At 48.5% G+C, this 72,089-nt stretch overlaps 1 protein-coding gene, 2 long non-coding RNA genes and 1 pseudogene across 6 annotated transcripts; 2 read left to right on the top strand and 2 right to left on the bottom strand.

Annotated features, from left to right (window-relative positions):
* Positions 1 to 23,939: 23,939 nt before the first annotated feature.
* Positions 23,940 to 25,085, bottom strand: LOC139832000 (uncharacterized; annotated as a pseudogene).
* A 1,218-nt stretch (positions 25,086 to 26,303) lies between these two features.
* On the top strand, positions 26,304 to 32,294 carry LOC127305805 (uncharacterized). Of its 4 annotated transcripts, XR_011747716.1 has the most exons (4): positions 26,304 to 26,834; positions 27,450 to 27,601; positions 27,865 to 27,987; positions 28,281 to 32,294. It is a non-coding gene; the product is annotated as an uncharacterized lncRNA (long non-coding RNA). The 4 variants fall into 4 exon arrangements; XR_007854180.2 differs by having other exon boundaries at positions 27,865 to 32,294; XR_007854181.2 differs by having other exon boundaries at positions 27,415 to 27,601; positions 27,865 to 32,294.
* An 18,179-nt stretch (positions 32,295 to 50,473) lies between these two features.
* On the top strand, positions 50,474 to 52,844 carry LOC127305802 (uncharacterized). Its single transcript, XR_007854170.2, has 2 exons — positions 50,474 to 50,973; positions 52,167 to 52,844. It is a non-coding gene; the product is annotated as an uncharacterized lncRNA (long non-coding RNA).
* Positions 52,845 to 53,109: 265 nt separating this feature from the next.
* On the bottom strand, positions 53,110 to 54,695 carry LOC127305801 (lecithin-cholesterol acyltransferase-like 1). Its single transcript, XM_051336325.2, has 2 exons — positions 54,178 to 54,695; positions 53,110 to 54,098 (listed from the first exon to the last, which is right to left on the bottom strand). Exons 1-2 carry the CDS (start codon positions 54,579 to 54,581, stop codon positions 53,231 to 53,233), a joined length of 1,272 nt encoding a protein of 423 aa, XP_051192285.1. The 5' UTR covers positions 54,582 to 54,695; the 3' UTR covers positions 53,110 to 53,230.
* Between the last annotated feature and the right edge of the window lie 17,394 nt (positions 54,696 to 72,089).

Below are 72,089 nucleotides of genomic sequence, written 5' to 3'. Positions count from 1 at the left end.
GGGGGGTATGCACAAAACTTCATGGGCAAGGCACACCCGCACCACTTGGCCCATGTGGTTGGCCCAATGGGGGGTGCTTGGGGCCACCATCTTGGGGTAAAGAAACACCCCTCTTGTGCGTCGGCCCTAGGGCTTGGAGAGGGGCCAAGGTTAGATGAACCCCTCCCCTACTCTTGTATAAGTAGCGGGGGTGCAAGGGGAAGGAGAATCCAACCCTAGCGGGCCTTACCCCCTTGCTGCCCCTCTCGTCCTCCTCACCACATGCGCGTGGGCAAAGCCCTGCCCGCGAAGTTCTCCACCATAGACACCACCACCATTGCGCCGCTAGTTGTAGATCTCATTTACCTCTCCATCTATACTTGTTGGATCAAGAATGAGGGACATTGTGGTGCTGCACGTGTGCCTAACTTAGAGGTGCCGCTTGTTGCGGCTTGACCGGATTGAATCGCGAGGAGAAGGACTAAACCAACCGCGGTGCCAAACCGTTTCTGCTTGTGTGCTTCAAGGGTGTCTACATCTAATATCTATTGTTTCTGCATCTACCTAGATTAGATCTTGGATCTTCCTAGATTCGATCTCGTAGTAATTTTTTCTTGTATGCCACGAACCCTATCAATGCTATCAAAGCTAGATCTATGCGTAGATGCTAGTACTAGTACAACACTTTCTGTAGTGGGCATTCATCTTTTTATTACTACCCCACCCACGTGCACATTTGGTTTCGCGAGATAGTGAGCTACACGTATGGTCATGGAAGGGATAAGATGGGACGACAGTAGGTGGATTTGGTGTGAGACGCCCGGCGCTGACGAACCGGTTCATGTATCAGCCGGTTGATAACAAGACTTTTCCAAATAAAAATGGCAAAAGAATTTGCCTTGTTTACAGAAACAGATATGTAATCAATCATGTATAAGGTCCGATTCCGGTTTAGGTATCAACGCGTTCTATTTAGGCAAATAAGCCATTGATCGACACCTTATCGAACTCGGGAAGACGCACAAGGAAACCCCAAATAAGAAGGAGCGCGCTCTGCTATCGATCCCCTATAATCTCAGCCGAATCGATCGACCTCGACGGAAGTTACGATGAGACGACCACGACGTCGGGAGTCACCTGAAGCTAGCAGCAGGCACATCCCGACGGAGATGGTGCGCCGGATTCTGCTCAAGCTGCCGGCCAGGGACGCGATCCGCTCCTCTCGCGTGTCCAAGCAGTTTCGCGACATCGTGAAGGAACCCTCCTTCCCCAAGCACCACGCCGCGGAGCACGCCGTGCCGTCGCCCGGCGGCGGCGCCGAGGCGTTACTCGTGACGGTGAACCGCGTGCCCGGCGGTGGCCTCGACCCCAATATCTACAGCGTCACCTCGTCGAAGCACATGTACCGCCTCACCGACTCCATGGCCATGAGCCACGTCGCCACCAACGTCTGCAACGGCTTCATCTGCTTCGGGCCCGGCGCGTTCGGCGTGGCCCCCGCGGTGTTGTGCAACCCTGCCACCGGCGAGACGCTGGCGCTGCCTGCGGCGCCTCCGTTCAAAGATGACATGGACCGGTACCTCTTCCTCCTAGGGTTCAGCCCGCCCACCGGCGAGTACAAGCTGTTCCGGATATCCTTCCGAGAATCATGTGGAGGCCACTACGTGGACGTGTGCACCTTAGGTGACAGACGCGGATGGCGGAGGCTCCCGCACCTCGTCCCGTTGCGTCAGATTTACGGCGTGCCGCCGGTGTTCGCCGACGGTAAGTTGTATGTGGTGACCGGCCAGTTCCAGTTCACCAATCATCCCGAGGGGATACTAGTGGTCGACGTTGCCAGCGAGACACTATGCACTTACGGCCTCCCGGACATGTTCGTGGGCCCTAGAGGCGACACACTGGTGGACGTCTTGGAGTTGCACGGCCAGTTCTGCCTCGCCTTGAACTATGCCATCGTCTCTCCGGATCGCCCCAAGGTCGAGTTCTGGGTCATGCCGCGGCTGGGCCAGCTGCACGGCGGGAACCACATGCGGCTAGACTGGGTGTTGCGCTACACCTTCTATGTCGAGGTCGACCATGTCAGTAGAAAGGCTGCCGCGACGCCATACGTCTGGGGCAAGCATTACAAGGACCAGCCAAGGGCTGCCTGGCTCGATGAAGACGAAATTCTTTGCTACATGTTGGATGGTTGCCTATACAAGTACAACACAAGAGATCACTCACGGCTGGATGATTTTGTGGCATGGAACGAGAAGGTCCAGCTCCCGACGACTCCATCACCGTCAAACAGGCGGTGGAACATATATGGGGGTTACCGCCCCAGCCTACTCTCACCTCTTACTTTTGCATTGCCTTCGTCCCAAGATGATGAGGATAATGGACGATTTGAGCATGACATGCTACGCGCACTAAGGCCCAGTAAATTAATACGCCGACCTCCAAACGATCACATTGGGCAGGATGCAAGAGGATTTTCCGCGGAACCAACTTTCAAGTTCAACGCAGACGATAAATGTGATAAGGATCTGAAGGAGAGGAAACTACCTTGAAAATTTCTTCACAGCTCATGTCGTTTAGATGAAAATTTATTTTGTCCCAAGGAGAATCATTTTCTCCCAAATATTTATGGCCTACTTCTAGATTTTACTAGAATACCCACATCTCTGAGTCCTTATTTGAATCAAAATACATGTTTGTTAGTGTACAAATAAATATTTTTATAATAGATGAACGTGGCTACACAATGATCGATTACCATATAGTTTTACACAGTTGCCCCCCTGTCTCTGAAAGAGAATAAAATAGAATAGAAACACATAACCAAAAGTAAAAAAAAAAAACGTAGTGGCAGCAACCAATTCCCGCGCAGTTCTCAAAAAACCAATTCCCGCTCAGTTTTTTATCCTGCTTAGGTTTTAGAAGTAGACCATACACCAGAACCAAAGAGGCCCCGAGACGAAAAACAATATACAGCTGCAACAAAACAAATCTGGGGCAGACCCTACCTGATACCCATGGGACTGCTGATACCCCTCCTCTTCCAGGTCCATCTTCTTCCTACAGGCCTACAGCCACCGGCCAGAGGAAACTCCACGGCAGGAACACATCGTAGAACAAAAGTGGCGATTAAAGCAGGAAAAAAGGCATGATCAATATGACCCAGTCAATCTGCTATGCAAAAAATAACCCAACCAAGGTTAATTTACTTCTTATCCAAATCTGTATGAAAAAACACTACTCTACAGAATAAAATAGCTAGACGTGAGTATGATTCTCACCGGACCAGTGTTATGGTGCATGTACAAAACTGGAAACATGTAGTCACATCTCATGTAAAACACAATGTAGCATGAACTGATGTGCAAACTAGGATGTAGCAGAAGTTTGATGTGTACAACATGAACAAATGCATCTAGTTTTCGGAAAGTTTCTGAGATCCAAACATTGAACCACAGCTCAAACATGTACAAAAAGTCTGAACCAAGAATAACATATACAATTGTCAAGTGAAGATTCCGAAGGAGACAAAGAAGTTCAGTCAACACCGAACCATCCTCTAGTAGACAAATATGTTTGAAAATTGAGAACTCCTGTAGAAAACAAGAAATATAAAAGTTAATATTCCTGGTAATTTACTGGCTGTCATGGCAGAAGTTAATTTGTACCATCGGAAAAAAAGGCTCATGTTGTTTCCAGAACTACAAACCCAAAATTTGTATGTCCGAATAAACAATCTTGCAAAGCCAGCTATGTATAACAAAGGGCCAAAGTTAATTTGGACTCATTGTGTAGGGTAGGTGAACAGAATAGCGACGTGGCAGTGCGATATCGGTGTAGAGAGACGGCGGGAACTATGGCTATCGCGGGCCAGGGAGGCACCACGAATCGGGATGGGTGAGCCGCGATGAATATAACGAATAGTTTAAAGGATTTTGTCGACCAAACTAAAATTCCCCCAAAAGGAATGTTTAGGTCTCCTCTGTTTTATAGGATTTTTAAAATATTTTTTTAGGATTGAAATCTAGATTTTTTCAGAAAACTTTTGATTCATATGATTATGTCCCATAGAAATTAGTCTCATAATAATTTTGTACCCTACATCTTACATATAGAATCATGAGGTTAGATCTTATGGAAAATTCTTTCACCGCAATCAAAGTGATTCATCTCCTGATAAAATATAGGTAGAGAATGGCATACCTATCTTACATGGTTTCTATTCCTACACTATATCTATCTAGAATCAAAAGAGGCCCTTACACAATGGCACACGTATTGGAAAGGAGCGCTCATTGGAAAGGCTCTTCATTTGTATGCCAGCAGAATTTTAGGTCTAAAACCTCAGATGCACCACAATATCGTGAAAGGAAGCAGCTAAAACATATAATTAACATCAAGAGATAGGGTAGAAATCATCATTAGGGATTCCTGGAGATGCCATCGTCGCCTGCTTGTTGCAGGCGTGAAACAGGGAGGTTGCGGACAAAGCAGCCGACCTAGAGGTCCTCTTGATCCCCTCCTGTCTCTGCCCTGGCTCTGATGGAGTGTAGGTTGATGCTCCCGTCGCTGCTGTGCCTCCCTAGATCGGTAGAGGTGTGGATGTAGGAGGCCAGAAGAATCAATGTCAGATCGATCGCTGTCAGGGCCTTCACCCTTTATATGGTGGAGGCGACAGGGGACCAAACCACTGAGTTGGTTTTGGTACCCCCGATAAGAGCGCTTAAGTTGCATACCAGAAGGATCACGTACGGGAATAGGTCTAGTGGACATTGGTCCCATGGGCCCCATTTTTCCTTTAACGTTATGTTTTTCACCCTTCTCTTATATCGTCAAGACAGTTCAGTTCTGAACCTGACAGTGTTAAAACCTGACAGATCAAACCAAGCCAGGAGCCTAGGAGGCTAGGACAGTAGTACTAAATCGGATCGGATTAAGTTAACACAGGTGCAGAAAAACAGCGATGTAAGAGAAGGTCCGATTCCGGTTCAGTATCTGCTAGCGTTCGATTTAGGCAAGTAATTGATGGAGATCTTATCTGACTCGGGAAGACGTCCAAGGAAGCCATAAATAAGGAGCTCTGCTTTCCCCTGGGCCCTGACACTGAGCCCTGATCTCAGCCGAATCGATCGACTTCAACGGAAGGAACGATGAGACGACCACGACGTCGGGAGTCACCTGAAGCTAGCAGCAGGCACATCCCGACGGAGATGGTGCGCGAGATTCTGCTCAAGCTGCCGGCCAGGGACGCGATCCGCTCATGCGGCCTCTCCAAGCAGTGTCGCGACATCGTGAAGGACCCCTCCTTCCCCGAGCACCACGCCGCGGAGCACGCCGTGCCGTCGCCCGGCGGCGGCGCCGAGGCGTTACTCGTGACGGTGAACCGCGTGCCCGGCGGTTGCCTCGACCCCAACATCTACAGCGTCACCTCGTCGAAGCACATGTGCCGCCTCACCGCCTCCATAGCCATGAGCCACGTCGCCACCAACGTCTGCAACGGATTCATCTGCTTCGGGCCCGCCGCCTACGGCGCCGTGGCCCCCGCGGTGCTGTGCAACCCTGCCACCGGTGAGACGCTGGCGCTGCCTGCGGCGCCTCCTCCGATCGAAGACGACATGGATCGGCACCTCTTCCTCCTGGGGTTCAGCCCGCCCAACGGCGAATACAAGCTCTTCCGGCTCTCCTTCCAGGAAAGAGGCTACAATGGAGACCACTACGTGGACGTGTGCACCTTAGGTGACAGCCGCGGGTGGCGGGAGCTCCCACACCTCCTCCCCTTCCGCCAGTTCCACAGCGTGCCGCCGGTGTTCCTCGATGGCAAGCTGTACTTGGTCACCAACTCGATGCAGTTCGCCTGGAAGCCAGAAGGGATACTGGTGCTCGACGTGGCCAGCGAGGCGCAATGCACCTATCGCCCACCGGAGGAGGAGTACGTTGACCTTGGCCAGGACGCGCTGGTGGACGTCTTGGAGCAGCACGGGCAGTTCTGCCTCGTCTTGAACTACGTCCTCGTCTCTCCTGATCGCCCCATGGTTGAGTTCTGGGTCATGCCGCGGCTGGGCCGGCTCGACAGCAAGAACCACAAGCGGCTGAACTGGGAGCTGCGCTACACTTTCTACGTCGACGTCGACCATGTAAGTAGAAAGGCCACCGCGTCGCGGGACGCATGGGAGCGCCAGTACATGGACCAGCCAAGGGCCGCCTGGCTCGACGAAGACAAGATGTTGTGCTACATGCTGCGTGATTGCCTATACAAATACAACACAAGAGGGCACTCACGGCCGGCTGGTATTCTGGAATGGCACCAGAAGGTCCACCTCCCAACGACTCCATCGCCGTCAAACCGGCGGTGGAACGTCTATGGAGGCTACCGTCCCAGCCTACTCTCACCTCTTGCTTTTGCATTGCCGTCATCACAAGACGATGAAGAAAATAATGGACGATTTGAGCATGACATGTTACATGCACTCCGTCCTCAAAAATCAAAACTTCACCACACAAATGATCGCGCCAGCGACGGGCCAGGATGCAAGAGGATTTGCCGCAAAACTAACTTTCAACGCAGACAATAAATGTAATAAGGGCGACGGGGGCGGTTTGAATTCAAATCTGCGCCGGCCGGCGGAGGGGTTTCTACCGGCGGCGAGCGGCGGTGACCGGGGCTGGGGAGGCCTGCGGTCGGCGCCGTCACCTGGCGAAGGGATGAGCCGGGGGAGGTTCTGGGCCCTTTCGTTGGAGGAGGACGTCGATGCGAGGTCGGACGATGGGGAGGAAGAAGCAGGGGTTGGGGAGGCTGGCTCGGAGGAGAGCGCTTCCCCGCGACGACCGACGCAGGCTATCTCCCTGGACGGCTTTATCAGCCGGGCGGAGGAGCTCGGTGGGGAGCTCCGCCATGGACGCCGGTCGGCGTTTGCTCCGGGAGGCAGGGGCTCCAGGTTCTCCGCGGGGGCGGCCAGACCGAGATTTGGCCGTTTGGGGGATTCCGGTGGTGGGCGGTACCCACGGCAGAGGTCGTTGCGGCCTGTGGTGGTGGGGGAAACGCCGGGGAGGCCTCCTGTCCGGCCGCCGGACTCGCCCCGGTCGGCGCCGCCAGGGTTGGGGAAACCCGCGGAGCTGAGCTGCGGGGAACGACGCGACGAGGTGTGGGCCTCGTGGGCTCTTGGGCTGGGAGCAGGAGGTGCGGCCCAGCAAGAGTCGCCTCCGGTGGAGGGGGAAAACCTTCTGGAGCTGGGCCTGTGCAGCACACCGAATGGGCTGGAAGGGAGTCTGTTGGAACGGGCTGCCAATGAGGCCGGCGCTGGATCTCCACGGCCTGGAGAGCGGTCGAGGGGGCCGTTTTTCCGGTGGCTTTGGATGCCAAAAGGGTGTACACAGCCAGATCTAGGGTTCCCAGCGAGACACAGTGAGGTGAGAGCTCGTTTGTGTGACCCGTTTGCTCCCCCACACAGACTCCTCCGCCGCCGCGCTTCAGATCCGCCGCTTCTGCTGCGTTCCTTCGCAGAAGTGGTGATGGACAGGGGCTATGACGACGGGCGCAAGAGGAGGTTCGAAGCTGAGGCTGGTGGGCGGAGGCTGGAGGGTGCTGGACGCGGTGACGGTGGGCGGATGAACTACGGTGCGCGCCAGGGCGGCGGTGGTCGGCACGACGGCGGCTACCGCTTTCAAGAAGAGGAGACCAGGGCTCCTGGTTACGGCCGCGACGACGACTGGGGCCCGCCGCCACCGTGGTGGTCGGAGCAACAGCGCAGGGAAGAAGCTGCTTGGAGAAGGCAGCAGGAGGCTCCTCCAGCCAGGGGGCAGGGGGAGTAGTTTGGCAGCGACGGTCAGGGAGACCGGGCGGCTGCTCACCAGAGGCAGGCTCCGCAGAAAGGAAAGGCCAAGAAGGCCCCGACGGGCGCGGCGCTGGCGGCGCAAGCCTCGCAGAAAGGGAAGAACAAGGTGGGCTCCGCCAAGGCTGGGGCGCCGGTGGGAGGCGAGTGCTTCAAATGTGGGCGGGAGGGGCATTTTCAGTCAGAGTGTACCTTTCAGCCGCTGTGCGTTATCTGCAGCGGCGAGGGGCACCCGTCAGCGAGCTGCCCGTCCAAAGGAAGCACCATGCGCCTACAATCGATGGGGCATGCGATCACCGGGGGTGGCTTCTTCAACATTGATGTTGAGCCACTCCGCGGGGGGAATGTGCCGGGCGATTCCTTTGCTGCGGTGATCCAATTCAAGGCGGCGCCTTTGTCGGAGGAACAGCTTTCGGACGAGTTGAAGAACCTTGTTGATGAGATGTGGGATTGGCAGGTGAGGAAGCTCTCGGAGTCGGTGTTTGCGGTGGTCTTCCCCTCGCGTGAGACCCTCCGTATGTCCACGGGAAGTGGGAAGCTCTATCTCCCCTTGAGCAAGTCGGACACGCTGATCCGGGAAGCGTTCCTGGCGCCGAAACCGAGCCTAGTGCTACCATCCACTTGGGTTAAGCTCACAGGGGTGCCGGAGGACCTGATGACCAAGGACAGGCTGAAGGCGGCCTTCACCATGATTGGGCGTCCGATTGATGTTGATGAGCTATCTATTCAGAAGAGGGACCGTGAGCCGATCCGGATGCGGTTCCATTGCCGTTTTCCACAGAGGATCAAAGGATCAGTGCAGGTGTTTGTCAATGGGGAAGGTTTTACCGTGGGAGTACAGGCGGAGACGCCACCCCGGGGAGGTGCGGGTGGGTCAGGGGGTCCACCGCCACCACCACCGGATCGCAGGGACCAGGAGGACGACTATGATTCCGATTACCTCTCGTCGGAGGGAGAATGGAACAAGCATGGTAGAAGGAGGAGGGGCAATGACCAAGGCAAAGACAAAGAGAAGGAGAAGGAGGCGGCACCTCCCGCGGGAGGGAAAGGTGGCTCTGCCGCTGGTGCGACCGCGAAGGGCTCGCAAAGCGCGCCGCCAGCCATGAAGGGGATGGACCTGGGCTTAAAGGCAGTAGAGGCACCCATCGATCAATATGGGTCGAACCTGGGCCTTGATGACCTACACCTTCCGTCTCGGATTGTGGACGGTGAGATGGTGGCAGTGACAGGGGCGGCCGGGAAGGGGTCAGAAACTGGCTTGGCTATGGCTGGGCGTGGCGGGTCCTGGTCGACGGAGACGGGCTCGCAACTGACGGGCTTGGACTCTACAGGGGCGGTGGACAGCCCGGTGGCGGAGGGGCCACCTGCCAAGATTGCCAGGCGTGGACCGTTGGTGGAGGAGTTGGCGGAGGTGGAGTCGGTGGATGCCTTGGAGGACCAGCTCGCGATGCGCCAGGAGGCGGAGAGGCAGCCCAAGGACCTCCAGGCGGATGTGTTGGCTTCGTCCACGCTGGTACAGGGGAAGCGCACCAAGGCTGTCCCGTACACCAGGAGGGCACCAACGACCCCGGCGTCGGCGATCCGCAAGAGTTCGAGCAACGCGGGAGCTGCTGCAGGGAGCACGGCGTTGATGAAGGCGCAGAAACGCATGGCGGACAAGAACCTCGAGACGACTGCGAACAAGGATACATGTACGGACTTCAACCCTCTTGATCTCCTCTCTGATAATCACATCTCGAAGGTGGTGAAGGATAGCTGTGTGGTGTTTTGCCCGAGTGGGGGTACGCCAGGGGAGGCGATTTCGCTACTTAGGGCGAAAGAACGGGTGCAAGCGGCTTTAGCGGCTACAGCTAGACGTCTTGAGCTGGAGGAGCTTGCCAAGAAGGCGGCTGAGAGTGGCCTACCGGACGAGGTCGCGGGGGCAGTAGGGAACTGCTCCCCAGAGGACCCTCGGCAGGAGGTGGAGGTAAGGGATCCTCCAGAGCTGGTTGCTACTGGCGGGGAGCCGGCAGCGAGACTTGGTGCGGTAGTTGAGGGGTCTGACCTCTTGGAGCCAGGACTACACGGGAGTGGTTCAGCTCCGGCCAGGAAAGTCACCCGACGGAGGAGAAAGTCAACTTTAACGGTCAGGAAAGGGAGAGGGAAACGCATAGGCTCATCATGAGGTTCATGATACAGAATATTAGGGGGTTCTGTGCACCGGGGAGGCGCACACAGCTCACGGATATCTTCAAAAACGAACGTGTGGACATTATTGGGCTACAGGAAACGATAAAACAAGATTTCTCAGCTCAGGAACTTAGATGGCTTGAGGTTGGGGGTCAATTCTGCTGGAGTTGGGTACCGGCAGTTGGACATTCCGGGGGAATGCTCCTGGGCTTTAGGGACGAGTCTTTTGAAGTGGGATGCTGGAGGAAGGGATCCTTCTTCATCAGTGCGGATATTTGGCAGAGGAACATCAACAAAAAGTGGAGGTTCATGTTGGTGTATGGACCAGCGGACCATAGTAGGACTTTGGAGTTCCTGGGGGAACTTGAGGGAGAGGTGGCCTCCTGCCAGTTACCTATTGTAGTGGCGGGAGACTTCAATTTGGTTAGAAGGGCAGAGGATAAAAGCAACGGTTCCGTCAACTGGCCCAGAGTGCGGAGGTTCAATGACGCACTGGCTGGCCTGGCGCTTAGGGAAATCACTAGAGCAGGGGCTCGCTACACCTGGACTAATAATCAGAGGAACCCGATTCGGTCTGTGTTGGACAGGGTGTTTGTTTCGCCGTCGTGGGAGACTCTCTTCCCCCTTTGCTCGCTCTCGGCCATCACTAGGATTGGCTCTGACCACTGTCCTCTGATCCTAGATAATGGCGAGAAGGGGCTCAAGAGAACACATAGATTCTTCTTCCAAACATGGTGGTTTGGGGTCCCGGGTTTTGGGGAGCTTGTTAAAGGGAAGATCTGTGCGGGGTTGGACAGGTCAGTAATACATAAATGTAGCATCGATCGCTGGCAGGGAATCGCCAGGACTACCCGACAGTTCCTCAAGGGGTGGGGAGCGAACCTGGGTAAACAGCGGAGGGCTCTTAGGGTAGAGCTTCTCGACCAGGTGGCTAATCTGGATGGGATTGCTGACGCGGCCGGTTTGGATGAGGACGGTTGGCCCCTCCGATACCACTTGGAAGACCAGATTATCCAACTCGATAGCATGGAGGAGGATTATTGGAGACAGCGTAGCAGGCTCAAGTGGACTCTCCAAGGGGACGCTTGCACGGCATATTTCCATGCCTTCGCCAATGGGAGGCGTCGAAAGTGCATGATTCCGCGCCTGATCACTGATACCGGGGAGGTTTCAGAGCAGCAGGAGCTGGTGGAGCACATTTATGAGTTCTACCAGGGCCTGATGGGCTCCGTTGGGGAGGACAGGGTGTTCTCGCTGGCACAGGATCTTTGGCCGGTTGACAGGAGGGTCTCCGAGGAGGAGAACCTGGGGCTGGAGCTGACCTTCACTCATGAGGAGTTAGACGAGGTCCTAGCAGGGATGAAACCGGACTCGGCCCCAGGACCGGATGGGCTCCCGGTGGCGTTCTTCAAGGAGTTCTGGGAGATTCTTAAAGGACCTATTCTTACGATTCTTAATGATTTCGCCCTAGGGAGGGTGGATATCTCCAGGTTAAATTATGGCATTATCTCTCTTATTCCAAAAGTTAGGGGGGCGGACACAGTTAGGCAGTTTAGACCGATCGCCCTCATCAACATCATTTTTAAGTTTGTCGCTAGAGCTTACACCACGAGACTATCCCCGATTGCCCACAGGACGGTGGATCGTAGCCAGACTGCTTTTATTAAGGGGCGATGCCTGCATGAGGGTGTGCTGGCATTGCATGAGATTGCGCATGAACTGCGGGTTAAGAATTTGAAGGGAGTCCTCCTGAAACTGGACTTCAAAAAGGCTTACGACAGGGTGAACTGGGAGTTCTTGAGAGAGGTCCTGCTGAGGAAAGGGTTCTTAGCAGGAGTGGTCCATCGCCTGATGCAATTGGTGGTTGGAGGGAAAACAGCCATCAATATCAATGGCGAAGTTGGGCCATACTTTAGGAACGCGAGGGGAGTGCGGCAAGGGGACCCACTCTCCCCGGTCCTTTTCGACTTTATGGTGGATGCCCTGGCGGCCATGCTGGCCAGGGCCAATGAAGCTGGTCATATCCAGGGGCTGGTTTCCCACTTAATACCCGGGGGGGTGACGCATCTGCAGTACGCGGATGACACTATGATTCTGGTCGAGCCATCAACACTGGGAGTGGCCAACCTCAAGGTGCTTTTGCTGTGCTTTGAGAATATGTCAGGGCTCAAGATTAACTTCACCAAAAGTGAAGCGGTGGTGACAGGGGTCACGGAGGATGAAAAGCTCAGGGTGGCTAATAGCCTTAACTGTAAGTTGGGCTCCCTCCCCATGTCGTACCTTGGGTTACCGGTTTCCGACAAGTCCTTGTCGGTTGCAGACTGGTACTTTCTCACGGAGAAAGTGGGTCATAGGGTTGATCCATGGCAAGGACTTTACCTTGCCTCGGCAGGCAGGCTGGAGTTGACGAACTCGTGCCTTTCGAGCCTCCCGATGTTTGCCATGGGGGTTTACCTGCTCCATGATTCTACTCATGGTCTAATGAACAAGGTTTGATCCCGGTTTTTCTGGGAGGGAGTAGGTAATAAGCGGAAATACCACATGGTGGATTGGGCCACGGTGTGTAAACCGCGGGAGTGTGGGGGATTGGGAATCCTCAACACCAAGCACATGAACATCGCGCTGATGCTAAAATGGATCTGGAAGCTCTACCAGAATGCGGAGGGCCTGTGGGCAGACCTTCTTAGAGCCAAGTACTTGGGAGAAGAGGACTTGTTCTCACCTTTGGTGCCAACGAAAGGCTCACAATTCTGGAACGCTATCCAGAAGGTCAAGTGGTATTTCAAGTTGGGAGCAAGGCACCAAGTCCACGATGGTCGCCGCACCTATTTTTGGCTCGACTGGTGGACAGGGAGGGGCCCATTACGTGAGAGCTTCCCGCTGCTGTTCAGCTGCTGTGACAATCAGTTTATCACGGTGGCGGGCGTGCGAAATGCCGAGGGATGGCGCATCAGGTTTAGGAGAACCTTTGGGCTGGCGGAAATGGTGGAGTGGCAGAATTTATGCAGGATCTTTGACCTACACCCTTTTGATGGTGAGAGAGACGAGGTGTCGTGGGCCCTGGAAGCCTCGGGCCAATTCACCACAAGATCAATCTATTGCCGGTTGTCGCAGGGGGCGGCGGTAACACACTTTAAGGAGGTTTGGAGGGCTAGGGTGCCCCCCAAGATCAAAGTCTTCCTTTGGCAGCTCATTAGGAGTCGGCTTCCCTCCGGGGTTCAGCTGGCTAAGAGGAATGGTCCGTCTAATGGGGATTGCCCCCTCTGTGGGGATACGGAGGACTGCAACCATATCTTCTTTGGATGTCACTTGGCAAGGATGATGTGGGCGGGAATTAGGGAACTCCTACACTGCGACTGGAATCCAACAGGGGTTGGCCATTTCATCGCCATTGTTCATGGTCTCTCGGGGTCTCTTCGTAGGCTAGCTTGGTTCACCTTTGCGGCTCAGTCCTGGGCGCTATGGAACATAAGAAACAAGTTAGCGATAGAAGGGAAACTCATCAACAACCCCGCTGATGCTATTTACCATATGTCCATATACATGCAGAGATGGAGGGTTCTGGTCAGACCGAGAGACCGGCCGCTGCTGGACGCGGCGATGGGCGAGCTTAGGAGGCTACAGGCTACAATCAGGACGGAGGCGGCTGGATGATCACGTCTCATCCCTGGGCGTGTGTTTACCTAGTCCTTGTTGTTGTGTGATGTACGCCTTTCTTGTGCTATTTGGACCTGTGTGGACTTGTTAGAACTTGGTATCAGCTATCGTGATGTGCTGGAGTGCGTTGTATCGAATCATGTGTGGTCGTTGGCTTTATATATAAAGCTGGGCCTTTGGCCTTCTGTTTAAAATAAATGTAATAATTAATAAGGAACTGAAGGAGGCGAAATATCGCCTTGAAGATTTAATTTATCTTCCGAGCTCATGTGATTAACATGAAAATTTAGTTAAACAGAGGCATCCGCGTAGAAACCTTAGCAGCTGCCGCCATCTGCCTCGTCCTTGCCGTCCATAACTAGAAATCGACGGCCCTGAGATGGTGCGGACCATAGACCTGCACTCGGCATTGTATAAGGTTCTGCAAACATAAGAGTTTGGTCAATCGGCATCGTTGTTATGGTGGCTATGATGATGTTTTGCGGGATAAGAATAAGATATACTCACCTCCTTTTCAACCTTGTCAGCGGCAATCTCGCCGGTGGCATTGAGGAGAGCGAGGATACGCCTGGTTGCCGCTTCCACAAAGTAGTGATCTCATTCATTCTACGTGTGTGGTAGGTTTGGTGTTTTTTTTAAGAAATATAGTAGGGAAAGCCCCTACAGTATTCTTTTAATAATAAGAATTCAAATTTGCATCCTCGGTTTGGTGTTACAAGCTTCAGATCAATTTAAGGGTTCAATAGCAACGATTTCGGCTCTAAGGGGCTGGACCTTATTACACTAATAAGAAAAGGCCTATCCGTGGCCCACAAAGTTGTAATACCTATGACGCATGGCCATGTGCAAATGGTAGTACCTAACACCTGATGCATTGGGTGCGCCACTAGTATGTGCACAGACAAGTGCCGCAACTTTGACTTGCGCCACCGGTGTTTATTATTTCGCCACCGGTGTTTATTATTTATTTTTAAAACATATATGGCCGGTGGCCCTGACGCACGCGGTGAATGAAAATGAAATTCAGATTCAAATACTTAAAACATGGGAAATTTTTGAATTTTTTCATTTACTCAGAGATAATTTACATAGGGAATAAATAAAGACAATAATACCTAACTATCTAAGGCTGGCGCACCCCTTTGTCGGCGTCGACGGCGCCGCTGCCTATTCCTCGTTCTTGTCATGGGTGAGGTCGATGGCCGTGGGCGGTGTCCACATGCCTTGTTGTGGCCACACAGGGTACTCCGGGTAGGCCGGAGGCGCCTGTGGCTGTCACCCCGGTGGTCTCTGCTATGTCTGCCATGCCGCTGGCCCTACTACGGCAACGCAGGGTATGCTATGTACACTGGAGGCGCCTGCGGTGGCGGCGGTGGGACCGTCATGCTGAGCCAGTCCGCATGCAATGGAACTTTTGGAGGTTGTGGATGTGCCGCTTGGTGCTCCACCACCAGCACGCTTAGCTGGAGGACATCATCCATCCCCGGCTCCTAGTTCCACTTGGCATCATCCATCGCCATCGAATCCGCGAGGGCGCGCGCGACAACTAGGTCCTCGTTATAGTCCTTCGCATGAGCACGTCCAGCTTTACTGTGGGAGATGCCTCGTCGTTGTCTGTGTCGTCATCATCGTCTTCCTCGTCGTCCTCCGTATTTAACTCCGTGAGTCCTCGCCCGACTGAAAATCATCGTCGTGTTGCGCGCCTCGTGATCCCACACTAATAACGCACGACAGAAATCACGTTCGTGATAGGCGCGATCGTAGCGCAGCGTTGGCGTGACGCCACCGATTTGGCGGCACATCTCCAATTCAAACGTTGGGTCGTCAAACAATAGAGGCTGCACCGACACCCTCGTCAGGTTGAGACGCCATCCTCCCGGGCAGGGATGCGTCGTTGTGGAGGATGGGGCCGGGATCCCTCCACTAGCGTTGGCATTCCCCCAGAGGGAAGTACATCCGGTTGCACTCACGCCGGGGTCGCTGTTGGACGGCCGCCTCCTCCATGGGTCCCTACGGGCCGATGAAATCTGCCACGCACGGAGGCGTCATCAGTTTGCGGGCGAGGCGGGCACGAGGAGCAGGCGGTGATCGGCGGCCCGAGGAAGAGCCGGCCTCATGGTCGTTGAGCGCCTTCTAGAACAATCCCGACATCTTGAGAAGACGATGTCATCGGAGAAGGGGACAACCTCGTGGTCGTTGAGCATCCTAGAGAATACGACGACATCAGAGAGGGCGACAACGATTTGGAGGTGGTTTTCGGTGCTGGCGCACAGGATGGGATGTGGGGGAGATCCTGGCATGGGGCCGATATAAGTATCCCCACACCAGCAATGCCCGCGCTGGTTCCGGCGCCTTCCGCATCAATGATGGCGTAGGAGCCCAATCAGCGGGCATTGATGGACTGCACGTGTTGCCGACTAGCCTTCTACCGCACACACTTAGAAACATGTCGGTCCACCACGCGGGCTATGGCCAGTCAATGCTGGCAGAACGCTTGGCTACTACACCGTTGATCACACTTTTTCCAGTGGCACACCTCAATTTGGTGCGCCAATATTACACGGTGCAACCCGGCCAATGTGGCCACACTTACCACCCGTGACACACCAAATTATGGTGGTGCGTCATGGGTAAGTGCATACTAGTGACTCGCCTGTTTTTATTACACCATAGGTAATAGCAGTGGCACACTAAAAAGTCGGTGTGCCACGGCTAAGCGGCCCATCTATAGCTCTTTTTCTAGTTGTGTTAGGGGCACGAGCACAAAGACTTCTTGACTATTATCGACAACGTCAGGCCGAATCCGGTAAGGGCTCTCCAGCGGCGCGACGCAAAGGGACGCTGAGCGACCGTTTGTGTCCGCCGTGACCGGAAATGCGTCTGGCACCACCTCCAGCGGGGCGACGCAAAGTGACCGGGCTGTCCGCGGAGACGGAAACCTGGCCCAAATATGCGTCAGGTTTGCGTCTCCGCGGACACTCGGCGGTCGCGGAAAATGTCCGCTCGGTCCTCGCACGGGCCCACCTGGCAACGGCACAACTGCTTCGTCTTCCGCGGCATTACTTCCGGGCGGCGCGCTGCAGCCTTTGCAGGGCCGCGTTAATGAAGTGCCTCGGCTTCCGCGAGCGTGCGCAGCGTCGATGCGTCTTCTCCGCCAGTACTGGCACCGAGGCGTCGCTTCGGCAGTCTGCGGCCGCGTTAATGGCGATGCCTCGCGTGGCTCGCGGCCGTCGCCTACCTCTGCGGACGTAGTAATGGCGATGCCACGCATGGCGCGGCCGTCGCCCTGCCTCCGCGCTATATATACAGGGGTCACCATGAGCACCTCCTCCCCACAAACCCTAGCCGCCGCTGCCGTAGCGCCGCTTCCTCTCAAGCAGATCCACCATGAGCAGCGCCAGACGCGGCCAGGCTGCCGCGCCTCCACCTCCACCTTCACCTCCCACTCCACCTCCTCCGGCGTCGAGCTCCTCCAAGGAGTTCGACTCTGACGACAGCACGGGCGACCTCCTCGACCCGGTCAGGGACGCCGCAGCCCTGGCACTCGCGGCGCAGGAAGCAGAGGAGGAGCTGGCGGGCCACGCGGCGTTGGACGCCGAGCTGGAACAGCGCAGGCTTGCGGCTGCCGCTGCAGCCGAGGACTCCGACTCGGAGATATCTTGGTCATCCGATGACCCTGATGCGCCGACGCCGGAGGAGAGGGCGGCGGAGCAGCGGGCCCTCGTCGAGTCTTTCGAGACGCTCAAGGACGAGGCCGCCAACACGAGGCTGGAGCAGTGCCTGCAAGAGGACGCGGCGGCGCACCGAGCCATAGCGGCCGCGCGGGAGGCGGCGGAGAAGCAGGCGACGGAGCGACGCAACGATGGTGCCGGCCCGTCAGGAAGCAAGTAGTCTAGGCCTATAGATCTACTTTGTATAGTTTTTATGCATTTTTATGTACTACTTTCAATGTTTGTACTATGTTGCAATTCAAAAAATGGGCCACCCCGGTGGGAGCACACCCAGACGCAAACGGACGAGCGGACAAAATATGTCCGCGGGCGACGCAAACGGACGCTCGCGACCACTTTTGGGCGTCCAAAATGCGCCGCTGGAGATGCCCTAAGGGAGCGGCAACAACGACGCCTAGCGGAAGTAGTGCATGTTTGGTGGTCCAAGAATCTACATATAATATTTATTATATTATATTTGAGTGCTTTGTATTTCTCGTGACCTCTTGAAATAGATTCTGATCTTTCCCGCCATAGAAAACTTGAAATTTAATTTGTCCCAAAGAAGGGGATCGGAATCATGTTCTCTCAAACGTCGACGGACTACATATTTTATAATTTAATGAAAAACCACATCGGTGAGTATTTATTTGATTCAAAATACATTTTAGTAAGAGCACAAATATACCTGAGACGCTATTTGACCCCAGGCGCAAAATAGTCATCATTTTCCTATTCCGGCTCAGTATCATATAGCGTTCAATTTAGGCAAGCCATTGATCGACACCTTATCGGACTGGGGAAGACGCCGAAGGAAGTCATAAATAAGGAGGAGCTCTCCTTTCCCCTGAGCACTGATCTCAGCCGAATCGATCTACCTCGACGGAACGAACGATCACTACTGTATAGTCTAGATTTAGGGGCATTTCAAAGTGCTCCAATAGGTAGTCAAAGTGCCTCTATTTACTTTTAGGGGCACTTTAAAAAGTGCCCCGGATGCTTGTGTCCCTAAATAAAATAGGGGCACTTTGAATGAAGTGCTCCAAAATCAATTTAGGGGCAGTTTAAGATGTGCCTCAAAAGAGATTTAGGGGCACTTTTAGAGCTGCCCCAAAATGTTTTTAGGGGCACTTTCACAACTGCCCCAGAAAAGTTTTAGGGGCACTTTTAGAACTGCCCTAAAATGTTTTTAGAGACACTTTCAGAACTACCCCAAAAAAGCTTTAGGAGCAACTTGAGAAGTGCCTCAAAAGTGATTTAGGGGCACTTTGAGAACTACCCCATAAGAGATTTAGGAGCACTTTAAGAACTACCCCAAAACACAATTAGAGGCAACTCTAGGAAATACCCAGAAGCACAATTAAAGGCAACTCTATGGATTGCCCAAAAACATAAAATTAGAGGCAACATAATTAAATGCATCACCAGGTTCACTGAACTGAATTAATATTCTTCAAATACAAACAATCTTAAGTTACACTGAACTTATATTCTACACGTCCATCTAATCAATCAAGACGAATTCCATCAGCCAACCTTGTAGTTTGCAAAGTCAGACTATAAAAAATGAGCAACAAGCTTTAATCTTTCACAGGACAACCAATAGCTTCAGCTTTCATCATGGTCCTGGTCTATCAAAACTCCACGCTAATGAGAAGAATGGTGAGAAGAGCTTCAGCTTCTGGAAAAGAAAGAAATAAAGTTAACTATCAAACAATAATCCAAGCCAGGAATCGGAAGAGAAACCAATGGGAAATATGGACATACACACAAGCATGCAAGATGTTCATAAACAGAAGAAGGCAAGGTACAACAGTTCCAAACTTAAGGTAGGAGTTGTTGAATGTATTAGCAATTTTCCCCATGATTTAATCAAATAAAACATTGGATAAAACATGACTAAAAAGTTTGATATTAAACTAGTCATGCAAATCACCATAGAGTAAAGGAGAAACATGTCTAAACTGATTGAGAAGAGCAATATGTTTGCTGACAATGAACCTGAACTTGTTGCTAGGAGAAGAAAGAGGATAATGATCTCATAAAAGGAAAGCAAGAACACATACGGTCCAGAAGAGGAACCAGCGTTGCCGTTGTCGCTGTTGAGAGCCATGTCGCTGAAGAGGTTGCTGATGTCGGGGAAGAAGTCGTCGTTGGGGAAGTAGTCGTCGGCCTCCGTGTCGATGTTGAAGCCAGCAGTCGCGGTAGAACGCTCCCCAAAAACCTTATCGCCTCTCTCCCGTACAGGAGCACAAGAGACGGGGTTCCGGAGGCCTGCTGTCCTGTCCAGCGGTGCACGCCGATAGACGGGATGGAGAAGTCTTGAGCGGCGGCGCAAAGCTCTGGAACCGAGTGGTAGGCGCATATGGTGCTGTGTCTCGTAGTGTATCTCTGTAGAGGAGCGACCTCTTTTATAGGCACGAGAGAGGAGTTGAACAGGCCACGCGAGGAGATGAAACGAAGGGCCGGGAGGTGAACCGAACGAGTGCAAGAAGGCGAACAGCCTACGTATTCAAAACCCACTGAAAAACGTTTCAATTTCTAGCGTTTGTTCATATACCCGTTCATGAGTGGCAAAAAGAAAGAGAGAGAGGCTCTCGGCTCGAGGCATTCCCGCAAACCGCGGCGCGCGCGTCGTGACGTGACGAGACGAGCGAGCGGCGGCGTCGTCGGAGGAGGAGCGCGCGTGTGGCCAGCTCCTATTTCCTCCTATTATTTCTCTTACAAAAGGTATGAAGAGCTCCCCCTATAAGCTACTCCAACTCTTCTTCAACTAGCAATGTGGGACTAAACTTTTGTCCCACCCTTGCCATGCATGAATGGGCCATGTGGGCCTCTAGGATTTATTAGGAATTTCTGGAATATTTATTGTGTTGATCCAATATGGGCCAAAATTCCAACAATCCCCCACCAGATCCTAGAGGCACATAGAATTTGCCTTTGGTTCCAAAACATTGTTTTATATACCGGTACTATAGCGAAGACTGTTAAGTTGAACTTTCGCCAGAACTCTATGCTACACTAGACTGCTACTTGAACAGTGGACTAAGCCTTGAACTGCAAGTTTTCTGCTAATCTAGCTTCACAACGAGCCTTGACCGGTACTAGGCCGTCGCAGGGCTTCCCCGCGGGTGGAGCTTATGCGTCATACTCCATGGCCTTTCATGAGTTTATTAGAAAGCACCCAACTCTCATAGGTTGCGACGTTTTAACAACCAAACTCATATAGGTGTGTTCTTCAACGGATGTTCTGCAGGACAACATCTGTGCTTAAATAAGCAACTTAGAACACATTAAGATAAATCAGCCTACCGTGCAGATTAGGAAAGTATTGCATCTTTTACGGAGTGGTATCATACAAGGAGTAAGGATACTTTCCTCTCGGTTGACATACGACTTGTCTCCCGGTTCTAATTCACGGGATCTCCGATCACATAGAATGGGTTACCACCGTGGACAACTTAAACGGTGGGTCTCATACCCATCTCCTTTGATGCATTATCTATCACGTTACGTGATAGACCCTTCGTGAAGGGGTGCCAAAATTTCTAGATGTATGGATATAATCCAATGCAATAACTTCGGAGTTTCTCATTTTTCCGATGATTTTAATCTCCTCTTCACATGCCTTGATGACTTCATATTATCCTTAGAACCGTTAACCTTGACGATCACGGTTTGATTATCACGATTCATTGGGATAGCGGGTATTGGTTTCTCAACCACAGGTAAGTTCATCAAGAGTTCACGAAGCCACTCGCTTCAACGGTGGGCGTGTCTAGTGCCGTGAGTTCTGCTTCCATTGTTGACCTCGTTAAGATGGTCTCGCTTGCAAGACTTCCAAGAAACAGCGCCACCACCAAGTGTAAATACATATCCACTAGTGGCCTTAATCTCATCAAGACATCGAATCCAGTTTGATTCACTATAACCCTCTAGTACCCTCGGATACCGGTATAGTGAATGCCATAACTCATGATGCCTTTTAGATAGTGCATCACTCTTTCAAGAGCATGCCGGTGATCATCACCAGGGATTTGAGACAAATCGGCTAAGTTTGCTCACAAAGAAAGGCGATGTCGAGCCTCGTAGCGCTAGCCAAATACATCGCCGAGCCAATAATCCGAGAATATCTCGGTTGATCTCTAGCTGTCGTTTTATTCTTTCTAAGCAAAGACACTAGGATCGTAAGGCGTTGGACAAGACTTGCAATCGCTATACCCAAAATGACTCAAGATCTTTTCCACATAGTGAGATTGAAGCAGTGTAATCCCACCATTGTCATCCTTCAACGACTTGATGTTTAAGATTACATCAGCTACCCCAAGATCCTTCATCTCAAAACAACGAGATAAGAAATCCTTGGTCTTCTTGATGATATTCAAAGTTGGTTCAAAAATCGCATGTCATCGACGTATAAGCAAAGAATGACTCCTTCGCCCCCACCATGGCGATAGTACACACATTTATCGGCTTCATTTACAACAAAGCCTTTCGGCAGCTAAAGTTCTTTCGAACTTCTCATGCCACCGCTTTAGGTGCTTGCTTGAGACCATATAAAGACTTCAATAATTTGCACACCTTTCCTTCTTGACCATTTACTACAAATCCATCTGGCTGGTCCATGTAAATTTCCTCATCCAACTCTCCATTTAGGAAAGCTGTCTTAACATCCATTTGATGAATGAGAAGACCGTATGAGGGAGCCAGTGATAGTAGTACTCTAATGGTAGTCAATCTAGCTACAGGTGAGTACGTATCAAAGAAGTCTTCACCTTCCTTTTGGGTATAACCCTTGGCCACAAGCCGTGCCTTGTACTTTTCAATTGTACCATCAGGCCTAAGCTTCTTCTTAAACACCCATTTACATCCTACGGGTTTGCACCCATAAGGACGATCGTAATCTCCCAAGTTCCATTAGCCAAAATGGAATCCATCTCACTTCGGATGACTTCCTTCCAGTAGTCGGCATCTCGGAGATGCATAGGCTTCGAAATAGAAGTGGGAGTGTCATCCACGAGATACACAATGAAATCATTACCAAAGGACTTCGCAGTCCTCCGTCTCTTACTCCTTTTAGGAGCTTCATTGTTATCCTCCTCCAGTTCTCAAGGGGTTCTATCGGAATGGTGGATTCAGGAATTGTAGCGAATTCCTGGATAGATGTACTAGGCATCCCCTGATTCGATGAGCTAGGCATATCCTTCATGGGAAATATATCCTCAAAGAAAGTCGCATCATTCGACTCCATGATTGTACCAACATGCATGTCGGATACCTCAGACTTTACTATCAAGAATCTATAGCCAATGCTATGAAAAGCATAGCCCAGAAAAACACAATCAACAGTTTTTGGTCCAAGCTTGCGCTTCTTGGGAATTGGCACATTGACTTTGGCCAAACATCCCCAAGTCCGTAGGTAAGTGAGTTTCAATCTTTTCTTCTCCCATTCCTCGAATGGAGTCATCTCCTTATTCTTTGTGGGAACTCGGTTTAGAACATGACATGCAGTCAATATCGCCTCCCCCCACCATGCCTTGGAGAGACCCGATGTGTCTAACATGGCGTTAACCAAATCAGTTAGAGTGCGGTTCTTTCTTTCGGCCACCCCCTTTGACTGCGGGGCGTCGGGAGGCGTCCTCGCATGGTTGATACCATGCTCCGCACAAAATGAGTCAAACTCATTGAGAAATACTCTCCACCACGATCGGACCTAAGTCGCTTGATCTTTCGTTCAAGTTGATTTTCTGTTGACTTTATAGATTTTGAAGAAACTTAACGCTTCATCCTTCGATTTGGAAGATACACATAACAATATCTAGTTGAGTCATCAATGAATGTCATGAAGTATTTCTTTCCACCTTTTGTCAACACACCATTCATCTCGCAAATATCCGAATGTATGAGTTCTAGAGGTGCCAAATTTCTTACCTCATGAGCCGTATGAGACTTGCGAGGTTGCTTAGCTTGAACACACACTTGACACTTAGAACCCTTTACATTAGTGAAACTTGGGATTAAATTCAGTTTAGCTAGCCGCGTCATACAACCAAAATTAACATGACAAAGACGTGAATGCCAAACATTTGTCTCAATGTTGGTGCAAATATGATTAACAACTTTATTACAAACGTCTGACAGGGATAGGCGGAACAAACCTCCGCACTCATAGCCTTTACCAACAAAGGTTCCAAATTTTGACACAACAAATTTATTGGACTCAAACACAATCTTGTAGCCATCACGACACAGAAGCGATCCGCTAACAAGATTTTTATTGATAGAAGGGGCATGATGCACGTTCTTCAGGTGCACGATCTTCCCCGAAGTGAACTTCAGATCGACCGTACCAACACCACGAACAGTAGCATGCGAGCCGTTGCCCATCAACACGGAGGAAGTCCCTGCGACCTGATAAGAAGAAAACATGGAGATATCAAAGCACGTACGTGTACATTGGCACTGTGTCAATCCACCATTCAGGAGAATGACATATTGAAAGGACAAAGAGGAAATATACCATACCCAAGATCCTTCATCTCGGTTGTCTCCAATGACAACATTGGCCGTCTTGCCGCCCTTTCCTCGTCGACGCTTGTCAAAGCGGTTTGGGCAATTGGGAGCCCAATGATCGTGGATCACCACAGACGTGGCATACTCCTTTCTTCTTATCGGTCTTCCTTTTGAAATTGGTAGACTGTGAGGCCTTGTTCTTCCCATCAAATTTTCCTTTGCCATCATACTTGTTCTTGTTCTTGGACTTGTAGGATTGGAAGTTCTTCTTCTGTACCAAGTTGGCACTAGAACCTCCCTCAACACCTCGAGCACGTGTGTCTTTTGCCCTTGCCTTTTCTTCCACGTCAAGAGACCCAATGAGATCCGTAGTGGAGAACTCTTGTCTTTTGTGCTTCAGAGAAGTAGCAAAATTCCTCCATGAAGGAGGAAGCTTGGCAATGATACCTCCGGCAATAAATTTGTCCCAAGAACACACAAGTGAATCTGCTCAAGTTCCTTAGCAATGGATTGTATCTCATGAGCTTGCTCAACGATGGAGCGCTCATTAGTCATCTTGAAGTCATAAAATTGTTCCATGACATACAGTTCACTGCCCGCATCCGAGACCCCAAACTTGGCCTCGATTGCGTCCCACATATCCTTGCCCGTAGAGATGGACAAATACGAGTCAACAATGTTCTCGCCAAGAACGCTGATGATAGCACCCCTCAGAAGGGTGTCGGCATCCTCAAAAGCTTTCTCCTCGAGGGGAGTAAGCTCTCCTTCAGGCTTGCCCTTAGTGGCGTCAAAGCATCTCATGGTTGTAAGCCAGAGAATAGCTCTCGCACGCCACCTCTTGTAATTCACGCCCTCGAAAGGAGGAGGCTTAAGAGATGAAGCAAAGCTAACCGGGGAATAATGCCTATAAGATTTTTGGATTGTTGAATGTATTAGCAATTTTCCCCATGATTTAATCAAATAAAACATTGGATAAAACATGACTAAAAAGTTTGATATTAAACTAGTCATGCAAATCACCATAGAGTAAAGGAGAAACATGTCTAAACTGATTGAGAAGAGCAATATGTTTGCTGACAATGAACCTGAACTTGTTGCTAGGAGAAGAAAGAGGATAATGATCTCATAAAAGGAAAGCAAGAACACATACGGTCCAGAAGAGGAACCAGCGTTGCCGTTGTCGCTGTTGAGAGCCATGTCGCTCGAAGAGGTTGCCGATGTCGGGGAAGAAGTCGTCGTTGGGGAAGTAGTCGTCGGCCTCCGTGTCGATGTTGAAGCCGGCGATCGCGGTAGAACGCTCCCAAAACCTTATCGCCTCTCTCCCGTACAGGATCACAAGAGACGGGGTTCCGAGGCTCCGTCGTCCCGTCCAGCGGTGCACGCCGATAGACGGGATGGAGAAGTCTTGAGCGGCGGCGCAAAGCTCTGGAACCGAGTGGTAGGCGCATATGGTGCTGTGTCTCGTAGTGTATCTCTGGAGAGGAGCGACCTCTTTTATAGGCACAGAGAGAGGAGTTGAACAGGCCACGCGAGGAGATGAAACGAAGGGCCAGGGAGGTGAAAGAGAGGCTCTCGGCTCGAGGCATTCCCGCAAACCGCGGCGCGCGCATCGTGACGAGGCGAGCGAGCGAGCGGCGTCGTCGTCGGAGGAGCGCGCGTGTGGCCAGCTCCTATTTCCTCCTATTATTTCTCTCTTACAAAAGGTATGAAGAGCTCCCCTTATAAGCTGCTCCAACTCTTCTTCAACTAGCAATGTGGGTCTAAACTTTTGTCCCACCCTTGCCATGCATGAATGGGCCATGTGGGCCTCTAGGATTTATTAGGAATTTCTGGAATATTTATTGTGTTGATCCAATATGGGCCAAAATTCCAACAGGAGTACATGTAAAAAAATACGTAAACAGAGGCTTAGCTTCGATGGTTTGCTAGACCTACATCACAGGTGAAATATTTTATTAAATTACCTATATGGACAAAGAAATGTAAAAAATATAAAACCTGTTCGTCTCCATGAGATCACCAGCATTGTCAGCTACTAGGTGATCCCGTGGAGCTCGTGCCAATGCTTACTTCATTTGTATATTGATGAAAAAAAACTACCAATATTATACTATGTTTCTCAGGTGTTCAAATATATCATGCATGAGATGGTCTAATGACGATATGTGTAAGTAATATAAGCCCAAGCAGTAGACAGAGAACGAATTTAAACAATCAATAGAAAGACTCTGAGAAGTAACTATAACACAATAAAGCTTGTACTGTAATGAAAAAGAACTTCCTATAAAATGGCTAAATCTATTTTTCCTCCAATCACTCAACATCTTTAATAATGAAAAAACGTAGATACAGCCGATAGATGTGTATACATAACTAAACGACAGAAATTAAATACTCCCTCCGTCACGTAAAACATGTTGGACGGGTTATTTTGCAAAACACCCCTTGGAGAAATCCTGAGACAACCCAAAGTCCACATCGCTCTTCTCCCTCAACCTGCTCCTTCCTCGCTCCGCTCGCACGCCGCTCTTCTCCCTCTCCTCACACGCCGCAGGTCTGCCACGCGGTTCCCCCTCCTCCATTTAGCGCCTCCGTCTAGGTCGCCCGCGCTCTTGCCCCTCTGCTGTATAGCTCCCCCGTGCTGCCCCCCTGCGCCTTCTAGCTCGCTCGCGCTGCTGCCGCCTACGAAGGCCACCGCAGGCCATGGTTGGATTTTTTTGTCCAATACACCGCCGTCGCCTTGCTTCACCCACACCGCCTTGCTAGATCTACGAGCAGCGCTACTCGATCTACTCCCCGGCGGTGAGGAGAAGCTCGAGGTCGCTATCCCCGTTCTTCTCCCACGCCACCGAAACACGGGAGAGGATATGTCGGGCTAGGGGCGTGCAATGTGCTGCTGCAAGCCGGCCACCAGCACGCGCAGTTCCACTCACTTCTCCACATCGCCGCTGTCGCGCATCTCCAGAGGCGCTTGCTCAAGGTATCCGCCAATATGAATCCTTATATTCAACAAGTTCAGTAAAAAAACGTTGTTGTGCTATGTGAGTGCAGACAGTGGTGCGTGAATGACGTACCAAATATATTTTTGCTATTCCTTTATCATCATCTATACATCCTCTTACGGCCAAGCTTGTAAACTTTTTGTGCCCACTGGAAGGCAGAGATGCCAGCTTTGTGCCTCTCTATGCTGTGTAAAAGAGCCTGCTTGCTCAAGGCAGAGGTTACTGTGCTATATGCGTGTGCTGTTCAGGAGCAAATATTCTGAAACAAATCTTCAATTGCTATGTGCGTGTGAGATTTAGGGACTGGTTTATCTTTGCTGCAAATTCTAAAATAAATAAAGCTTGAACTGCATGAGAAGGCAACAGACTATTTGACAGTTCCAATACTTTGGTTGTTCAATTATTAGCAGCCTGTTCATATGCCAATTTTTTATCCCCGGTCCCCATTTGTCAATTATGAATTGCTAGAACAATAAGTGTTTCATGCTTATGTAACTGACTGTGTCCTGCCGTTAGTTATCTGATTCGCCGCTTACATTTCTGAATGTGTGATTGAAGGATGTGTATAGCATGTTGATCTGCTGGACAATCAGTGTTTCATGCTTCAGGGCCAGTGACGGGCAGAACAGAGGGAGGCTGCTTGGATGTCTAGACAACAATGATAGCCAGTAGAGGCGGAGTGAAGAAAACTTGAGACTTATTATGCAGCACAAATAATAGAAGTGACATTGGAAGGGTGACCTGGGTAGGCTTTCAAGAAGCAAAATTTGTCAATATAGTACAGTACATACTTTGATGTCAATACTTGCACTTTACTAGGGATTACCAAACTGTAACTAAATAGACTTAAATAAAGGATGGGATCTTCTTTGAGGGCATGAATTAGTTCAGGGCACGAGTAGTTCAGTCTTTGGCACCTGGGCTGCATATCTGGAGCCAATAGTTGCTCCAATACTTGTTTGCTGTTTTTTTTTACTTAAGTGTGGTATTGACTCTGTCATGTTGCAGGTTTGCACCTTTGTCCTCCATGGCGGGCGGCGGCATGGCGGTGCTGTAGTTGGTGGTGGTGAGGTGGATCTGCGACCAGCCGGCCCTCTTCATCGACATTCCCCGTCTCCTGCCGGCTTCCAGGTATTCCCTAATCTATAAACTATTTTGATGCCTATTTCTTCCTCTTAAGTTTCCAACAACTGAAGTGGTATTGTATGAACTTTGAATCGAACAGATAACTTTTTAAGAAGTAGCATTTTGAGGTGTAGATTTTGCATCTACATCCGAAAGGCTGTATAGAAGTGTTAATGTTCACAGTTTAGGTTACCAATTCCATCTCAACTTATCAACAGTGTTGGATCTAGAGTTTGAAGTGAGCAAATGTCTAATCTTCCATTGGCTTTAATCTGTTCCATTTTGTTATAAATGTTCAGACAAGGATTAAGGACCAATGCTAATGAAGAGAAGAAAATTCAAAAATCAAAGAAGCTATTGATACAACAGGAAAGAAATTAAGATAATTTACCTGTAACAAGTGAAGTCTGCACCATCAGTTGCCAATAAGATGAGACACTGATCTAGTTTCAACAGTATGGAACGCATTACATGACTGGAAGCTGCAAATTGCAATGAAAAACCAATGCATGATATGAGAACATTATCCATGGTAAAAAAACGCAGGTTTAAAAAGACAGTACCAAGAGCATAGGCATTAGAGACTCCCTAAACCTTTATAAAATCCATTGCAGAACAATTAGCGCACAAAGAAAATATAATGAGTATTCAATCTACCATGACATGCTTTAGATGCCCCCGTTACATGATTTTGGGTGAAACCATAAGACAGGGTATTAGGATATCCAAGTTTTCTCACCTGTGAAGAAAGGTCAAACCAGAGCCGCTGTGGACTCAAAGTACTGGAGGACGACCCAGTCGGCAGCTGCGTGTCACACAGACTACATGGCGAGCGGCTGCACCGAGGGGCGCGACTGTGCAGCCGACACAGAGCCAAGGGCCAAGCGTAGAGAGACACACACGATCAAAATAGAAACCGAGCCAAGGAGTCAGACCGTGCCGACGGCCCCGGCCCTCGCGTTGGATATACGGTGGCTCCTCCATGGACACTGTATCCTTCCTCTTTGAAAAGCTAAATTTGGGATTGGAAATAGTACATCCCGGGTTTCAACTTGAAAGCGAGCAGAGGATACAAAAAATTCACCAGTTTACACTTGGGCATCATAATGTGTACTAGTACAGAGGAACTACTACAGTCTACAGACTAAGCAGATTCATTCATTTGACACTAAACTTGTGGTCGAGAAGTAATCATCACCCAACTTTTCGGTTGAAATAAATTAATGATACTAGTATGCTCGTTGTAACAAACTAAATGATGCAGCGGTAGCGGTATCAGTTAGCACACCAGTCTGCTTAATCATTAGGCAGGTAGGCATCGACGAGTCAGACATGTGGCTGCGTGGTCGAGCACACTCACCGTCCTTTGCGCCTTCCACACCATATCCGTGAACTTGCCTTGTTCCATGTCCTCATTCATAAAATGATTTAATGACTTCAGAATGGTAATTATGCAGTAATAGAGGAGCTAGGATTGAGTAAAGAAAAACAGAGTGAGCAGCATCGACAGGAATGCAGTCATATAGAAGAGAACCAGAAAGTACAAACATGTCAAGCTAAATTTTATTCATGATCAATAGTAGGAGAATTATATATCATATAGAAGAAATCATTAGAGCATCTGATGTACTACACAATATCAACTAGAGCTAACAAGGACCCTATTTAACCAATCAATTATCCATTAACCGAAATACCAACAGCTACAACCTAATCAGAGCATCAGCACGGCCATGTACCAGCAACATCACAATGCAGCACTCGTACAGGACATCACCACCATAGTCCTGAAACTAAAACTAACCACGGCTCGTTGGACAAACCATCACAATGCACAAGAGAGATAGAAGGGAGAAGAAATAGCTCACATTGTAGTTCTAGCCGTGGAAGAGGAGAGGGCAGCCACAGGCCCACAGCCTACCACCGCACCACCGTGGGGAGGCCCCGGCCACCCAGGCGACATCAACAGGTGGTAGTCGCCAACGTCGTGATAGCAGGAGAATAGGTGTTGCGAGCCCGAGCCCAACTGCTAGGGTTTCGCGGGCACGCGTGCTTGGGTGGTGTAGGGTGGCGCGGAGGGGTGGATCCAGCGGAGAGGTCCATGGGGGGATCACGCCGGGGCGCGGAGGCGCCAGTATCAGCGGGAGGCGGACGGAGAAGCGCCGGTGAGCCCGAGCTGTGAGGTTAGGGTTTCGCGTAGCCGCGCGTGCTGGCACGGGCGTACATCGTGGCGGCGGGGAAAGTGGCAGAGAAGAGGCAGCAGAGTTTCACCGGTCTACGGCAGCAGATGCGGCGGTTGCAGTGGATGCGGCAGGTAGCCGGGGCGGCGAATGGCGGCAGCGGCGGGGGCGGCGGCGGCGGCGGCGGCGGCGTCGAAGTGGGGAATGGGATAGCGAAAGGGGGGCGCATGCGAGGAGGGTGAGGGAGACACGAAGAGGATGAGAGAGGTGCGGGTCGGCCTGGGGGTGTTGACCTGACCCAGTGGGCTGGCCCAGTAGAGCCCAAACCGACACAACCCAACATCCCAATTCCCTCTCCTTGACGGGAGGTGCTATACACCCCCCACCAGGGTGCCTATTGGGCTGGTCCACTCACGTTTATTTTTCTTTATTTTCTGTTTTTCTCCTTTTCTGCTATTTTGTTTCTTTTCTTTTTAAAAAATTTACAATGCCAATGTGAAACTTTTTCGGAAAAACACAAAATTTATAATACAAACTTTCCAAAATACGAATATTTTTAAAGTTGTATATTTTCGAAAAATTAGAAAACATTATTTTCGAGTTTATTTTTATTTTTTATATGAACAATTTCTGAATTTGAACTATTTTTGGATTTTAAAAATTCGGATTTGAACATTTTTCGAATTTAAACATTATTTGGATTTTGAACAATTTTCGGATTTGAACATTTTTTATGTTTGAATATTGTTTTTAAAATTTGAATTTTTTTAGATTGAACATTTCTAAAAATTTGAACGTTATTTAGATTGAACATTTTCGAAAGTGAACATATTTTAAATTTGAACATTTTTCGATTATGAACATTTTTCGGATACGAACAATTTTTAGCTTTGAACATTTTTCGTTTTAAACACTTATCATATTTGAATGTTTTTCGATTTTGAACTATTTTCAATTTTGAACTTTTCAAATTTGAACTTTTTCGTGAACAAAAATAAAAACAAACAGAAAAGAAAAGGAAACAAAAAATAAAACAGAAAAAGAAAAGAAAAAACAGAAACAGAAACAGAAACATAAATGCAAGTCTAGGTTCATGGGTTTATAGCTAATATGTTTCGTTCATATCAAAAATTTCTTATGTGCTATTACATAATGGGGTTGGATAAGAATTATGAGACGGACTCATCTGTGTTGTCTGATAGTGTAATCATTCTTGTTTGCGTAGCATTGTCTTCTTGAACCTTGCACTTCAAACTCTGCAAGTAGTACCCAATACAAAATTCGATATATCTACTAATTCTGTTTATTTGAACTAAAAAGGAGAACTTCTTTTATGGGTAACATAACTAAACATGGAAGTGACCCTACAAGCTAAGGAACTTCGCCAACTAGTATTATGTACTACTCCGTCTGTATGTACGTCGCCAGTTATTTATTTTATTATCCCTCCAGCATCTGGGAAATAATCCCGCGGTCAAACAAATCGATACTTTTGCATCTTAGCCCCTCACCCATCACCCTATCCGTCCACCATCACCCGATCTCCCTGCTTATCCTCGCCAATAGAAATCTGAGTATGAGAGAATGTAGCGCTAGCCTTGTATCGCTGATGCTAGCTACCTTTTTTTTGCGGGAGAATACGTCTTAGTGTTGCTTTCTATTGGCTATGCTAGCTTGCTGCTGATTGTTCAAAAGACTGAGAGTGACATATCAAAGACATGGTGCAGTATAACTTAGTGTGTGGTTGCTTTTGTACCGCTGATTATTGTATTTCAGTTAACAATGCAATATTTGAATACTTTGCAACCGTATTTCTCTCCTGGTCCTCCACCGCTGTCCTGTCCGGCGTGGCTGCCGACAGCCCGCTAATGAACGTGGCCGGTAATGTGGTGTTCCATGGCCTAGGCCTCACCTCCAACAGCCAGAGCAGCCTGGTCATGGGCAGCGCCACAGCTCTTGCTCCAGCGGATCAGGCGGAAATGCCTTCATATTTTTGTTTTGGGATTCAGAGATATCCTTCCTTTTCTCATGTTTATAGGAGATATCCTTCCTAAAGGCATTGTCATGTACCCCCTTTTTTTTAATCTCAGTCTTCCCTTTTTTCCTTTCGTATCAAAGGGATCCTTACTGGCATGTATTTCCACGCGTGCATTACCAAGTGAGTGCTTCTTTTCGTTCTGGTCATTTCCTTTCCCCTCCACTGTATTGGTTTTACTTGTATATGTGGTCTCCTTATTGTTATTAATACACAAAGGGACAAATAAATGGAAAAATGCTTATGAATAATTTATCTTCGGCAATCTGTCGTAAATACTATGTATCGACAGTTCCTTCTCTATATGAGAGCTTCTGCTATTTCTTGACTACGGTAGTTAGTACCTACTATATGGCTATATCAGAGCTGAATTTCTTTTTTGCTACTGTAGGCTTGCTGCTGCTTTTTCTACTACATATCTCCTTGCTAACATCTCATAGGTTCCATCTACAGTTTTCTTGGTCATTCTTGGTCATATAATATATACACATTCGCTAGAACCATAAGTGCATGATGCATATACTATCAATAGTATGTATGTGTGGCGTACAGTCTGTAAAATGACACCAAGACATGGCGAAGTGCAGCTTACATACAGGCCGCATCGTTTCTAGATTTCTAGACTGAACATTATCGCTATTAAACTGGAGTTATTTTCAGATGCTACAGATATATCGTCATATGCCACAAATAATTTAGTTTATGAGCAAGTTTTGTGGAATTTTTTTGCTGATTGGTCTTCTCTTTTTTCTTTTCCTACAGGTGGATTTGGACCTTAGAAATGAAACATTGGAAAATTATAGCCAATGCTGCAATACTCGGATTTCTAGATATCATGTATATGATGAGTGTCAGATAGGGAGGCAAATCTTGTGGGTTCATGATTTTTTTAATCCAAACTGAGCAAGGCCAACACGGTATCAAGTTCATAGCTTCATTCAGGGCCTCAAAGTTTTGATTGTTTGTTCAGTTGCCAGTCTTCAGCAATGTTTACCCGAAGTTGGTAGTCTTGACAAATACTAAGGCATGTACCCATGACTCTAACTGTGCTCACATGTTTTTTAGGCTAAGATGTGGCAACTAAGAAATTTGTCCCGTGCTTGCATGACAGTCTGGTAATATACTCCTTCTATATATATATATATATATATATATATATATATATATATATATATATATTATGTTACCTCTATTAATTCTAGAACAATCACGGCACGGGTTATATTCATTTGGTCTACTAAATTGGCGAGAGGAGTACCTGCTTCTCAAAAAATGAGTTTTCTATATATAGAGCCTTTTTAGGATGGATCTCTACCTTTTTCCTGCAGCTTGATCACAAGACTTAACTTTTCTTCTTTACGACTTAACTAAACTGACATGTACAATGTGCGTATCAGAGATAGCCAACACCATGGGACTATGTGGTTGGATTATAAGGAAACATAATATCAAGCTACTCCTAAATGTCAGCCAATTTTATCTTCAGGTAGAATTTGAATATTTGAATAATGGTTGTGGAGGCGAACTCTCGAATCGAAAGGTTTTAGGCTTAGTAGAACTAAAACTGAATACATGAGGTGCAGTTTCAGTTCTACTAGGCACGAGGAGGGAGAGGTTAGCCTTGATGGGCAGGTGGTACCAGAGAGAGACACTTTTCGATATTTGGGGTCCATGTTGCAGAAGGATGGCGATATCGATGAAGATGTGGGCCACCGAATCAAGACTGGTTGGATGAAGTGGCGCTAAGCTTCTGGCGTACTCTGTGACAAGAGAGTCCCACAAAAGCTAAAAGGCAGGTTTTATAGGACAGCTATCCGACCTGCGATGTTGTATGACGCTGAGTGTTGGCCAACGAAGAGACGACATATCCAACAGTTAAGTGTAGCAGAGATGCACATGTTGAGATGGATATGTGGCCACACAAGAAAGGATCGGGTACGGAACGACGATATACGGGAGAGAGTTGGGGTAGCACCGATTGAAGAGAAGCTGGTCCAACATCGTCTCAGATGGTTTGGACATATCCAACGGAGGCCTCCGGAAGCGCCAGTGCATAGCGGACGGATAAAGCGTGATGAGAATGTTAAGAGGGGTCGTGGTAGACCAAACTTGACATGGGAGGAGTCCGTTAAGAGAGACCTGAAGGTTTGGAATATCGACAAAGATTTAGCCATGGATAGGGGTGCGTGGAAGTTAGCTATCCACGTTCCGGAACCATGACTTGGCTTCGAGATCTTATGGGTTTCAACTCTAGCCTACCCCAACTTGTTTGGGACTGAAAGGCTTGGTTGTTGTTGTTGTAGAATTTGAATATTTGAATAATGGTTTTAGATTCTAGCAAATATACGAATGCCTAATGTTTTTTAATAACTCAACCCTGCGTACTACCCACTTGAAGTGACCCACTTCAAGATATGGCCATATCGATTTGTTGCCATCCACTGAAATATGCGTCAACAATCCGGACACGGCGTTTTTGATCTCGAGCTCATTTGCTCCTGTTTTGGTGGACCAATAAGGTAGCATGCATGTGTGTGCCAGACATGTTTATCCCAACAGGTGCGATGTGTCAATAATTCAGGAAATATCTTTACCTGTACCTCTACCTGTATGGACTTCCCGTATAGACTGCTGTGAACGGTGGTCAAGCATTGATGATTGGATGGGCAAACGTCACGGCTGTAGGTATGAGCTTCTTCCTGCAGCTCGACATGCACGGCACATGCGTACGACCTTGGCCGCTTGCTCCTTTGAGGCCGAGCATGCCCATGAGCTGCAAGCATTTATTATCTCTGTACGACAGTACTCAAGCACTGTGTAAAAAGAGAGTTACGGATAGAATACATAGTTAAATACACTGACAAAGTCAGAAGAGCATGGAACTTGATTGGTTCAGAAATAGAGAGCATCTACACCCCAGATCAGAAATGAATTTCTCCAACAATCCATCCTAAAGGACACTGACCTATTTATTTGGTGGTGTAGATGGGTTCAGTTTGCACAATCCATCCTTCTGAGTTTTGAGGCATGTGTTCAGCTTTTGGGGTAGATCTTGGTTAGGTTTTAGTTGCCATGTGATTATCTTGCACCACATGCTGTGTCAATGTACCAAGTATATGGTGGAGTCAGAGGTGAAACAACTGCCACTTCTTGCTTCTTCTTGCCACACAACTTGTGGCCTCGAGGGGCGGGGTACTTGCGTGCGGAGAGCCAGTCAATTTGGGCGGTGGAGATATTTAACCCCCTTGTTTCTAATGTGGTTTAGTTTTGGCATAAAATGATTTTATGCACTGAATTGGTTGCTGTACAAGTAGTATGAAAAAGTTTAGGTCACTTTACTGCGATAATGCATCTACGTTGACAAGTTAGTCTGAATATACTCTAATCTCTGACAGTAAGGAGTATTTTGTTAGAATACAGTGTTCTTCCTAAGGTAGTCAAATAAGCTGGTAAGAATATTTTTCCCGTTTCATCCCTTACATATTAGCAACTCTATTAAATGATGGTTGATACCAATTAGCAAAACAATGTACGTTAAGAAAACTTGCTTTCATTAGCTCTATGTATTCACATCTGCCTCTTTTCTTGTCATCTGTAGTAGAGAAAGTTTGACTAAAATTGAGTCAAACACATAATACAGGTGCATTATCTAAAAAAATTCTCAAGGCATTACAAGATAGTTGACAAGAATGTGCTAAACAGACTGCCTACAAGCTTCATCAATGACAAACATGACTCATCTACAGGAGTTGTATTGTATGAATAATTGCCTTCATCCTAGACCAGTCAAGTTAGTTGTGTTTTTTATCATTTGCTAATGCAATTACAATATATTAATTTTTGATGGATTTATATTGGAAAAAAACATGCCTTGTTTGACAGATCTGAAGCATCTGCAGATCCATGAGAATTCTTGTTTGACAAATCTGAAGCAACTTATGGGTGCTCAGATGTTAAATGGTTATATGTACATGTTATGCTTTTCAGTATATATAGTGAAGTCATGTTGGCACATCTTTTATTACTGCAAGGTGCTTCTGTATCTAAATAGAGCTGTCTTTTGTACTGCATTATTTTTTTGTGGTTGGCACATTTTCCATCAATTATTCATGCCTGGATAATGATAAAATTTATTATGTTTTTTTCTACTTAGATTAGGTGGCCTAATTTTTTTTTTCAATTCCATGGCAGCAGCTTCATGTAGCACGACAAGGTACCAATCAGAATTAGCCTGGAAGCTATGATGAAAAAACTGCACCTTCCGTGTCCTAAGTACGAAAGCCAGATTGTTGGAGGATGCTACTTTTCCACCAAAATAATGTTTTACCCTTCTGCACACTTTCTTCGGACTTCCCTCCACCCCACAAGATGCCTTGGAAAAAACAACAAATCAAAGATTTCAACTACACTGCGCTAGAAAGATAGAAGAATGTGAATAGAGGTCTCCACCGTTGGCTGGACACAAGAAGAATCAAAGGCTGTTTGAATTATCTGTTTTTATTACCAGATGTTTATGTCTGTTGTTTACACATAATTTGTTGTTTTTAACTTTGTTTGAATTTGTAACTAAGCACTTGAATTTGGTGTTGTTTCCGTCTACAGATTTTGGGGCATTTGTGAAACTGCCCCAATAGGTATATAGCAATTGGGGCACTTCTTGAAATTGCCCCAATAGGTGTATACCAATTGGGGCACTAGTCAAACTGCCCCAATAGGGGTATACCAATTGGGGCACTTCTCCAAAGTGCCCCAATATGTGTATACCAATTGGGGCACTATTCCAAACTGCCCCAATAGGTGTATACCAATTGGGGCACTTCTCAAAACTGCCCCAATAGGTGTATACCAATTGGGGCACTACTCTAAACTGCCCCAATAGATGTATATACCAATTGGGGCACTACTCCAAACTGCCCCAATAGATAGGGCATTAGAGGCATTTTGACCAAAGTGCCTCTAAAAAAGGGTATTTAGGGACACTTTGAAAAGTGCCCCAGGACAAAGTGCCCCTAAATCCCTACCGTGTAGTAGTGGATGAGACGACCACGACGTCGGGAGTCACCTGAAGCTAGCAGCAGGCACATCCCGACGGAGATGGTGCGCCAGATTCTGCTCAAGCTGCCGGCCAGGGACGCAATCCGCTCCTCCTGCCTTTCCAAGCAGTTGCGCGACGTCGTGAAGGACCCTTCCTTTCCCAGCCACCACGCCGCGGACCACGCCGTGACGTCGCCCGGCAGCAGCGACGCGTAGGCGTTACTCGTGACCGTGAACAGTGTGCCCAGCACTTGCCTCGACACCAGTATCTACAGCGTCACCTCCTCCAAGCACATGTGTCGCCTCACCGGCTCCACGGCCGTGAGCCACCTCGCCACCAACGTCTGCAACGGCTTCATCCTCTTCGGGTCCGCCACCTCCGGCGTGGCCCCCGCGGTGCTGTGTAACCCTGCCACCGGCGAGACGCTGGCCCTCCCTACCGCGCCTCCGCTCCAAGAAGACATGAACCGCTACCTCTTCCTCCTAGGGTTCAGCCCGTCCACCGGCGAGTACAAGCTGTTCCGGCTCTCCTTCCGAGAATCATTAGACGACAGGGGCAACTACGTAGACGTCTACACCTTAGGTGACAGCCGCTGCGGGTGGAGGAAGCACCCGCACCTCGTCCCGTTCCGTCATCTCTACGCCGTGCCGCCGGTGCTCGTCGACGGTAAGTTGTACGTGGTGACTGGCCAGATCCAGCTCACCGGGGAGCCCGAGGGGATACTGGTGATCGACGTGGCCAGCGAGAAACACAGCACTTACCGCCCCCCGGGCGAGTACATCATGGGCAACACGCTACTGGACGGCTTGGACCTGCACGGGCAGTTCTGCCTCGCCGTGAACTACGTGCTCGTCTCTCCCAGTCACCCCAAGGTCGAGTTCTGGGTCATGCCGCAGCTCGGCCGGCTCGACGGCAGGAACCACAAGCGGCTCAACTGGGAGCTGCGCTACACCTTCTACGTCGACGTCGACCATGGCCGTAGAAATGCATCGCAAGGCGCCTGGTTCTGCCACTACAAGCAGCAGCCGAGGGCCGCCTGGCTCGGCGAAGACGGGATGCTGTGCTACATGCTGGACGATTGCCTATACAAGTACAACACGAGAGGACACTCAGGGACGGATGATTCTCTGGCATGGCACCAGAAGGTCCAGCTCCCAACGACTCCATCCCCGGCAAACCGGTGGTGGAACGTCTATGGAGGCTACCGCCCAAGCCTACTCTCACCTCTTGCTTTTGCATTGCCGTCGTCCCAAGGCGTTGAGGCTAATAATGAACGATTTGAGGATGATATGTTACGTGCACTACGGCCCAGTAAATCTGAACTTCCCTCTTCGAATGATCGCACTGGTGATGGGCAGGGACGCAAGAGGATTCGCTGCTGAACCAACTCTCAAAGCAAACCATAAATAAATGTAATAAAGAACAAAATGAGAGGAAATTGGCTTGAAAATTTATCTTCCCAGCTCATGTGATTAACCTGATAATTTTCTTTGTCCTAAAGAACGAAAAAACATTTTCTGCCAAATGTTAATGGCCTCCATATTTTCAGAACTTACTGCCACATCTGTGAGACCTTACTTGAATCAAAATACATTTTATTGGGTATCATTGTTCCATATAGTTCTGGTAACATCCCATAATCAGTGTAATTTGTGATATTGATACATGCTACCAAATAGTAATCCATTTTAGATATTATATTACGTCTAGGAATTGCACTTCTAGTAAAAAACCCCAAGATTCAGTCGGAGGAGACGGAAGGCAAGGGCAAAAAGGTCAAGAAGGACTCTATTTATTGCCCCGCCACATCCTTCACTTTAAATGAGAAAGAAATGGTACACTTTAACTGCTTGATGGGAGTCAAAACAAGTTCTGATTACTCAGGTAAGATCAAGAGATATCTAGACCAAAAAGTTGAATAGACCATTTAGATATGCAGGTGTTGGCGGCCGCTTGCGACATCTTTGCCTCGGAGTTGAGCTCCGACATCTCCTCCTCGCCGTCGACCACTGTGTCTCCATGATCAGCTCGCCTACCAGCTGGGAGAGACACGCTCGGTTCGTAGTTTGCTCCTGCTATCTTTCGCCTGTGTATGGCTGTTGTTGGCCGAGGCTTATCTGTCTGGGCCTTTCCTTGCCTTGGGCTCCCTTCTGGCCCAATGTAAGGATCTGGGATGCTGGCCACGCCTCTGTAACCCTCCTTTATCCTTTTAGCATTTTGTTTTACCCTTTTTCAGCCTATGGCTTTATGATGTAACCCTCTATATGCAACGAACTAAACTGGATCCCTGGTTGGTTTTTCGTCTACCTTGTCGCCTCCTTTTTCAAATGTTAGTTAAGCTTATGCTCGGTTGCTGGAACTTCGCGGTCTCGGTAGACTTCAAAAGCGTATTGACGTCCTTGCCGCTGTTGACTCCTTTCTTCCGTCGATTATGTACATGCAGGAGACCAAACTACCGGATATCTCGTCCTTTGTCGCCCCCTCCTTCCTCCCTCACTCCCTTCGAACCTTCGTCTTCAAACCTTCAGACGGATCCTCCGGAGGCATCACTACTGCTTGGGACGACAAGCTGCTGGAGATTGTCCACCATTCTATTGATGAGTTTTCAGTCACCTCAACTTTTCCTCTCCGATAACCTAACCTTCTCTTTAATCAATGTCTATGGCCCCTGCGTCCATGCCCTGAAAGCAGAATTCCTCACCTCCCTCGAACATATCTTCGCCTCCCTTTCTGGCCCTGTCGCTCTAATGGGGGATTTCAATCTCATTTGGGCACCGCGAGATAAGTCGAATAATAATTTCAATGCCTCTGAAGCAGCCCTTTTCAACGATTTTATCAACAATCTTGGCCTCTTGGAGATTCCTCTCCTTGACCGTCAATTCATGTGGTCCAACCTGCAAGACCCTCCCATCTTAGCTCGCCTTGATCGGGTCCTTGTCAACCCTGAATGGAGTCTCTCCCTTCCTGATTCCACTCTTACCTCTTCCTCCCACCCCACCTCAGATCATGTTCCCCTTCACCTTGAGGCCTCTTCCAAGGCCCCTCGCAGCAATGTTTTTTGTTTCGAAAACTCTTGGCTCTCCCATTCCAGTTTCCCTCCTTTGGTTCTGGCTAATTGGAATAGCATTGGCAGCTCTCATGACCACTTGCCCTCTGTTGGTAAGCTCTGCCTTAAGCTTAAACGTGTTCGGTCTGCTGCCAGGGCTTGGGCCAAAGAGCGTCGCCTGCCCTCCCTATATCTGGTCAACTGACGCTCTGTTATCTCCTTTCTTGATAGACTGGAGGAAGTTCGTAATCTTTCCCCTCTCGAGGGATGCCTCCGATCTTCCGCTAAACTCCACCTCAGTCAAAAAAAAACTTTGACCGTGCTACCTATTGGCGCCAGCGTGCTAAAATTAAGCACTGCATTCTGGGAGATAAGAACTCCCGATACTTCCATCTTTGTGCCTCTGGCCGGATTCGGAAAAATCAGATCAAATCCTTGGAAGCTGATGATGGCAACCATGTCTTCTCCCATCCTTCCAAAGCTTCCATCCTCCAAGGGTTCTTCAAAGAACTTCTTGGGACTCCAGTTTTTTTTGCCGACTCCCTCGACCTCCCATCCTTAGTCCGATCCACCTCCCTCGCCCCCTCCCAAGCGGCCACCCTGGTCTCCCCTTTCACTTTGGATGAAATAAAAATTGCTCTCTTCTCCATGAACGACAATTCTAGCCCTGGGCCGGATGGCTTTGGGCCATCCTTCTACAAAAAAACTGGGATCTTGTCAAGAACTTGTTGCTTCATTGCCAAACCGATTTTCACTACCTTGCAACTTATCTTCGCCTTGTAAACAAGTCTTACATCGCGCTTCTTACAAAAAAAGCAAGGTGCTAATAAACCAGACAATTTCCTTCCAATCTATCTTCAGAATTGTTGCCTCAAAGTTCACTCCAAATGCCTCATGATTCGACTCCGCAGCCTCATCCCCTTCATTGTTCACCCCGATCAAACTGGGTTCAGATCTGGGCGCTCCATTGCCGAGAATTTCGTTTATGTTGCTGACATTGTTCAGGCCTACCACTGCAGAGGGGCGCCGGCTGCAGTTTTTAAACTCGACTTCCGCAAAGCCTTTGACTCCATCAGGTGGGAGGCTCTCGATCGAATTCTGGACGCGAAAGGGTTCCCTAACCTTTGGCGCGAGCGGATCAAGATCCTCAACCAAACCAGCCAAACAACTGTCCTTCTTAACGGGGTCCCGGGGGGTTGGATTCAATGCCGCCGAGGCCTTAGACAAGGAGATCCCCTACCCCCTTCATCTTCAACATTATCGCTGATGTCCTTCAGCAAATGCTCCTTCTTGCTTCTTGATAACCCACAAGTATAGGGGATCGCGGCAGTCTTCGAGGGTAGTATAACCCAAATTTATTGATTCGACACAAGGGGAGGTAAAGAATACTTATAAGCCTTAACAACTGAGTTGTCAATTCAGCTGCACCTGGAAAAGCACTAGCAACAGGGGTGATGTGAAAGTAGCAAAGAATATGAGAGCAAGAGTAACAAAGAATACAGCCAGTAATAGCAATATGAGAGCGATGGCACCAGAAGATAGTTGATACTACTTCCAATGACATGTAGAACAAGTATATTATGATGAGAGATGGACCGGGGTTCCCAGCGATCTACACTAGTGGTAACTCTCCAATAAGTGACAAGTGTTGGGTGAACAAATTACAGTTGGGCAATTGATAGGATTGATAAAGCATTAAGATAGAACATCAATTCATTAATCATGTAGGCATGTTTTCCATATATAGTCGTACGTGCTCGCAATGAGAAACTTGCACAACATCTTTTGTCCTACCAGCCGGTGGCAGCCGGGCCTCAAGGGAAACTATTGGATATTAAGGTACTCCTTTTAATAGAGTATCGGAGCAAAGCATTAACACTCCGTGAAAACATGTGTCCCTCACATCACCGCCATCCCCTCCGGTTGTCCCGATTTCTGTCACTTCGGGGCCTTTGGTTCCGGACAGTGACATGTGCATACAACTTGTAGATACAATCTAAGCAATTCATATAGAGCTTAAATCTAAGATCATGCCACTCGGGCCCTAGTGACAAGCATTAAGAATAACAAGATTGCAGCAACAATAACTTCACAAACTTTATAGATAGACTAATCATAATGTATCATCCATCGGATCCCAACAAACACAACACCGATTACATCAGATGAATCTCAATCATGTAAGGCAGCTCATGAGACCATTGTATTGAAGTACATGGGGGAGAGTATACCGACATAGCTACTGCTAGAACCCGTAGTCCATGGGGGAACTACTCACGGAGCATGGCGGAGGCGGTGGCGTTGATGGAGATGGCTTCCGGGGGCACTTCCCCGTCCCGGCAGGGTGCCGGAATAGAGTTCTGTCCCCCGAATTGGAGTTTCGCGACGGTGGCGGCGCCCCTGGAGTCTTTCTGGAGTTTCGTCAATTGGTACGGTGTTTTTAGGTCGAAAGGGATTTTATAGGCGAAGAGGCGGCGCAGGGGGGCACCTGGGGGCGCCTCACCCTAGGCCGGCGCGGCCAGGGTCTGGCCCACGCCACCTTGTGGTGTGGTGGCCCCTCGGCCCCTCTCCGACTCTTCTTCGATGTTCTGGAGCCTTCCGGGAAAAATAGGAGGTTTGGCGTTGATTTCGTCCAATTCCGAGAATATTGCCCGAACAGCCTTTCTGGAACCAAAAACAGCAGAAAACAGGAACTGGCACTGTGGCATCTCGTTAATAGGTTAGTTCCGGAAAATGCATGAAATCATCATAAAGTGCAAGCAAAACATGTAAGTATTGTCATAAAACAAGCATGGAACGACAGAAATTATGGATACGTCGGGGACGTATCAGCATCCCCAAGCTTAGTTCCTGCTCGTCCGAAGGTGTAAACGATAAAAAGAATAATTTCTGTAGTGACATGCTACTTACATAACCTTGATCATACTATTACAAAGCATATGAAATGAATGAAGTGACTCAAGGCAATGATCTATAGTTGCTAACAAGTAGATAACATATAGCAAAACTTTTCATGAATAGTACTTTCAAGACAAGCATCAAAAGATTGCACAAGAGTTAACTCATAAAGCAATAAATTCAAAGTAAAGGCATTGAAGCAACTCAAAGGAAGATTTAAGTTTCAGCGGTTGCTTTCAACTTTCAACATGTATATCTCATGGATATTGTCAACATAGAGTAATATGATGAATGCAAATATGCAAGTATGTAAGAATCAATGCACAGTTAACACAAGTGTTTGCTTCTAAGGTGGAAGGAAGTAGGTAAACTGACTCAACATAAAGTAAAAGAATGGCCCTTCACAGAGGGAAGCATTGATTGCTATATTTGTGCTAGAGCTTTGGTTTTGAAAACATAAAGAGAGCATAAAAGTAAAATTTTGAGAGGTGTTTGTTGTTGTCAACGAATGGTAGTGGGCACTCTAACCCCCTTGCCAGACAAACCTTCAAAGAGCGGCTCCCATGAATTATTTTTATTTTTGGGTGGCACTCCTTCCAACCTTTCTTTCACAAACCATGGCTAACCGAATCCTCGGGTGCCTGCCAACAATCTCATACCATGAAGGAGTGCCTTTTTATTTTAGTTTCATTATGATGACACTCCTTCCAACCTTTGCTTACACAAGCCATGGCTAACCGAATCCTCGGGTGCCGTCCAACAATCACATACCATGGAGGAGTGTCTATTTTGGTTAATTAATTTGGGACTGGGAATCCCATTGCCAGCTCTTTTTGCAAAATTATTGGATAAGCGGATGAAGCCACTAGTCCATTGGTGAAAGTTGCCCAACAAGATTGAAAGATAAACACCACATACTTCCTCATGAGCTATAAAACATTGACACAAATTGAGAAGCATTTTGAATTGTTTAAAGGTAGCACTCAAGCAATTTACTTTGGAATGGCAGGAAATACCACATAGTAGGTAGGTATGGTGGACACAAATGGCATAGTGGTTGGCTCAAGGATTTTGGATGCATGAGAAGTAATCCCTCTCAGTACAAGGCTTAGGCTAGCAAGGTTGTTTGAAGCAAACACAAGTATGAACCGGTACAGCAAAACTTACATAAGAACATATTGCAAGCATTATAATACTCTACTCTGTCTTCCTTGTTGCTCAAACACTTTTACCAGAAAATATCTAGACCTTAAGAGAGATCAATTATGCAAACCAATTTTAACAAGCTTTACGGTAGTTCTCCACTAATAGGTTTAAACTACATGCAAAAACTTATGATCTACTTGAGAGCTCAAAACAATTGCCAAGTATCAAATTATCCAAGACATATGAGGCACTTTCTGCTTCCAACCAAATAAGAATAAGTGATGTAGCTTCCAACTTTTATCATTGAACATTAAAAGTAAAACGAAGAACAAGTGTTCATATGAAAAAGCGGAGCGTGTGTCTCTCCCAAACAAGGATTGCTAGGATCCGAATTTATTCAAACACAAACAAAAATAAAACATACAGACGCTCCAAGTAAAGCACATATGATGTGACCGAATAAAAATATAGTTTCAGGGGAGGAACCTGATAAGTTGATGAAGAAGGGGATGCCTTGGGCATCCCCAAGCTTAGACGCTTGAGTCTTATTGAAATATGCAGGGATGAACCACGGGGGCATCCCCAAGCTTAGACTTTTCACTCTTCTTGATCATATATCATCCTCCTCTCTTGACCCTTGAAAACTTCCTTCACACCAAACTTCTCATAAACTTCATTAGAGGGGTTAGTACTCAAAAAATTTGAATCCACCTTGGTCCTGTAGTGGCACATTGCAAGAACTCAATAAAACATTAGCTACAGCCCTCTACGTCTAGAAAGCCTTGCTTAAAGTCCACAAGAGACAATGCAAAAAAAACAGAGACAAAATCTGCCAAAACAGAACAGCCAGTAAAGACGAATTTTAAATAAATACTTCCTTTGCTCAAATCAGAAAACTCAAAACTAATGAAAGTTGCGTACATATCTGAGGAACACGCACGTAAATTGGCATATTTTTCTGATTTTTCTACAGAGAAAACAGCCCAGATTCGTGACAGATAGAAATCTGTTTCTGCGCAGAAATCCAAATCTAGTATCAACCTTCGATTAGAGGCTTCACTTGGCACAACAAAACACAAAACTAAGATAAGGAGAGGTTGCTACAGTGGTAAACAACTTCCAAGACACAAATATAAAATAAAGTACTGTAGCAAAATAACAGATGGGTTATCTCCCAAGAAGTTGCTTTCTTTATAGCCATTAAGATGGGCTCAGCAGTTTTAACGATGCACTCGCGAGAAATAGTATTTGAAGCAAAAGAGAGCATCAAGAAGCAATTTCAAAACACATTTAAGTCTAACATGCTTCCTATGCAAAGGAATCTTGTAAATAAACAAGTTCATGAAAAGCAAAGTAACAAGCATAGGAAGATAAAATAAGTGCAACTTCAAAATTTTGAGCACATAGAGAGGTGTTTTAGTACCATGCAAATTTCTACAACCATATTTCCCTCTCTCATAATAGTTTTCAGTAGCTTCATGAACAAACTCAACAATATAACTATCACATGCAGCATACTTTTCATGATCCACAAACATATAATTTTTATCAAGTTCAAGAATAGTGGAATTAAAACTTTCAAACTTTCTTTTATTAATAATATAACAAGGTAGTTGATCAATCTCAAGAGATATGGGACACATAGATAAAGTCAAGAACTCTCCAATCCCATTTTCATTAGTAGTACAATTAATATTATCAAGTAACATAGGACCATCATCTAAAGCTTTATCATAAACATTTGCCAAGCAAAATTCTTTAGTACCATGCATTTCGACATCAGGCACAAACAAAGCATTATCATAAGATTTATCAAAGTAGCATGGATTATCATATATAACAGTAGCATAATTATTTTCACAAGTTTTACTCATAGGTAGTATTTCAAGAGAATCCACAGGAACATAACATTCAACCTCTTTCGGTAAGCATGAAGGACAATCAAATAATGTAAGAGATAAAGAGTTACTCTCATTAGAAGGTTGGCATGGGTAGCTAATCCATTCTTACTCCTTTTGTTCATCGCTCTCCTCTTCTTTTTCATCCAATGAGCTTTCAGGTTCATCAATTTCCTCCTCTTTTTCATCCAATGAGCTTTCAGGTTCATCAATTTCTTCTTCCACCGGTTCCTGCAAATTGTGAGTCCATTCTTGTGCATAAAATGTGTCTCTCTTTATAATCAAGGATATAAGGATTCCTACTGTAGCATTCTATGCAAGAATTAAGGATAGTAGAGACATAATCTTTAAGGTCCTTACAAATAGCACAAGTTTCATAATTCTCAACCATGAAGGATTCTATCTCAGAGGCTCCCATAAATAAGACAAATTGTTCTACCTCTTCGAACCCATAATGAATATAGCAATTCCGATTATAGCTCTTAATAAAATATTCCTCACTAAAGCCACATTGAAATTTAAGATGTTTAGTATCCTGTTGAGAGCAACAGTTTATATCATGGCGTCTAAGCAAGATTCTAGCCATTGTATTCAATTTTTCTATCATAGCACTCATTATTTTACCAGTTCTTGATTCTCTATAACAATTATAACATTCCATAAGCTCCAAGTAGGTTGTTGGTTCTCCCATAACAGCAGTTTTTAATTTTTTGGTTTTTCAAATTTTTATGGATTTTTGGGTATATGAGGAAAATAAGACAAAACAAAAACTAACTAAGCAAAAGTAAACTAAGCAAAATAAAACTAGATAGAAATAAACTAAGCATAAATAAACTAGACAAAAGTAAACTAAGCGAAACGAAATAAAAGAAAATAAAAACAGAGAGAGAGGTAGAGTGTACTCCCCAGGTGAACTTATGAGTAGAGCTATGCCTCCCCGGCAACGGCGCCAGAAAATAGTCTTGATAACCCACAAGTATAGGGGATCGCGGCAGTCTTCGAGGGTAGTATAACCCAAATTTATTGATTCGACACAAGGGGAGGTAAAGAATACTTATAAGCCTTAACAACTGAGTTGTCAATTCAGCTGCACCTGGAAAAGCACTAGCAACAGGGGTGATGTGAAAGTAGCAAAGAATATGAGAGCAGTAGTAACAAGAATACAAAGCAGCAGTAATAGCAATATGAGAGCGATGGCACCAGAAGATAGTTGATACTACTTCCAATGACATGTAGAACAAGTATATTATGATGAGAGATGGACCGGGGTTCCCAGCGATCTACACTAGTGGTAACTCTCCAATAAGTGACAAGTGTTGGGTGAACAAATTACAGTTGGGCAATTGATAGGATTGATAAAGCATTAAGATAGAACATCAATTCATTAATCATGTAGGCATGTTTTCCGTATATAGTCGTACGTGCTCGCAATGAGAAACTTGCACAACATCTTTTGTCCTACCAGCCGGTGGCAGCCGGGCCTCAAGAGAAACTACTGGATATTAAGGTACTCCTTTTAATAGAGTACCGGAGCAAAGCATTAACACTCCGTGAAAACATGTGTCCCTCACATCACCGCCATCCCCTCCAGTTGTCCCGATTTCTGTCACTTCGGGGCCTTTGGTTCCGGACAGTGACATGTGCATACAACTTGTAGATACAATCTAAGCAATTCATATAGAGCTTAAATCTAAGATCATGCCACTCGGGCCCTAGTGACAAGCATTAAGAATAACAAGATTGCAGCAACAATAACTTCACAAACTTTATAGATAGACTAATCATAATGTATCATCCATCGGATTCCAACAAACACAACACCAATTACATCAGATGAATCTCAATCATGTAAGGCAGCTCATGAGACCATTGTATTGAAGTACATGGGGGAGAGTATACCGACATAGCTACTGCTAGAACCCGTAGTCCATGGGGGAACTACTCACGGAGCATGGCGGAGGCGGCGGCGTTGATGGAGATGGCTTCCGGGGGCACTTCCCCGTCCCGGCAGGGTGCCGGAACAGAGTTCTGTCCCCCGAATTGGAGTTTCGCGACGGTGGCGGCGCCCCTGGAGTCTTTCTGGAGTTTCGTCAATTGGTACGGTGTTTTTAGGTCGAAAGGGATTTTATAGGCGAAGAGGCGGCGCAGGGGGGCACCTGGGGGCGCCTCACCCTAGGCCGGCGCGGCCAGGGTCTAGCCCGCGCCGCCTTGTGGTGTGGTGGCCCCTCGGCCCCTCTCCGACTCTTCTTCGATGTTCTGGAGCCTTCCGGGAAAAATAGGAGGTTTGGCGTTGATTTTGTCCAATTCCGAGAATATTGCCCGAACAGCCTTTCTGGAACACAAAACAGCAGAAAACATGAACTGGCACTGTGGCATCTCGTTAATAGGTTAGTTCCAGAAAATGCATGAAATCATCATAAAGTGCAAGCAAAACATGTAAGTATTGTCATAAAACAAGCATGGAACGACAGAAATTATGGATACGTCAGGGACGTATCACTTCTCGCCAGGGGCTCCTCCTCCACCCCCTTGTGGACGATCTCACTTGCCCCATCCTTCAATACACCGATGATACCATTATTATCATTCGGGCCCTCCCCGAGCATGTGGCTAACTTGAAACACATCCTAGATTCCTTCTCTGGGGCCACTGGCCTCACCATTAACTTTCATAAAAGCACTTTCATCCCCATTAAAAATGACCCAGCTTCTGCTCTCTCCATGGCCAACACCATTGGGTGTGTTGTCTCGTCCTTCCCCCAGACCTACCTCGGCCTTCCCCTCTCCACCCACAAGCTCTGTTTTGCTGATTTTGCCCCCATCATCTCCAGGAGTGATATGCGCCTGTCTGGCTGGCGTGGACGATCCCTTCCCATTGGCGGAGGTCTGCTCCTTGTTAACTATGTCCTCACGGCCATGCTCTCCCATGCCATGAACGCTGGCATCCTTCCAGCTGGAGTTGTCGAGGCCATCGATAAGCGACGTCGAGCTTTTCTTTGGACTGGGGAGGAAACCTGTCACAGCGGTCAATGCAAAGTGGCCTGGCCTACCATTTGCACCCCTAAGCACCTCGGAGGGCTGGGCGTCCTCTCTCTCCCTGCTCAAAACTCTGGGCTTCTTGCAAAATTTCTTTCCAAGTTCCACTCAGACTCCTCCGCCCCATGGGCCTGCTGGTTCCGACGTTTCTATGGTTGGAACCAAACAAAGGACCTTGGCGACCGCCATTATCTTGACACCCCTATCTGGAAAGATATCATTGCTGGGCTCGATGCTTTCCGCCTTGCCTCCAAGGTGGTTGTCGGTAACGGTGCCTCTACTTCCTTCTGGTTCGACCTATGGCTCGGGGACGCCACGCTTCACACTTGCTTCCCCTGCTTGTTCTCTCATTCCTCTAGACCTCAAGTCAACGTCTCCTTCATCGTGCAACAAGGCCTCCCGGCTGCCCTTGGACCTCGTCTTTCAGTTGCTGCTATGGCTGAGCTTCGTACCCTCACCTCCAAGTTAAGTGTCGTGGACCTTAATGATGCCACGGACTTTAGAAACAGTCGCCTCACTAACAAAAAGCTTTCAAACAAAAGTTTCTATGTCAACTCTTTGAGGCATCTGCAGAGTGACGATCTTGCCACGGGAATTTGGAGGAATGCTGCCCCTTAAAGTGTAAAGTTTTCTGCTGGCTTGCTCGAAGATGGCGTCTACCAACAAATGAGCGGCGCTTCAGGCACAACCTTTCCTCCTCGGCCACTTGCCTCTCATGTCCAGACGACGAAGACCTCGATCACATGCTCCTCTTATGTCCTAGTGCTCAGGAGGTCTGGACTTTCTTCCACAGGGACTTCGACTCCCGCAACCTAAGATGTTTTGCAGATATTTGGCTCGCGCATGATCACACCTATGAGGAAGCTACGATCAACACCGCCATCACTTGGACTATCTGGAAAAGGAGAAATGCTCTTACCTTCAATAATGGAACTGTTGAGGATCTCCCCTCAGCCATCAGGCGTTGTATAGAGGATGTTAGACTTTGGGCTTTTCGCTGTTCTACTCCCGCCTATTCCTCTGCTTTTAATTTTTGATGCTATGACCCTCCCTGAACTCCTCCTTTCTTTTTTTTCTCCCTCCCTCTAAATCTGTTGTAATGCTCATGTGACCCCCCTTGGGGCTGCTTAGTATATCGTTCAGGCTGGCGCAAGCCCGCCGTAGTCCAGGTTAATTTTTTTTTGTCTCTTTTGCGTAATTCAAAATTAATGTTGATGCAGATGGACACGGACGTCCGCGAGTCCGTTTTGTCCGTGTCCGTCAAAATCGCTAAACGGCGTCGCGGAGAGTCCGTTTAAATTATATGGACTGAACGGACACGGCTTTGTCAGTCTGGTATGTCCGTGTATCCTGAATTTTTTTTGGAAACAGACCTCGAGTGGATAGGCCACGCCGCCCTGCAGTTCGCCACCGCTGGCCCGGCGCGGCGGCGACCCGTCCGCCATCGCCTCCACTTGGCCTACGCCCAGTTCGTCGCCGCCCTCCACCCCGTCCAGTTCCGCGTCCGCCCCTCTACTCCCAGCTCGCAGCCCAGTGTGTGCCCTCCTCGCCTGCGTCATCCCTGTCGTCGTTGCGTGCGGATAAATTGTGGTGGAGGAGGAGAACAATCCGTCAGAGGAGGAGGGGGACAAGAACCCGGCAGAGAAAGAAGATGACGAGAACCCGGCATGGGAGGGCGACAAGTCGGCAGAGAAGGAGGACATGAATCTAGCGGGACAGGTTTGATTTGTTTGATCCATCTCTTCTGATCTCCCCCAAGCGATGCAATTGTTTTCAAATAATACATAGATATCGTTATTAGGTGAGTTTCCTAACCCGGGGAAACAATTGTGGCTCGGTTCGAGTTTGAATTAGGATTCCCCCTGAGTGTCTTATGATGTTGTGGCCGTGGGAGTCAATGGCTTCATCATATGGTATTTCGCATCTATGTGACCGCCATCATGTGTTTTTTCCCTTTCGATCTGATTTAGCAATGAGTGTTAGAAAGGACTTGTTCTTGGTTTCTGCTTGTTGCTACAATGGTACTAGTCGGACTTCATCCAAAATGCAGAGTACCATGAATTTTGCATCGAGATAACAAACAGAACATGCTAGTATTTGTACAGAATTCAGGCATATGCATTTTTCTCTGCTAAACTTCTGCACAAGCATATGCTGATTCCTCGTGATCAACCATTTGTCAATTCCGATTCCCGTTCCAAAGTGCATGCTTACCATCAAATCTCTGAATGCTGAATGGTAATTCAGGCCCATACCGAAGGATGTCATTTAGTACTAGCTATTGTCTGTCTAACTTTGAATGGCTGATAAGGGTGTCATCTGACTTATGTCAAGATCTGCGCCTGTCATTGAGATAGTAGTATACATGTATCACTGATAGGCATTTGTTTAGTTGATTGGGTAATATTCTGGACAAATGTTTAAACTGTATATTATAAGAAATAAGCAAAGGTTCACTAGGACTACATGACATTTAGCACATGGACTGCATGATATACTTTGAGGAAATTTACTTGCTAAAGTGTGTACTGTCCAGGAACTGTAGCTTTCTCATAGTAACACAAACGGCTGCTCATCAAACTGTATGTTATGTTCAATATCAAGAACATCTGATTTTCTGACAGATATTATTTGAGTGTTTCTCATTATGAGTGCCACCCAAGTATTTAATCTTGGGTAAGTGCTATCTCTCTTTAAGTGCTGAATTGCCAATTCTCTGGATAATCAAGGAAGTTGATGACTAGTGTAGTAGTGTAGCTTGATCAAAGAAATTGATTAAAGAAGTTGTTGGTCAGAGAAGTTTATTACTAGTGTAGGTTGTGCATGAAAATATTTTTCCCCAACTAATGATTTGTTCCCACGTTTTCCCCATGTTCCGTGTGGTGGCTTTCGTGGCAACGATGGCTTTGAAGAGTGATGGTTTGTCGCGGCAAGACCTTGTTAGTCGGCTTGGTCCGGCGTGTCCGAGTTTCCTCCATGTTGGTCTTCCGTTGCTGTGGAGTCGGAGCTGCCATGTTCTTCAAGGGTTTTCTCTTGGGCGGCGTACAATGACTTTCAAGGGGTGGTCCAGGTGAAGTTTTCCTTCGGCACGGGTCTCGCGCATCCCCTCTCCGGAGCTCGTCATCCGAGTCGGAGCTGTTTTCCCTGCACGAGGAGCCACATGTTTGGCTTTGGCTGGCTTAAGCCTCGCGGTGCCGCTTCGGCAAGGTCTTCTTTGCTGGTCGCTTTTCGGGGAAGTCAGAGTCGCTCCGGAGTGTGGAATGATGACGATGACGCCGGTGTGCAACCTCGATGACGATCTCCGCCTCGGTGGTGTTTGTGCAGCTTCGGTGGGTTGCCAGGGTGACGGTGTGTGTGCCTTTCGACGGTTGTGTTCCATGAGGGTCAGCATGGGTGTTTGTACCGGTTTTTAGCCGGTTTTCCGTTTAATAAACCGGTTAACCATTCTTCTCTATTAATGAAAATGGCAAGTCTTGCCTCGTTTTAAAAAAACCGGTTGTGCTGTTTCTCTTTGAGTACTAGTTTGTATTTGATATAAGTGAAGTGCAACAAAATGAAGATATCGGGAAGAGTTTATTTTATTCTTTATAGTTTGCGCCAACTAAAGTATAATTTATGTAAATCATTTTGTGTATATATAAGAGTATGTACTGCAAGCTGTTGATCACTGTAGCTAGCGTGCAGAGCCGCGGCTAAGCTAGCTAGTGTATATACCTGATCTGGATCATCAAAGAAATCGCGACAAGCTACTAAAGGTAGCCATGGACGTGTCCGTATTGTCCAGCGCGGACACCGCAGCCAGCTGAACGAGACTCCACGGACCTCCACGGACACCTACCGTGAGCTAACAGTCCATTTAACTTCAAATGCTTAAGTTGTCGCAGCCATGGAAAAACCCCCCATTTGCTCTAGAAATACATATTCATTATTTGATTTGATAATAAGTTAATAACACAATCTGGCATGCCGGAGTGAGCTAGCGATTTGCTTGGAGAATCTCTGTCATAACCATCCTGAGTAAATGTTCCTCCAAGACAATGCCGGCGTGTGTAGCATTAGCAATTGCGAGGGCCTTGAAGTGGACGTTATTCCGCTCTTGCTGCCTACGCAGCTCCTTCCCAAACGCTAGCAGGCTGGCCATATTGACGGTTCCATCTCCTTCGCCGTACACATTCTCGGGAGGCACGTCAAAGTCGCCTTCCCAGAACACCAGCTGCTCCGGTGTTTTGATGCCACCGCCGATGATGTACGTGGTGGGAACCAACGGCGCCTCCACCTCGAGCGTCCGGCGCCTGAGGAAGGGCAGCGTTTGGTCGGCGGTGAAGCCGAGAGCCAGAAGAAGGTCTTCCATGTGGTAGGCCGAGTAGTTCCTGTGTTTGGTTATCACAAGGGGCTTGTGTCCAAAGGCCACAGGGGAGGGCATGGTCAGAAGAGCGCTGGCGAAGGTCCTCCAGAGCGGCCGCAGCTCCATGATGGGAACGGTGGCGATCTGGAAGACGGACGGCCCGGAGGTGAGCTGGGTGATGGTGAGCGTGAAGCCCGTGGGAGGCGGGGGCGAGATGAGGAGGAGGTGCTTGATGAACTTGTTCCTCCAAGGCAAGGGGGTGGACGTGAGGAAGCCGAGGACGGCCGTGGCGCCGAAGCTGTGGCCGACGAGGATGACCGGCTTGTCCCCGTTCTTGCTGCTCGCGTGCTCCACCAGCTTCTGGACACGCGCGACGTAGCCCTCCGATGGAGGGGCGTACCGCATGTCGTAGGGAGCTCCGAAGAGGGTGTCGCCGTCGCGGTAGCCCACCGCCTCTAGCTCCTTGCGGAGGCTTACAAGGCAGAGGTTCTCACGGTCGCTGGATCGAGACGAACTCAGTAATTAGTTGACGCAATGCAACTGAATACTAGCCAAGAACACATAATTAAGCAACTCACGGGACCATCTGTTTCTCGCTGAATCCGTAGGCGGAGCCGAAGTTGAGGACGCGCGTCTCGACGCCGGCGAGGTTCCGGTACTTGTTGTGGACGGGATCGTAGACGAGGGCCATCTGCTCCTGGAAGCACGGCACATAGTCGTGTTCCACCAGGTCCAAGGTGTTAAACTTGTATATCGGGAACCAGCCCTTCCCCTTGAGCGCACCGCAGCGCGGCACTGATGGCGTGTAGGCCTCCGTCAGGCGAGCCTCCAGGTCGGGGCAGCCAAAGCCGGCGAACAAAATCAATGGATGGTACACGTCGAGGCCGCCGGAGCTCAGCCGAGGGAAGCAGTAATCGTGCAGGGGAGCGGGGAGGAGGAGGAGCAGAAAATGGAGCAAACGGAGAAGCGGTGTGCTGCTCATGGCTACAATCCTTGTCTACCTATGGGCTATGGCCTATGGTGATCTGATCTGATCTAAGGAGGCCGTTGTCTCATCTTCACTCTCGATGGGCTATGTGCGTGGCTATACCAAACGTACTGATTGGGTTGGTTGGCCTGGAGCTATCATCTACATGGCGCCTGTACGTTTAGTAATAAAGTTGCGTCCTTGTAACCTTGTTGCAATGGTGAGTGCTGACACCCGGCTGGATCTTCACATGCCACCGCAGCGGTGGAGGTCGACGCCAAATACTGTGCTCTTTTGAGATTTTGATCCACAGCCACACAGACGCGTCATCCGCATGCGTTAATTTCAACGTCAAACAGTGTACTACCGTAGACCATTTTCATCGAATGGCCGCTAGGCGGAAGCAGACCACTGTTTGGGGTGATCAGTCCCCCAATGCTGATCCCCATTTTAAAAAAGTCGAAATCTGTTTTAGAAAACTTTTGAAGAAAATATTGTGCAAAATTACGACGTGAAATTAGTAATATTTTAAGCACAACAAAAATGATAAAATTGTACAAGTTTAAACAAAATTTTGTGGACTTGGTTCCATGGGCAGGGACCAATCAGTGGCCAGGACCACACTTTCTCTCCTCATAGTTGACCTGCATGTGGCATGTATGTGGACATGCCGGACGTGCGGACACAAGTGGACACTGTCGGTCCGACCGTAAAACCGGACCAAATTCAATCGAGGAATGTGGTTGCACGGATAAAAAAACGATCACTTGTCCGTACGCGATCTACCGTTGGGCCTCTTATTTAGGCCGCGGATAACAACGGACGTGTCCGTATGCACCCCTTCGTTGGAGATGACCTTAGGTCCGGCTTGGTCTGTTGTTTATTAGGCCAAACCCGCCGTAAATTTGGTTTTCGAGAAAAATCCGATCGGATTCTAAACTGAGCAGTTGGCTCGTTGTATTATTCACGGTGCTCCCACGTTTCCAGACCGAAAACGAAAGTATGCCCCGATTTTGTTGTGCACCCTACAATTTCAGATCTATAAATTACGGGGGAGGAAAGAAAATGGCTTGCCAAGCGGGGCCTTAATCCACAGAGACAGATGCCTCAAACATTTTCTCCCATACACACGCGTGTGATAACGTTGGAACTCCAAGTACAATGTGTAGTTAGGAAGAGATTTTTCTCACAAGGGTGACTCAAGGGTTTATATCGAACTTTGGGGAATGGAGTAAAGAGTTATCTTTCATCCTCTTCTTCAAGCAATCCTGCAAAGTAAATTAAAGCCTTGTGTCCCAAATCCACCGTGTGATTGTCAAGCACAAGGTTTCGTGTATGTAATGGTAACACAAAATAGTACCGGGAATGATGTTTTGGCACATGGGAGCGTATGCTCCCTATATTTTAAAATGCATGTTAGACATATTTTGAAATGTTAAAAAATTTGAAACAAAAATTTCGCATGTACATCTTCATGTGCTACACGCTCACAAAGTCGTTTCATGAAAAATCGACTTGTCATGTGGCGTGTGTAAAAAAGACAAAATTCGGTGCTAAAACAAAGACTTGTCACAATATAAATTTTCTCTTTTTCACGTAGGCTACAAAAAATATCATTTTTTCGTGAAACTTGACGAACACACATATATTATGGAGATGTACATGTAAATTTTTTTGCCAACATTTTTTAACACTTAGAAATATGTTTTTATGGTAGTGGGATCATACGCACCCGAGAGCCGAATTGAGTTTCTGATAAAATAAAATAAAGCTAAACAAGTGAAATAAACTAAGTAAATACAGTAAAGGTTTGTTTGTTTTGGGATTTTGAATGCAAATAAGATGACAAAATATTTTTTGTCAGATTAAAATATTGCTACAAATAAAAAGTAAGATAAATGCAATGGAAGGGTGTTTCTTATGATGAAAATTGAAAACTGGACTGGGGTTCATGGGTTCACTTGACTATTCTCTCTTTTAAGTTGTAGTGTACAATAAAAATTCATCAATGAAATATGATATGGACATCACGTCCTAACATAAAGATGATGCAACACATCTCTCTTACACCCCACAAGATAGAAATAAAGTTCATGCAATCTTATATTAAGAATTAACAGAGTATAGCCATCAGAACGTTGACATGATGTTTGAATATCAGATATACTACCATGATCAAACAAGATCACCACTTCTTGTCACGTGATGAACATAGCACATGCATTCACTTTATCCCTAGTGAGATATATCAAAATAAAAGGAAAATCCATAATAGATCATGAATTTTTTGTCACTATTCAGTCACTAAAACCATGCTATTCCATCCAACACACACATCACCCCACACACGTTCTTTCATAAAAGTTGGATCGGAACCAATATTTAAGAACGGGGTACATAATATGCATCTATCAATACATCTTACACAAAGTATAGCAAAATCTCATAGCATCATATCATAGAATAAAGATCCACCACATAGGTATTACCAATATGACAATAATTATGTTGAGAAACTCATATGGTACTAAGAACCATAAAGAACATGAGAGAAATAGATCAAGCTACTGCCACAAACCCGTAGCATAGAGGTGGACTACCCCCTCCCCCCTCCCCCGATCATGGTGATGATGAGGAAGACATTGGAGAGGGTGGAGATCCCTCCGACGGCGGCTCCCATGGAGTTTCCGCCTCCAATCTTCTCTATAGCGGCCTCTGCTTTCGTGTTTTTGTGTTTTTGTGGCCCTTCCCTCCAGAGAACTCTTTGGGGTCATATATATAGTGATTTTTAGGTGAAAATACATCGGTGGTCGAAAATATCACGTGTTGTGGATGGTCGACGCCCAAAAGAGCCTAGGTGGTGTGCCCTACCTTGCTGGGCGTGCCACCGGTGCTCTTTTTGGGCCTCTTCATGTGTGCTTCAAGAGCCCAGGTTGCTTTTCTACTTACGAAAAAATGACTCTCCAAAAATCTCAGCTCAAATTAACTTCGTATAGGTCACTGAAAGTGAAAATTATACAAAGCAGAGAATTCATGTTCTGCAGAGTTGTAAGAGCAAAATTCACACCCCAAGTTTTGTGTGTTTGATGACAACACTTGAGTAATCTCACCGTGTGCCTTGAGTATCATTGTTAGATTTGGAAGTACACGGTGACCTCGCCGGACGCGTCAAGATCGGAAGACTGAAGCGTAGTGATAGGTTTTCTGGTTTTGTGTGTGTTTAGTGAGGTAACAAAGTTGGAGAGAAAAAGGGAAGAAAACCAGATTTAGCCAGGCCGGTACTACCGGTACCTGTAGCGGTAGTACCGCTATCCCTATAGGTACCGCTGTCGGTACCGCTCTAAGTCTGCGCTGATTCGCCCTCCAGAAACACGCTGCGGTACCCCTGTTGCGGTCAGAAACCCACCGGCGAGCAGCGACGGGCAACACGGTAGAGCCGGGAGGCTCCCAGGACTGCGGCTGGCCCTGGTCCCTCCGAGCGACGGCCCGCAAAGACTCGGCACGCACGTCCGATGCTGGTGCAAGGGCGTGCCACCTGACCTATACCTGGTCAGGAAGGTGATGGAGGTGCCTCGCTTAGTTTCCTGCATGGCATACACGTAAACATTAAATACGAGCCTCGATCGGCTCTCGGGTTGTCCTGTGAATCGGCTCAAAGAGCCGATCCACCCATGATCCGTACGAGGTGTACGAATATATGGTGGTCCTGCTTGATCAGAATAAAGCTAAAACGACCTACTACGATTTAGGGTTTTCACCGCATAATCGGAACATCCTACTCGTGATTGAGCCTGGCGGCCACGCACGGTGATCGTAAACCGACCCTAGACAAGGCCTAAAAACCAACACGAGGTTGATCCCCGGAACATCCTGTCTAGGGCTAGCAAACTACACCCTACGCGCCACTGGATCCTTCAACCCGTTTGTAAGGCCTAACTATGCAGATATTAAACTAATCCTTGGAGAACAAGGAGCAACCATAACGGATCGGATCTACTAAATAGTGATCAAGCGGGGTGCCGCCCTTACACCTAAGATAGGCGTAAGGGCGGCTAGACGTTTCAGGGTTGCACGACGACAGCATATGATACGATGAACAATGCTAACCCTAACACGTCTAAGATAACTACATTGCTCGCCATCAAAAAGGCTTCAATACGAGCAACGCATGAACAGCGAATAAACGTGTACTGCCTAGATCGCAAGATGCGATCTAGGCAGCATGATGCTTACCCGGAAGAAACCCTCGAGACAAGGGAGTTGGCGATGCGCCTAGATTGGTTTGTGGTGAACGTGATTGTTGTCTATTTCATAAACCCTAGATACATATTTATAGTCCGTAGACTTTCTAACGTGGGAATAATCCCAACCGTGCACGAGCCAAACTCTAACTAACCGACACGTATCCTACTATATTACAGATACACGGGCAAACTAGCCCAAACTTTGCATATAAGGCCGATTCATGTATTCCTTCCATGTATGTTCTTCAAGCCCATCTTTAATCGCGGCCCACCTCTGACTCAGTCAAATTCTGGTGATAACACATGCCCCCCTGGTTTTGGAATTGATAATTCCAAAATCACTCTGCTTTTCTTCGTCGGGTCATGTCGTGGCAGAGCAGAACCGTCGCAGCATCCTTCATCATGATGCCTTGCCTTCCCAACTTCTCCGCGTGACTTGGCAGTTTTTTTTTTCTTTGGGCACCACCTCCTCGGAAACTGCTGCGGCATTGAATCTCCACTATATCCCCTTTTATTTAACCGCTCCAAACAGTTTGCTTTTTCATCCCCTTCGCATTAGCACTCCAAAAGCCCTCCTGTGCCACCATGTCTTCTTCCTCCTCTGCCTCATCGGGTTTTTCCGCCCAATCCTCCTCCTCCCGCGAGCCGACGCCGGAGTGGAACCCGGAGGAGGCCCATGCGGCCAACATTCGCCGCGCCATCGAAGTCGGGGAGGAGTCCAGTCACGATTTCTCCGTCTAGTCCGAGGACGACAAGTCCTTGACCGACGGGGAAAGTGACCTCCGCTTCCTTGCCGACGGGGAAACGGAGGAGGAGAGCGATGACGATCGCTTCTCCTATGATGACTTCACCTCCCCCGAGGAGGAGGAGGAGGAGAAGGAGGAGGAGGACGACACCTCCTCCGACGAACCGCCGGCCAAGCGCTTCTGTCCCTGGCCGGGGAACCTCAGCGACTTCGACAGCGACGACGACAACGCTGACGAGGAGGACGAGGACAACGAGGGCCCTGCCGGCGGCCGCTGCAGCAGCGACGACGAGCCCGCCGGGAGTAGCGTCGACAGCGGCGACGACGGCGACGACGAGGGCAGCGACGGCCCGTAGATAGGACCCTTAGCATAGGATCAGTAGTAGTAGATGGGGCAATGTATCCTCTAGTACTTCCTTTTGAGAGCAATCAGCTCTTTATGTAAGAAATCCTGTTTAGCAATGAAGAATTTCCCCCAATTTGATTTTGCCGATTTCCTTTAAGCTAATTTAGCCGATTCCCCCTCATACTGATTCTGCCGATCTGTTCACTTAGCCAATGCTCAATGAGCCGATGGCAACGCATCGGTCCTTCACAATCTATCCTTCAACTCCTCGATTGATAACTTTGAGATCTGGTGGATAATGTGGAAGACCCTTGCCTTCAAGAGAGCCCTTAAATTCCTCCCACCAGCTCCAGTGATCCTCTTCTGCAACAACTCACCACTTTCGAAGAAGGTTATGATGCAGGGTCAGCCGATGATACTCCAATCGGCTTCCAAAAATAGAGTGTCTACCAAATCAGCTGCCCCCCCCCCCCCGAGCCTCAGTTAAGGTGAGAACAGAGGCGAGGACACACAGTTCAGTCCAAGGGCCTTGAACTCAGGCAATTGAGACAGCCACCATGCAGAGCCAGCCAAACTTGCCCCCATCGATCGCCTCTTCTTCCGTTGAAAGCCGATATTGTAGACGAAACACCAACGGCTTAATGAGCAAAAGGCTGCCTTGCATGCCAAAACTGACGCTTCCGACAGTACTGCTGAACTGGCGCAAAGGGTTGGAAGCCCTCGAAGAGAAAGTTCGGGCACCAAATCGGCTCATTGCGGCTGAGGAAGCTCTCATTGTTCACTCCCTCAAGGAAGCAGAAGGCCTTGAAGCTAAACTGAAGACCGACTTGGTGAAAATCCGCGTCTTGAACACGCAGCTGGTAGATCTTGTGTAATTGGTACTAGAGTCGATGGCTGTGCATCGGCTTTGTTTCTTAGCTCTAAAGTCGATGTCCGTGCATCGGCTGTATACCATGAGAAATTTTTTTTTTACTGGCCGATTTTTTCTATCGGCCCCCAATATTTCACTGCACATGTATCGCACATGTTCATCTGATTAAGTGCCCCCCGAGCCGAATCTGCCAGGTAACTGCGGATATCGGCTCTGTAGTTTGCCAAGGCACTGTATTTGAATGTCGGCTCTGTTAGGACTAGTGTTGACTCTCATCAGCCGACGTAAAACCGCTGCCCATTAGATCGGCGTTGAACACAGACAGAATGTGTGGTGAGGATAATTTTGGCCGATTGCTGGAATCGGCCTCCATGTTGATCGAATCGCTCAATGAAGGTTTTGCAATGTTCCTCCATAGATCTTTGGGGCCGATCCCAAGGATCGGCCTCGCCACGTTTGTCCATAGGTTTGTTCTTGCTATACGGTCAGGCCGGTGGATAAGACCAGCCTAACCCCATCCTTTGTCACGTCGATGCGCTCGCAGTCGTCCAAATTGATGCCTGAGAGTGGCTCTTGGCCTGCTGTCTCCCAAGCGTTCATGCCAGCCGTTGAAATCTCGGCTGAGTCATCTGCATGGATGACCTCTACCTCATCTCCATCCCACTGTATTACGCATTGGTGCATCGTGGATGGGATGCAACAGTTGGCGTGGATCCAATCTCTTCCTAGCAGGACAACATAGGTGCTCTTGCTATCGACAATAAAGAACGTCGTAGGGATGGTTTTCCTTCCTACGGTTAGGTCCACGTTCAGAACACCTTGTGCGTCAGACGCCTGGCCGTTGAAATCGCTCAGTGTCACGTTGGTCTTGATCAGATCCGAGCTGGAGCGTCCCAACCGGGCAGCATGGAGTATGGCATAATGTTGACTGCCGCTCCGGTGTCCACCAGCATCTTGTTGACAGGCTGCCCATTGATATAACCTCGCAAGTACAGGGCCTTCAGATGTCTGTAACTTCTTTCTCGTGGCTTCTCAAAGATAACTGGCAGTGGGCCGCAGTCAAGTTGTGCCATAGGGGCTTCGTCTAATCCTGGAGCACTAAACTCCGTCGGCAGGATGAACACCATGTTTGTGCCAGCCGATGTTTCATCATCGGCTTTCTTTTGTCTGGGGCGCCACTCTTTCCTTTGTGGCCGACCTTCTTCGTCCAGGGTTCGCTGAATTTTAGCGGCCAGATCAGGCCGCGCCTTCCTCAACGTGTGCAGGTATAACCTTTCGGCTTCCTCGAAACCACGCAGTCGCTGAACCCTACGCTTTTGGGAACGGCTGAGTCCATCAGGGCACCACCTTGGCCGGTGGTACTTGTCCTCTTCTTCTTCTTCATAGTCATCTTCCAACTCCTCGAGGTCTTCTTCCCGAGAGGACTCAGTTGGCTCGTTCCTAGATGGGAGAGGCCCAAGACGTTTGAACACTGACACGTCTGTTGCACCCTTCTTCTTCTGTCTACATTCTGGGCAGTTACCGATTGTAGGCAATCGGCTCATTCCTGAATCCCAGCAGTGTTTGAAGAAAGGGCAGTCCCAGTGCTTGTCCGCGTCGTCCTGTTCTCTCGACTTCTCCTTGGCGTAGCGCTCATATCCCTCCTCGTCGCGATCATGCCGACGATGTCTCCTGGCGTTCCTGCTAGCTAGACGATCCCTTTCATCGTCGCTATTGTACCGCCGGCGCTGGTCATACTGACTCACGTATTTATTGAGGAGATGATCAGAGAGAGGTCGTTGATATCGTACATTCTTCACTTCTCCCTCTGTGATGTAGCGCTTGCCATCGTGTCGGAGCTGATCGCGTGGAGCGGCTTCCTCTTTGTCCTTGCTACGAGAGCGGCTGCCCTCGCCTTTGTCCTTTCCAGAGTGGTGCCCAGGCTCGACCATGTTGATGCTTAACGAAAAACCTGGCTGGCACCCCTCGGGGTAAGCGTACTCCACCGTGTTAACGGCGGGGAAGGGGTGTGTGTCGACTTTCATGGCGTACTGGTTGAAGATTAGACGCCCTTGCTCTATCACCATTTGGATCTGATGACGCCACACCCTGCAGTCGTTAGTGTTATGGCTGAACGTGTTATGCCATTTGCAATATGACTTTCCATTCAGCTCCTGTGCTGTGGGGAGTTTGAGACCGTCGGGTAACTTCAGCTGCTTTTCCTTGAGTAAGAGATCAAAAATTTGCTCGGCTTTGGTCACGTCGAAGTCAAACCCTCTAGGAGGACCTTGTGGCTTCACCCACTTGCAGGACACGGGGCTTGCCCCCCGAGTCCATTCAGCCACTGCTACCTCTTGATCTCCCGCAGAGCCTTCGTCTTCATCTGCCTCAACCAAGACTACCGCACGCTTGAATTTGTCCTGGTACAAGTCTGGGAGGCGCTGTTCATATAACGACAGTTTTTGAACCATGTGCGCCAGTGAAGGGTAGTCTGCTTGGGAGGCCATATCCTTGATTGGTGATGCAAGGCCCACCACTGCCAACTCGAATGCTTCTTTTTCAGTCACACGAGCCGAATAACATCGGTTCCTAACAGTTCTGAAGCGCTGGACGTATTCTGACACTGTTTCTCCGCGCTTCTGTCGTACTTGTGCTAAATCGGCAATGCCAGCCTCGGAAGCCTCTGAGTGATACTGCATGTGGAACTGCTCCTCCAACTGCTTCCAAGTCCGGATTGAGTCTGGTGGCAGCGATGTGTACCACCCGAAAGCCGATCCTGTGAGGGACTGTGCGAAGAACCTCACACGCAGCTCATCTCGTCGCCGAGATCGTGCCCAGCTGTGCCAAATATCGGCTCACATGCTCGATGGAGCTGGAACCATCTGATCCATTAAACTTGGAGAAATCAGGGAGCCGATATTTGGGTGGTAGCGGGATCAACTCGTACTCGTTGGGGTACGGCTTGGAATAGCCGATTGTCCTCCTTTTCGGCACCATGCCGAACTGGTCTCTCAGGATTGTACTGATTTGATCCGCGGTGCTGGCTGCAGGAGTCGAACTCTGAAGATTCGCCGGAGTGGCATACTTAGCCAGCCATGCTTGCTTTTCCAGCTCTGAGCCAACTGTAGGAGCTGAGCTCTGGAGGTTTGTCGGAGTGGCATACTTAGCTAGCCACGTCTGCTTCTCAAGATCTATTGCCGAAGTTCCTCCTGCTGTTCCAGAAGTCCCTGCTGTTGCAGTCTGGTTTGTGAGTGCCCAGTTACTGCAGTCTGACACGTATGTGCACGTGTATCCGTGAGGGATCTCCTTAGGCGCCTCATGCAAGAACTGGTAGTCACTAGGGTCACCACCGATCTTGTAGACGACGTATGCTGGTGAATCCGGCACTTCTGGTGCTGCCAACGCGAATGGCAGCGGTGGACGGGACTGGAGTGGCATCTCTCCTTGGTAAGTCCCGAGAGCTGGTCCTGACGGAGAGTACTGATGCCTCATGATTTCCTGGATCACCCGAAGAGCGACATGCTCCAAAGTGTTCACCAGGTTCTCAGAATGGCGGTGCAGCGAGTGAGCTACCATGAAGTTAATCTCCTGACGCAGGGACCTGGTGCGTTCTTCTGACGGGGTGGACAGGTCCACTCCATCGAGCGCGCCTTCAGGTGAGAACCCTTTCCACCTGATGCCATGTGAGCGGGTTCTGTGAAAAGAGCCGATGAGGTCGGCTTCGAGGATTGCTTTGACCTCGTCATACTTCTTCTTGAGCTCTTCAGTCAGATCCTCGTACGTGACTGGGGTGCCTTCCGCCATCTCAGATGTAGATGGCGATGCGGTTGATGTCGTAGGATGTCCCACCGGGCGTGCCAGAATATGTTGCGGTCAGAAACCCACCGGCGAGCAGCGACGGGCAACACGGTAGAGCCGGGAGGCTCCCAGGACTGCGGCTGGCCCTGGTCCCTCCGAGCGACGGCCCGCAAAGACTCGGCACGCACGTCCGATGCTGGTGCAAGGGCGTGCCACCTGACCTATACCTGGTCAGGAAGGTGATGGAGGTGCCTCGCTTAGTTTCCTGCATGGCATACACGTAAACATTAAATACGAGCCTCGATCGGCTCTCAGGTTGTCCTGTGAATCGGCTCAAAGAGCCGATCCACCCATGATCCGTACGAGGTGTACGAATATATGGTGGTCCTGCTTGATCAGAATAAAGCTAAAACGACCTACTACGATTTAGGGTTTTCACCGCATAATCGGAACATCCTACTCTTGATTGAGCCTGGCGGCCACGCACGGTGATCGTAAACCGACCCTAGACAAGGCCTAAAAACCAACACGAGGTTGATCCCCGGAACATCCTATCTAGGGCTAGCAAACTACACCCTACGCGCCACTGGATCCTTCAACCCGTTTGTAAGGCCTAACTATGCAGATATTAAACTAATCCTTGGAGAACAAGGAGCAATCATAACGGAACGGATCTACTAAATAGTGATCAAGCGGGGCGCCGCCCTTACACCTAAGATAGGCGTAAGGGCCGCTAGACGTTTCAGAGTTGCACGACGACAACATATGATACGATGAACAATGCTAACCCTAACACGTCTAAGATAACTACGTTGCTCGCCATCAAAAAGGCTTCAGTACGAGCAACGCATGAACAGCGAATAAACGTGTACTGCCTAGATCGCAAGATGCGATCTAGGCAGCATGATGCTTACCCAGAAGAAACCCTCGAGACAAGGAAGTTGGCGATGCGCCTAGATTGGTTTGTGGAGAACGTGATTGTTGTCTATTTCATAAACCCTAGATACATATTTATAGTCCGTAGACTTTCTAACGTGGGAATAATCCCAACCGTGCACGAGCCAAACTCTAACTAACCGACACGTATCCTACTATATTACAGATACACGGGCAAACTAGCCCAAACTTTGCATATAAGGCCGATTCATGTATTCCTTCCATGTATGTTCTTCAAGCCCATCTTTAATCGCGGCCCACCTCCGCCCTTACACCTAAGATAGGCGTAAGGGCGGCTAGACGTTTCAGGGTTGCACGACGACAGCATATGATACGATGAACAATGCTAACCCTAACACGTCTAAGATAACTACGTTGCTCGCCATCAAAAAGGCTTCAGTACGAGCAACGCATGAACAGCGAATAAACGTGTACTGCCTAGATCGCAAGATGCGATCTAGGCAGCATGATGCTTACCCGGAAGAAACCCTCGAGACAAGGGAGTTGGCGATGCGCCTAGATTGGTTTGTGGTGAACGTGATTGTTGTCTATTTCATAAACCCTAGATACATATTTATAGTCCGTAGACTTTCTAACATGGGAATAATCCCAACCGTGCACGAGCCAAACTCTAACTAACCGACACGTATCCTACTATATTACAGATACACGGGCAAACTAGCCCAAACTTTGCATACAAGGCCGATTCATGTATTCCTTCCATGTATGTTCTTCAAGCCCATCTTTAATCGTGGCCCACCTCTGACTCGGTCAAATTCTGGTGATAACAACCCCTGCTGTAGCCAGGGCGGTAGTACCGCTCACGAGCGGTAGTACCGCTCCAGGTACCGCTTGAGGTACCGTAACGCGTTACGGTCGTACCGCTCCGGTACCGCCCTGGTACCGCTCTGGATCCAGTAAGGTCTGGACCCTATTGCGGTACCTCGAGCGGTACCGCGGGCGGTTGTACCGCTCTGTGTCCTTTGACCAGATCTGGATCGAATTTGAACTCAGAGCGGTAGTACCGCTTACCCCAAAGCGGTAGTACCGCTTAGGCCAAATCTGGACATAACGGTTGGATTTGGAGGAGCCTATTTAAGGGCCCCTTCTTCCCCAACACGATTTTATCTCTTCCCCTTCTCTCTCCTCCATTGTTGCTGAGCTTAATTCTTGAGGATCTCCTTCCCCCTCCAACCAATCTTGCCCTAATTTTGAGGATAGGTGGAGGAGACCCCGATCTATAGTTCTACCAAGAGAGATTTCACAAATACTAGCTATTTCTTAGTGGATCTTGGTGGTAGGGTTCCTTTGGTGGATCTTGGAGAAGAGTTCCTTTGGTGGAGCATTGGGGAGTTCCTTTGGTGGAGCCTTGGAGAGTTTCTTGATGGAGCATTGGAAGAGTTCCTATGGTGGAGCATTGGTGATGGGTTCCTATGGTGGAGCATTGGAGATGTGCAGCTATGGAGTCTAGCTTGGTGATGTACTAGCTCCATAGGGTGTTGGGAGCATCCTTGTGTGTGTGGAGCTCGCCCCAACCTTGTGAAGGAATCACCGCCTCGACCGGTGCCTTAGTGGAAGAGGGAGAGCACCTCCGTGGAGCTCTCTCGAGGAAGAGGGTGAGGCCTTCCTTCGTGGTGTGGCCGCCTAGTCTCTTGTGTGAGACTAGCACCTCCTCAACGCAGACGTAGCTCCTTTAGTGGAGGGAACTGCGGGAAACAAACCTCGACTCGCCTTGCGCCCCCCGGTTGTCTCGCTCCTTACTTTTGTTATCTTGTTGATTCCTTTACTTGTTGCACATGCTCTAGCTTCATTGTAGGATCACCCCCATTGCTAAAAGTCACACCTTTACCTTCCGTTGCATAAAACTTGAAAAAGACTAAAACTTGCCGTAGCGCCATTCACCCCCCTCTTGTTCGCTACGATCCGTTCAAGTGGTATCAGAGCAAGATTTTCTTGCTCGGGCTTTACCGCCTAAGAAATGGCCGAACAAGAGACGGTTGTGAATGGGTCACCTTCCCTTGAGCCACCCGCTCCATCATCTCCCATCGATAGCACTACGGCTACGTTGGATGACCTCAAGAAATTGGAGTCATCCATCGTTGCCCAAATGAAGGCGATGATGATGGAGTTGGTGGTTCAAAAACCAAACCCTCCACCCATAGCAAGTGCTGAGGATCCGCCACCAAAAGCTAACACCCTTCCTCTTGTTGATTTTGTCGCGCAAGCGACAAAAGATTCACAAAAGGAAGGGGTTGGGGATACCGGCACTTCAACAAAAGGGAAGGATGATGACACACCGGTTGCGGAACGTCAAGGGGGTTATCATGCGGTGCCACCACCAAATGATTACACCATTAACGTTCCGATACCGATGCCGCATGTCTTGTCGCATGGTTCACCACCGTTACTCGAGTCAAACAACTTTGAGAATTGGCAATTCTTAATGCGTTCACATGTGTGCAGCGCTTCTACCGAGCTTTGGCGTATCATTGAGGAGGGCTATTCACCACGAGATCCCAAGAAGATGACAAGAAGAGATGTGGTGGATGACCAACTCAACGCCACCGCCATCAACATGATTCATATGGCCATCTCCCCCAAGGACCGCGCTCATATCCGCTCGATCAAGACCGCCAAGGAAGCATGGGACAAACTTGAGAAGCTCTTCCTCGGCAACGCAAGAATCCAAAGCTCTCGCTTTGATGAAGTGAACAACATGGCCGACAATTTTGTCATGATTGAAGGAGAGACCCCCGAAGAGATGTATCGGCGCCTCATCGCTCTTGCCGTACAAATGCAAGATCTTGGAGCAACGTTCGTGGATGACCATTGGATCAAGCGCAAGTTCTACAACGCTCTCCTCCCTTATGAGGAAGTGAAGTCGACGGCCATCCGCCAAAACGCCTCCTTCCGTGCTATGATATCCGATGAAGTCCTTAGCGAAGTCATCGCTTTGGACATCTCCAAGAAGAATGCGGAGGATCTTGTTGCTCGCGCCCACAACTCCCGCAAGCCCAACCTTGCATTGAAGATGAAGGTGCATGAAGCTAGTGAAAGTGATGAGGATCCCGTTGAGTGGGGTTCGGATGATCTCAAGCTCAACTACCATGAGCACATGGCTCTCGCCGCCAAGAAGTTTTGGGATGGAAACATGTCCCAAAACACAAGACCAAGAAGATCACGTGATTCTCCAAGAAGACCCTCCAAGAGCCCAAGAGAAAGGACAAGGGGAAGAACATGCTACAATTGCGGTGACAAGAATCATTTTGTCGCGGATTGTACATTTGAGAGAAGAGAAGATCATGGTGGAAGGCTTATCCCAAAGGATAGGTACAAGCCACTCTCCAAAGGATTCTCCAAGTTCTCCCCAAGGTCCGATGACGACAAGGTCTCCTCCAACAAGAAGCCTAGAGCCTTCATCATCCGTGAAGAGTACACCTCCGATGAAGATGGGGAGCATGAGGACAAGCACTCCAACAAGGAAGGAGAGGGAGTGGCCGCCATCGCCATTTCCACTCCCTCTACCTCCCTCTTCGACTCTCCAAATGAGAACCTCGTCACCAACAATGCACGGTGTCTCATGGCAAAGGTATCCACGGAGGTAAAATCCCCTTCCAAACCATCATCCTCTACTAATGCCTCATATATTGATGATGCCACTAGTCTCACCGTTAAACGTGAGATTATGGGTTTGGATTCCTTGGATTCTTTTCTCACTAACATGAAGGGGGACACCAAGATTCATGTTGGGGCTCTCTTAGCCCAACTTGGTGCGGCACAAGATCTTATCGAGAAGAGGGAGAAGTTGGAAAGGGAAGCGGCCTTTGAGCTTGCCAATCTCAAGGAGGAGCTTGATGATGAAAGGAATCTTCGCATGTCTCTTGAAGCTAGTGTCATTGTTCTCGAAGACAAGAATGAAGCTATTGTTTCACGTCTCACCAAGGATCGAGACCATGCTCTTGAGTTGGTTGGTGACCTCAAGAAGAAGATGCTCTTGCTCGAGGAAGCCAATAAAGCAAAAGACGATGAAGACCCCGATTCTTCCCATGATGAGCTTGTGGATCAAGTCACTTCCTTGAGGAGGCACAATGCCCTCCTCTTGGAAGTCAATGCTCTTCAAGAAGAAGCCTTGGATGAGTACTATCGCTTGTTCAAGGAGAAGACCTCATGTTGCAACCATGAAGAAGAAATAGCCGCTCTTGAGATCACCAAGGCCAAGCTATTGAGTTTGAGTAGCAAGCAAGAAGAGTCGTTGGAGGAGTGTCTCCGTATGAGCAAGGAGAAGGATACGTGTTGTGATCATGAGGAGCAAATAGCCGCCTTGAAGAGAAGGGAAGCCAAGCTCATGGAGATCAACTCCATGCAAGAAGAAACATTGAAGGAGTACTTTCCTTTGAGCAAGGACCGTGCATGTTGCACTCATGAAAGCGACATTGCCAAGATGGAAAATGACAAGCGCTTGCTCATGAAGTTGAACGCTCTCCAAGAAGAAGCCTTGATGGAACACTTCCGGGTGAACAAGGCAAAGGAGGTCCAAGTGTTTGATATTTGCCATCCACACCCGGAGCATGAAGATGAAGTCAATCGCTTGAAGGCCAAGGTGGATAGACTCCAAGTTCAAGCCAAGTACTTGGAAGGAATCATTGAAGCTAAAGATGGAGCCAAAGAGGGCTCGTGCAATGAAGGATGAGTGGCTACCAAGCCAAAGAGAAAGAGGAAGAGGAGGACCAAGAAGAAGATGGACAAGAAGAACATGGAGACCAACCGTGAAGGGATCAATGCTAGCTCAAGAAGGGATGGAGTACCCAACTCCGCCTCGACGGGTTTCGCCGGCTCTAACAACCCTTCTCATGTTCTTTTTGTTGATTACTATGGACATATTCGTGCTCGCTTTATTGGTCCTCATTCCCAAACCCCTTGTTACTAACATGCTAGGATCCATTGAAAAATGGGTACCTAAATCCAAGACTTGATTCCTTGTAGGACTATGCTTCCGGTGGCGCTAAATGGGTGGTTGATAGTGGAGCCACAAGTCATATGACCGGAAGCAAGGATATTTTTGTCGACCTCGTGCCTTCTCTCTCTACCGTTTCATATGGCGACAACACGTGCTCTAAGGTATTGGGTCTTGGCAAGGTGGTGGTAACACCCGACATCTCACTTGTGAATGTCTTCCTTGTCGAGACCCTTGGTTACAACTTACTCTCCGTTCATCAAATTGCTCGTATGGGACTGTGCACATTCTTTGATGAACATATGGTGGTCCTCTTGTGGAGCAAGACACTCAATGTAGCTTTTGTTGGATATGTAGAGAACGGTTTGTATGTTGTCGATTTCTCCGGAAAAACAACATCTTCCGCTCTTTGCTTATTTGCCAAAGGTGACAAGGGTTGGTTATGGCATCGCCGACTAGCCCATGTCAACATGAGGACTTTGCAAAGTCTCCACAAGGGTGGCCACATTCTCGGACTAAAAGAAGATGTCTCTTTTTGCAAGGCCCACCACTGCCAACTCGACTGCTTCTTTTTCAGTCACACGAGCCGAATAACATCGGTTCCTAACAGTTCTGAAGCGCTGGACGTATTCTGACACTGTTTCTCTGCGCTTCTGTCGTACTTGTGCTAAATCGGCAATGCCAGCCTCGGAAGCCTCTGAGTGATACTGCATGTGGAACTGCTCCTCCAACTGCTTGCAAGTCCGGATTGAGTCTGGTGGCAGCGATGTGTACCACCCGAAAGCCGATCCTGTGAGGGACTGTGCGAAGAACCTCACACGCAGCTCATCTGCTGCTGAGATCGTGCCCAGCTGTGCCAAATATCGGCTCACATGCTCGATGGAGCTGGAACCATCTGATCCATTAAACTTGGAGAAATCAGGGAGCCGATATTTGGGTGGTAGCGGGATCAACTCGTACTCGTTGGGGTACGGCTTGGAATAGCCGATTGTCCTCCTTTTCGGCACCATGCCGAACTGGTCTCTCAGGATTGTACTGATTTGATCCGCGGTGCTGGCTGCAGGAGTCGAACTCTGAAGATTCGCCGGAGTGGCATACTTAGCCAGCCATGCTTGCTTTTCCAGCTCAGAGCCAACTGCAGGAGCTGAGCTCTGGAGGTTTGTCGGAGTGGCATACTTAGCTAGCCACGTCTGCTTCTCAAGATCTGTTGCCGAAGTTCCTCCTGCTGTTCCAGAAGTCCCGCTGTTGCGATCTGGTTTGTGAGTGCCCGATCGCAGCCGGCACGTATGTGCACGTGTATCCGTGAGGGATCTCCTTAGGCGCCTCATGCAAGAACTGGTAGTCACTAGGGTCACCACCGATCTTGTAGACGACGTATGCCGGTGAATCCGGCACTTCTGGTGCTGCCAACGCGAATGGCAGCGGTGGACGGGACTGGAGTGGCATCTCTCCTTGGTAAGTCCCGAGAGCTGGTCCTGACGGAGAGTACTGATGCCTCATGATTTCCTGGATCACCCGAAGAGCGACACGCTCCAAAGTGTTCACCAGGTTCTCAGAATGGCGGTGCAGCGAGTGAGCTACCATGAAGTTAATCTCCTGACACAGGGACCTGGTGCGTTCTTCTGACGGGGTGGACAGGTCCACTCCATC

The sequence above is a fragment of the Lolium perenne genome, chromosome 6, assembly GCF_019359855.2.
Source record: "Lolium perenne isolate Kyuss_39 chromosome 6, Kyuss_2.0, whole genome shotgun sequence".
Lineage (NCBI taxonomy): Eukaryota > Viridiplantae > Streptophyta > Magnoliopsida > Poales > Poaceae > Lolium > Lolium perenne.
Note: the sequence above shows the minus strand (reverse complement) of the source record. Positions and strands in the feature narration are given on the sequence as shown.

Bases quoted from the DNA above. Each gene is read 5' to 3' on its own strand.
- LOC127305801 (XM_051336325.2), bottom strand. From the start codon at position 54,581: ATGAGCAGCACACCGCTTCTCCGTTTGCTCCATTTTCTGCTCCTCCTC. The intron at 54,099-54,177 runs GTGAGTTGCTTA...GTCTCGATCCAG, and splicing joins AGCGAGAAACAGATGGTCCC to CGACCGTGAGAACCTCTGCC.